At 39.7% G+C, this 60,948-nt stretch overlaps 1 protein-coding gene across 1 annotated transcript; it reads left to right on the top strand.

The window, feature by feature from the left end:
• The first annotated feature begins 39,566 nt into the window (after positions 1-39,566).
• Positions 39,567-55,250, top strand: TMED7 (transmembrane p24 trafficking protein 7). The gene is made up of 3 exons (XM_049873630.1): positions 39,567-40,116; positions 46,097-46,342; positions 52,360-55,250. Exons 1-3 carry the CDS (start codon positions 39,925-39,927, stop codon positions 52,594-52,596), a joined length of 675 nt encoding a protein of 224 aa, XP_049729587.1. The 5' UTR covers positions 39,567-39,924; the 3' UTR covers positions 52,597-55,250.
• Positions 55,251-60,948: the final 5,698 nt, after the last annotated feature.

Consider the following 60,948-nt stretch of genomic DNA (forward strand, 5'->3'; position numbering starts at 1 on the left):
CCAGTAATTGTAAATCTCATTTTAGCACTCTGTGCCCACAGGCTCTACAGAAGAGAGTAGAAAGAGTCTTCAGGGAAGCTATATTTGTATTACATGTACCAAATATACTTGGGCTGTGCCACATTATTTTATTCATTTACCAAATTTAAACCACTGACTGGATCTCTTAAAAATTCCAATAAAATATGTGTAATCAGCAAAAAAAATTGTACATGTTGATGTATAATACAGAAACCATATTACAAGCACTGATTTGAAAGAAAAAATAAATAAATGTAGTGTTAGGGAAAAACCTGTATGAAGATCCTGTGGGCTGCTGAAGGAGTAGTGAGATTAGAAAAAAAGAAAAAGAAAGCAGGCAAAGACAAGGAGGCAAGGGGGCAGGGAAGCTAGATTAATGGAAACAAAACAACCAGAACAAAAATAATGAGCAAGCTGATACACTGTGAAAAACATAACCAATGTCACTTAACAAATTGTGTAGAAATTGTTAAATGGGAACCTAATTTGCTGCATAAACTGTCACGGAAAACACCATACAGTCATGTGCTGCATAAAGCAACCCTCATATGCATCCGTGGTCCTACAAGGTTATACTCTTTACTTTATTCCCTACAGATAAATGAATAATAAGAGGTCTGGGATTCTAATCTATGTTCTGTCATGAGTGTGTTGAGTGACAAAGTACTTCCCTCTGTCTCTTTTGTCTGCACAAAGAAGGTGTTGGCTTCAATGATCACGGACATCCTTTAAATCTCCAAAGTCAGAACCGAAGCTTATGCATGACTGAAGGCGGCTGGCTCCAGGCTGGCAGGCTCCCTTGTGTGGGCACAAGGACTGGTGGGCAGTGGGGTCACAGGTGGACTAGCCCCAAGTTCGTGCCGGCAGGGATTATCCCCTCCCAAGCCCACATAAACCCTTCCCACCCATCCTAAAGCGTATGGGGGGTGGGGGGTGGGGAGTGGGAATGGGAGGCAGCATTATCCACAGGCATGGCTGGGGACAAAGGAATCCGGGGCTTCAGCACAAAACTGAGAAGCCCAGGCCCACAAGCACCATTGCACTACGTGCAAATCAAATAACATCCTATTTCACAGAAGGTATGGTGGTGCAGTGGTTAAGAGCTCCATTGCTAACCAAAGGTCAGCAGTTCAAATTCACCAGCCACTCCTTGGAAATCCCATGAGGCAGTTCCCATCTGTCCTATATGAGTCGGAATTGACCTGACAGCACCAGGTTTGGTTTTTTGGTATGGTGGCTATTAAGTGATGAATGACTATAAAATATTTTAATAAAAAAATGTAGTTGAGATAGTTTTTTCTGCATTGGTCAACTGCTGCTATTAGGACAATGGGGGTTGCAAGTGCAGAAATCTAGAACAAATTGTTATTAGGTGCTGTGGAGTCAGCTCTGACTCATAAGTACCCTATGTATAACAGAATAAAATGTTGCCTAGTCCTTCTCCATCCTCACAACAGTAGGTATGTTTCAGCCCATTGCTGCAGCCACTGAGTCAATTCATCTCATTGAGGGTCTTCCTCTTTTTCACTGACCCTCTACTTTACCAAGCATGATGTCCTTCTCCAGGGACTGGTCCTTTCTGATAATATGTCCAAAGTACATGGGACAAAGTCTCACTATCATAGCTTCTAAGGAGCATTCTGGCTGTACTTCTCCCAAGACAGATTTGTGACCCTTCACATTTGTACATTCTTCTGGCAGTCCGTGGTATATTCAATATTCTTCACCAACACCATAATTCCAAATGCATCAATTCTTCTTCAGTCTTCCTTATTCATTGTCCAGCTTTCACATGCATATAAGCAGATTGAAAATGCTATGGGTTGGGTCATTGTGATTTTTAAGATTTTTGATTTTTAAGATTTTAAAAAGGTCTTTTGCAGCAGAAGTGCCCAATGCAATATATCGTTTGATTTCTTGACTGCTGCTTCCATGGATATTGATTGTTGATCCAAGTAAAATGAAATCCTTGACAACTTCACTATTGTCTCCATTTATCATGACGTTGCTTATTGGTCCAGTTGAGAGGACTTTAGTTTTCTTTAACAAATTAGCTTAAGCAAAAAAGCAATTGATTATGGGTCCATCACTGCTGGATCCAGAGCCTCCAACAATATTGTTAGCAATCTCTCTTACACCTTCCCTCAGTCCCAGTCTCCGCGCAGTCTTCCTCTACGTCGGCTTCCTTCTAAAGCAAGGTATTATTTCCCTTGTATTGGACGATGGTCATCAATAACTCCAGGCTTAATTTTACAGGGTTGCTATAAGTCGGAATCGACTCGACGGCAGTGGGTTTGGTTTTTTTAATAACCTCAAGGAAAGTGATTGCCTTCTTCCCAATGTTGTTGTTAGGTGCCATTGAGTTGGTTCCAACTTATAGCCACCCCATGGACAACAAAATGAAACACTACCTGGTCCTGCACCATCCTCACAATTGTTGTTATGCTTGAGCCCATTGTTGCAGCCACTGTGTCAATCCATCTGAGGGTCTTCCTCTTTTTTGCTGACCCTCTACTTTACAAAGCATAATGTCCTCCTGACAACATGTCCAAAGTATGTAAGATGCAGTCTCGCCATCCTTGCTTCTAAGGAGCATTCTGGTTGTACTTCTTCTAAGACAGATTTGTTCATTCTTTTGGCAGTCCATGGTATATTCAATATTCTTCACCAACACCACAATTCAAAGGCATCAATTCTTCTTTGGTCTTCCTTATTCATTGTCCAGCTTTTGCATACATTATGAAGCAATTGAAAACACCATGACTCCATGACATTTGTTACAATTTTCACAATGTGTCAGCATTCTCATTATTTCCATTCTGTTTTTTCTGTTTCCATTCATCTAGCTTCCCTGCCCCTCCTTACCTTTTCATCTTTGCTTTTGGGTAAATATTGGCCGTTTGGTCTCATATAGTTGATTGTTTAAGGCAGCACATTACTCACGGGTGATGTGGTTTCTTTCATAAGTCAATCTATCATTTGACTGAAAGGTGACCTCAGGGAGTGGCTTCAGTTGAAGTTTGAAGGGTATCTTAGGGCCATAGTCTTGGGGGTTCCTCTAGTCTCTATTGGTCCAGTAAGTCTGGCCTTTTTTAGGAATTTGAATTTTGTTCTACATTTTTCTCCCATTCTATCGGGATCTTCTATTGCGCCCTGGTCAGAAGAGTTGGTAGAGGTAGCCAGGCACCATCTAGTTCTTCTGGTCTCAGGCTAGAAGAGGCCATGGTTCGTGTGGGCTATTAGTCCTGTGACTAGTTTCTTCTTTGAGTCTTTGGTTTCCTTTATTTCTTTTGCTCCAGACAAGCAGAGACCAATAGTTGTATCTTGGATAGCCACTTGTAAGCTTTTAAGAACCCAGGTGCTATTACCAAGCTATCACCAAAACATTATCTTTATGAACTGTTATGCCAACTGACTGATTTGTCCCATGAGACTATGATTCTAAGTCTTTTAACCCAGTAAACCAATCTCTCAAGGTGTTTGGTTACGTCTAGGAAGTCTCTGTAACTGTGCCCTCTACATGCTTTATTATATATATGAAGATACATGCAACACATACAAACACGTATATACATATGCCTACAGATGAACCTATACCTGCATGCGCATGTACTCACATATGCCTTCCTGTACACATACATGCATACATATCTACCTACTCATATTTTTTGGTTGTTATTACGGTTGCTGCAAAATTGTATATGTTATATAGCACTTACCAGAATTGTCCCTTATTCTTGTATTTTCTTAGTGTCTTCATTTACCTTTGTCAAGTTGTGCAGACTTCATCCATATTGGGTATTGCCTTTTCCATCACCAAAAATAACAAGTATCTACTATCTAGAAAATGATTCCCATTCCATCCTCCTCCCATCCCTGGTAACCATGCAAGAACGTTGCTGAGTGTATACCTAATCTTGACTTTTTATAGAAGTGAGACCATACAATATTTGTTCTTTTGTGATTGACTTATTTTACTCAGCATAAGGTCCTCCGGATTCATCCATGTTATGTTTTGTGGACTCCTCATTATTCTTTATAGTCGCATAGTATTCCATGGTATATATGTATACCACGATCTGTTTATTCATTCATCCATCGATGGGTACTTACGTTGTTTTCATCTTTTTGCTATACTGAATGATGCTGCAATGAACATAGGTGTACATATGTCTATTCATGTCACTGTTATTAGATCTCTAGGGTATATACCTAGGAATGGGATTGCTAGATCATAGGTATTTCTACTTTTAGCTTTTTGAGGAAGTGCTATACCATTTCCCATAGTGTTTGCACTATTTTACAATCCTATCAGTGGTGGAAAAGAGTTCCAATCTTACTGAGTAATTCCTCAGAATAATTACTTTCAATAGAACACAGATTATGTTAAAATCTTGATTCAAAGTAGAATTAAATTATTTTGCTGAAATGACAGTAAGAAAAAACAAATTTATGAAATAAATACACGTTTTATGAATTACATATCTTTATATTGCTTATCAACAGAATACATGCACAATAGTCATTAAATTTTGTTGTCTTTAATATTTTGCCATTACTTTCACGTAAAACCACAATCGTATAAAACCATACTTTACGCAAATTTTTCATTTTGTCCTTATAAATTTATTTGTCAAGGTAATAGGATGGAAATATTTTCTCCACAGTTGCTAGTTTGATTTATTATTGAGTTGTAAGAGTTCTTTATGTGTTCTAGATACAAGTTCACTATAAACATCTGATTTGCAAATATTTTCTCTCATTTGTGGTTTTATGTGGTTGTCCTTTCACTTTCTTAAGGCGCCTGTTGACACACAAAATTTTTAGTTTTGATGAAGTCCAATTTATCTATTTTTTTCTTTGGTTGCTTATGCTTTTGATAACATATCTTAGAAAACATTGCCTAATCAAAGGTCTGTGTTTTCTTCTGAGAGAGTTTTATAGTTTTAGCTCTTACATTTACATTTGTGATCCACTTTGAGTTACTTTTTGTTTATGGTATGGGGAAGGGTCCAACTTCGTTCTTTTGCATATGGATATCCACTTTTCCCAGTACAATTTGTTGAAAAGACTACACCTCCCCCATTGAATGGTCTTGGCACCCTTGTCAAAAATCAATTGGCCATAAACGTGAGAGTTTATTTCTGGACTCTCAATTCTATTTCAGTGATTTGTATGTCTATCTTTATGGCAGAATCAGATGCTGTCTTGATTTCTGTAGTTTTTTAGTAAACTTTGATATTGGGAAGTGTAAGTCTTCCAACTTTGTTCTTTTTCAAGATTGTTTTGGCTATTTGGGGTCTGTGATGGTTAAGGTCATGTGTTAGTTTGGCTGGGCCATTAGTCTCAGTGTTTTGGCAGTCATGTAATGTGATCACTTCCCTGTTGAGATTCAATACGTGATCATCCCCATGACGGGGTCTACTGTGAGTAGCCAGTTAAAAGGGCGTTTCCTTGGGCATGTGGCCTGCATCGAATATAAGCAGACATTCTGACAAGGCTTGGAGGCTTTTTGTTCATGCTGAATCCTCCATTTGGCTCATGTTCATCTGACCTCCAGTTCTTAAGACTTGAGCTAGCAGCTTACCTGCAGTCTTACCTGCCGATCTTGGGGTTCATTGATCTTCTCTGCCTGTGAGCAAGAGCCCTGCTCTCTGACCTGCTGACCTTGGGTTCACCAGCCCTTGCAGCTATATGAATCAGGAAAAACCTCTATCCTGATCCGTGGACTTGGAACATTTCGGTTTCTACAACCGCATGAACAATTTCCTTGATATAAGTCTCTCTCTATGTACATATTTATGTGCTTTACTGGTTTTGCTTCTCTAGAGAACCCAGCCCAAGACAGGGCCTCTTGCATTTTCATATGAATTTTAAGATAAGCTTGTCAATTTCTACAAAGAAGGCAGCTGGGATTTTGATAGGAATTGCACTGAATCTGTAGCTAACTTGTTACACAACTTTAAAATATTTGGACATATGATATGTAGGCCTTCGGGCTCCAAAAATCTAAGGATGGACATGACTTTATCTACATTGTTTTGGAGGCTCACAATGACCCTATGAGGAAGGTATTACCAAGGAAATTTCTCAAAATCACACAGCTAGAAAGTGGCAGAAATGATATTCAAACCCTGGTGTATTCGATTCCCATAATTACAGTCTTCTCATAGTATCATGATATATCTAATAATAAAACCTTAGAATTTTCAGAGCTGTACATTTGTATCTTATTTTCTTACATTGTCTCATTACTCATAAAGCCGACACAGAGGTGGGGCCAAGATGGTGGAGTAGTCAGGTGCTTCCAGTGGTCCCTCTTACAACAAAGACCCAAAAAAACAAGTGAATTGATTATATATATGACAAGCCAGGAGCCCTGAACATCAAAGGCAAAGTTAAGAAATCAGACTGAGTGGCAGGGGGAGGGAGAGACAGTTTAGAAGCAGTGAGGAGTTGTCGGACCTGACCTAGCGGGAACCGGTGCCCCTCAGCCCCGATCCCTCAGCCAGACTTCAGTGGGCCCAGCAGTAGCGTTCAGGATGCAGTTTCCTCAGCCACAGAGAGTGAGCAGCACAGAGGCTACACATGCCTCCGGAATCAGCAAAGAACAGTTCTCTTGGCAAAAGATAAGTGCTTGTGTCTAATTTACTGTGTGGACCAAAAAGCACCCCTTTTGAAAGAGCTCTCTCACATTTATCTGACTTTTTCCCAGGCCCTGGGCCAGCTTCGGTGGCAGTCGATTTCCCTGGGCCTGCACCCTGAGCCATTCTCTCGGCCTTGGAAAAGGAACAAATTAACAAATGGGGAAAAATGATTGGCTAGCTCCCCTAAGCTGGGAACTCAGGGCAGAAGTGGCTCCTGTCCAGGCACAAGTGGTCCATGGACTTTGAATGCCTTTCACCCCTGCATGGACTTGTGTGCGCCCATTTCAGCAGCTAGGCCCTTGTTGGCACAGTGCAAGGGTGTATGAGCCTGAGGCCTGACTTTTAACTGTTTCAGCTGTGCAGTGGAGAGGCAGGTTTTTGATGTTTGACACCACTCAGCCTATTAAGCAGCGTCATCACCTACCCACATCAGGAGCCTAAAGACTGATGGCTTCACCCATGCCACCTAGCCACTCATGACAGGAGTCCAAGGATAAGTGGTTCCTTCCAGTCCTTACAGCTAAAAGCAATGGGTGCCCATGGAACGGATGCAGAGCCCACCTGTGCACTCTAGGGAACAGGGATGCACATTCTTTACAGACACTCAGGGGGTGGTTGTCAGCCCCCTGCCTTGCTCAGAGTATGATACCCTGCTGCAACCGGATACCTGTGCATACACCAATCACCACTACTCCTCTAAGATCATAGGTAAGAGCCTGCACTACACACTTAGTGAACGGCTACCTGGACACCTGAGCTGAATCCACACAAGAAAAGTGAATGGACTCTTAGGCTCACATACCTGGTATCAGCTCTGGCCATCTGGTGACAGAACATTAATACTTCAAAGGAGCCAATAATCAAGCTAGCTCACTCGAGCAGCCTATTTTGGCATATCAAAACAAAATAAAGCAAGAAACTAGGACACAGTAAGCAAACATAAAATAAATTAATACAATAAATTATAGATAGCTCGGAGACAACAGTCAATATCAAATCACATAAAGAAGCAGACCATGATTGCTTCAACAAGCTCTCAAAAAAGAATCAAGGAATCTTCTGGGCAAAGAAGCCTTCCTGGAATTACCAGAGGCAGAATACAAAAGATTAATTTACAGAACTCTTCAAGAGATCAGAAAGGAGATCAGGCAAAACACAGAACAAGCCAAAGAACAAACAGAGCAGTGGAGGAAATTAAGGAGATTATTCAAGAGCATAATGAGAATCCATACAGGGACAGCAATCAGAAATTCAGAAGATTAACAATAAAATTTCAGAATCAGACAACTCAATAGAAAGTTAGAGGAGCAGAATTGAGAAAATGGACGACAGAATTAGTGAGGTAGAAGATAAAACACTTGGCACCAATATATTTGAAGAAAAATCAGATAAAAGAATTAAAAAAAAAATGAAGAAGCCCGAAGAATCATGTCAGGCTCTATCAAGACAAATAACCTACCAGTGATGGCAGTAACAGAACAGGAAGGGAGAACAGAAAATACAGAGAGAATTGATGGCAGAAAACTTCCCTGATATTGTGAAAGATGAGAAAATATCAATCCAGGATGCTCATCCAACTCCACATGAGGTAGATTTTAAAAGAAGGTCACCAAGATATATTATAATCAAACTTGCCAAAACCAAAGATAAAGAGAGAATTTTAAGAGCAGCTAGGGATAAATGAAAAGTCACCTACAAAGGAGAGTCAATAAGAATAAGCTTGGACTAATCAGCAGAAACCATGCAGGCAAGAAGGCAATCAGATGATTATATAAAGCACTGAAGGAAAAAAATTGCCAACCAAGAATCATATATCCAGCAAAACTGTCTCTCAAATATGAAGGCAAAATTAGGACATTTCCAGATAAACAGAAGTTTAAGGAATTTGTAAAAACAAACCAAAACTGCAAGAAATACTAAAGGGAGTCCTCTGGTTAGAAAACCTATAACATCAGGTATCAACCCAAGACTAGAACACAGGACACAGCAACCAGATATCAACATAGATGGGGAAATCACAAAAATAAATCAAGATAAAAAGACACTCAAAACAGGAAACAGTGATGTCTTAATGTAAAAGATGACAACATGAAATCAATAAAGAGGGACTAAAAAATGTAGTCATAGATCTTTCATATGGAGAGGAAGTCAAGGTGAACATAAAGAAATAGAAGCTCGGTTTAAACTTGGAAAAATGGTGTGAATATTAAGGTAACCCCAAGGAGACTAACAATCCTACACATCAAAACAAAATACAAGAAAAACATAAAGACTCTGCAAAAACAAAATCAACAACAATGAAAAAGACAATATATAAAGAAAAACCACTCAGCACAAAAAATTAAATGGAAAAAAGAAACTGTCAACAACACACAAAAGAAGACATCAAAAGGACAGCACTAAACTCATGCCTTTCTGTAATTATGCTGAATGTAAATGGACTAAATAAACCAATAAAGAGACAGAGAGCAGCAGAAGAGGTCAAAAAACACGATCTGTCTATATGCTGCCTACAAGAGACATACCTTAGACTTAAAGACACAACCAAACTAAAACTCAAAGGGTAGAAGAAAATATATCAAGCAAACAACAATAAAAAAAGAACAGGAGTGGCAATATTAATTTCTGACATAATAGACTTTAAAGTAAAATCCACCACAAAAGATAAGGAAGTACACTATGCAATGATTAAAGGGACAATACAGCAGGAGGATATAAACATATTAAATATTTATGCACCCAACAACAGGGCTTCAAGATACATAAACCCTAACATCATTGAAAAGTGACAAAGACAGATCCACAATAATAGTAGGAGACTTCAACACACCACTTTCAGTGAAGGATAAAACATCCAGAAAGAAGCTCAATAAAGACACAGAAGATCTCGATGCCACAATCAACCAACTTGACCCACAGACATATATAGAACACTCCACCCAACAGCAGCCAAGTATACTTTCTTTAGCAATGCACATTGAACATTCTCTAGAATAGACCACATATTAGGCCACAAAACAAGCCTTAACAGGATCCAAAACACTGAAATACTACAAAGCATCTTCTCTGACCATAAAGCCATAAAAGTAGAAATTAATAACAGAAAAAAACAAGGAAAAGAAATCAAACTCTTGGAAACTGAAAAACACCTTGCTCAAAAACAACTGGGTTATAGAAGAAATTAAGGATGGAATAAAGAAATTCATGGAATCCAATGAGAATGAAAACACTTCCTATCAGGACTTTTGGGACACAGCTAAAGCAGTGCTCAGAGGTCAATTTATATCAATAAATGCACACACCCAAAAAGAAGAAAGGGCCCAAATCAAGGGATTATCCCTAAACTTGAACAAATAGAAAAGTTAGCAACAAAAGAAGCCCCCAGGCACCAGAAGAAAACAAATAACAAAAATTAGAGCAGAGTTAAATGAAATAGGGAACAGAAAAACAATTGAAAGAGTTAACACCAAAAGCTGGTTCTTTGAAAAATTTAATAAAAATGATAAACCACTGGCCAAACTGACAAAAATAAATAAATTAAAAAAATAATAAAATAGGAGAGGAAGCAAATAACCCAAATAAGAAATGAGACAGGCGATATCACAACAGACCCAACTGAAATTAAGACTCAGATTACTGTGAAAAATAATACTCTAACAAATTTGAAAATCTAGAAGAAATGGACAAATTTCTAGAAACAGACTACCTACCTAAACTAACAAAAACAGAGGTAGAACAACTAAACAAACCCATAACTAAAGAAGAGATTGAAAAGGTAATTTAAAAACTCCCAACAAGAACAAAAAAAAGCCTGGGCCCTGATGCCTTCACTGGAGAATTCTACCAAATTTTCAGAGAAGAGTTAACACCACTACTACTAAAGGTATTTCAGAGCATAGAACAGGATGGAATACTCCCAAACTCATTCTATGAAGCCAGCATATCCCTAACACCAAAACCAGGTAAAAAAGATACCACAAAAAAAGAAAATTACAGACCTATATCCCATCAAGAACTTAGATGCAAAAACCCTCAACAAAATCCTAGCCAACAAAATTCAACAATGTATCATAAAAATAATTCACCATGACCAAGTGAGATTCGTACCAGGTATGCAGGGATGGTTCAACATTTAGAAAAACAATCAATGTAATCCATCATGCAAATAAAACAAAAGACAAGAACCACATGATCTTATCAATTGATGCAGAAAAGGAATTTGACAAACTCCAACACCCACTCATGATAAAAAGTCTCAGCAAAATTGGAATAGAAGGGAAATTTCTCAGCATTACAAAAGGGCACTTATACAAAGCCAACAGCCAACATCATCCTAAATGGAGAGAGTCTGAAAGGATTCCCCTTGAGATCAGGAACCAGACAAGGATCTCCTTTATCATCACTCTTATTCAATATTGTGCTGAGGTCCTAGCCAGAGCAATTAGGCTAGAGAAAGAAATAAAGTACATCCAAATTGGTAAGGAAGAAGTAAAAGTATCTCTATTTGCAGATGACATGATCTTATACACAGAAAACCCTAAAGAATCCTCAAGAAAACTACTGAAACTAATAGAAGATTTCAGCAGAGTATCAGGATATGAGATAAACATACAAAAATCAGTTGGATTCCTCTACACCAAGAAAGAAAACTTTGAAGAGGAAATCACCAGATCAATACCATTTACAGTAGCTCCCAAGAAGATAAAATACTTAGGAATAAATCTAACCAGAGACATAAAAGACCTATACAAAGAAAATTACAAGACACTACTGCAAGAAACCAAAAGATACCTACATAAGTGGAAGAACATACCTTGTTTACGGATAGGAAGAATCAACATTGTAAAAATGTCTATTCTACCCAAAGCGATCCATAGATACAATGCAATGCAAATCCAAATTCCAATGACATTTTTTAATGAGATGGAGAAACAAATCACCAACTTCATATGGAAGGGAAAGAGGCCCTGGATAAGTAAAGCATTACTGAAAAAGAAGAACAAAGTGGGAGGCCTCACACTACCTGATTTTAGAAGCTATTATACAGTCACAGTAGTCAAAACAGCCTGGTAATGGTACAACAACAGATACACACACCAATGGAACAGAATTGAGAATCCAGACATAAATTCTTCCATATGTGAGCAACTTATATTTGACAAAGGCCCAAAGTCTGTTAAGCAGGCAAAAGACAGTCTCTTTAACAAATGGTGCTGGCATAACTGTATATCCATCTGCAAAAAAGTGAAACAAGACCCATACCTCACACCACGCACAAAATCTAACTCAAAACGGATCAAAGACCTAAATATAAATCCTAAAACAATAAAGATCATGGAAGAAAAAATAAGGACAATGCTAGGAGCCCTCATACATGGCATAAACAGTATACAAAACATTGCTAACAATGTACAAACATCAGAAGAGAAACTAGATAATGGGAGCTCCTAAAATCATATACTTATGCTCACCCAAAGACTTCACCAAAAGAGTACAAAGATTACCTACAGACTGGGAAAAAAAATTTAGCTACAATAATTCTGATCAGTGTCTGATCCCTAAAATCTACATGATACTGCAAAAACTCAACAACAAAAAGACAACCCAGTTGAAAAATGGGCAAAGGATATGAACAGGCGCTTCACCAGAGAAGACATTCAGGCAGCTAACAGATACATGAGGAAATGCTCTCCATCATGAGCTATCAGAGAAATGCAAATCAAAACTACACTCAGATACCATCTCACTCCAACAAGGCTAGCATTAATGCAAAAAACACAAAATAATAAGTGTTGGAGAGGTTGTGGAGAGACTGGGACACTTATACACTACTGGTGGGAATGTAAAATGGTACAACCACTTTGGAAATTGATTTGGCACCTCCTTAAAAAGCTAGAAATAGAACTACCATAAGATCCAGGAATCCCACTTCTTGGAATATATCCTAGAGAAATAAAAGCCTTCACATGAACAGATACATGCACACCCATGTTCATTGCAGCACTGTTTACAATAGCAAAAAATGGAAGCAACCAAGATGCCCATCAATGGATGAATGGATAAATACATTACGGCATTTTCACCTGATGGACTACTATGCAACAATAAAGAACGTTGATGAATCCTCGAAACATGTCATTACATGGAGGATCTGAAAGGCATTTTGCTGAGTGAAATTAGCCAGTTGCAAAAGGACAAATATTGTATGAGACCACTATTATAAGAACTCAAGAAACAGTTTAAACACGGAAGAAAATATTCTTTGATGGTTACAGGGTGAGGAGGGAGGGAAAGGGTATTCACTAATTTGATAGTAGACAAGAAGTATCTTAGGTGAAGAGAAAGACAAAACACAATACAGGAGAGGTCAGTACAACTGGACTAAACCAAAAGCAAAGCAGTTTTCTGAATACAACCGAACACTTCGAAGGCCAGAGGAGCAGAGGCAGGGGTCTGGTGACCATGGTTTCAGGGGACATCTAGATCAACTGGCATAACAAAATGTATTAAGAACACACTCGCATCCCACTTTGGAGAGTGGTGTCTGGGGTCTTAAACGCTAGCAACAGGCCATCTAAGATGTATCAATTGGCCTCAACCCACCTGGAGCAAAGGAGAATGAAGAACACCAAAGGCACAAGGTAATTATGGGCCCAACAGACAGAAAGGGCCACATAAACCACAGACTACATCAGCCTGAGACCAAAAGAACTAGATGGTGCCCAGCTACAACCGATGACTGCCCTGACAGGGAACACAACAGAGAATCCCTGAGGGAACAGGAGAACACTGGGATGCAGAGCTCAAATTCTCATATAAAGACCAGACTTAATGGTCTGAGACTAGAAGGACCCCAGAGGTCATGGTCCCCAGACCTTCTGTAAGCCCAAGACTGGAGCCATTCACGAAGCCAACTCTTCAGACAGGGATTGGACTGGACTATAGGACAGAAAATGATACCAGTGAGGAGTGATTTTCTTGGCTTAAGTAGACACATGTGACTAGGTGGGCAGCTCCTGTCTGGAGGTGAGATGAGAAGGCAGAGGGGGACAGGAGCTGGCTGGATGGACACGGGGACTATCGGGTAGAGAGGAGGAGTGTGCTGTCCCATTAGTGAGAAAGCAGCTAGGAGTACATAAAAAAAATTACATAGCAAGGTATATATAAGTTTTTGTATGAAAGACTGGCTTGATTTGTAAAATTTCACTTAAAGCACAGTAAAAAAAAAAAAAAGAAAGAAAGAAATATTCATTGAATGTCTTCTGTGTGCCAGGCTCTGTGCATGTGTGCTAGGGATACGCGGTGAGTAAAAGTAGAAAAGTCCCTGTTCTCATGGGTTTACAGTCTAGAAGACGTTAGACTAACATCAGACCAATAAGCCAAGAAATAATTAATTAACTGCGAGTGTGCTCAAGGCCATAGGAAAGTATCAGGATTAGCACAGATTGAACAGGGGGACTCCTTTCACTCTACTCAGAAACCTTCTTACCTAATACCTGCTGGTTTTAACAGAATTAGATCCCAATCCTAGCATTACTTGCTCCCACCCATCCAGACCACGCAGATTCACTTTTCCTCTCTAAAGGTTTGCCAAAACCAGAAATGACCATTTCAATCCCCTGTTGTTAAACCAGAGCCCTGGTGGTGCAGAGGTTAAGGGCTTAGCTGCTAACCAAAAGGTCGGCAGTTCAAATCCACCAGCTGCTCCTTGGAAACCCTGTGGGACAGTTCTATAGGGCTGCTGATTTGAAATCAACTCAACAGGAAAGGGCTTTGGTTTGATTGTTAAACCAGTACAGATTTATTGCTCCTCAGAAGCCTTTGTGACCACAGGAGTGCCATCTGCACAATTAGAGGCACGTCCCTGGTTGAGTGGACTTTATAGACTGTTGGAGTAGAGAGCCTATCTCAGGGGCTAGATGGGTAAATGGCGGAATCAACAGCCCCTTCTTTTTTTCTGAAACTGAACAATCATTGCAGGTCTAGCCTGCAGACCCAGAAAGCTGAGCCAAGCAAGGGAACTCAGGCATCAGGATCTAGACCACGCCTACAATGGACTCACAATCCTTGAGCCAGGCTTCTCCTGTCTGTCCCATTGTTTGAATCAGTGTTCACTTTTAGCACAACCGGAAGGCTGCTGTTTAACATGCCACAAGGACAAGTTCATTGGTTAGTCCCAGGATGTAATGCCCAGCAGGCAAAGAGGGTGAGGTGAAGCAGCTATTGACTAAATTTTTAGCAGCTGAGAAAGTTAGAAATTGACTGTTCTCATTGCACCATTACACATGGGGATGTGGGAGGTAACAGAAAATTACTTTACAAAAGAACTGAGGTTTAGGGCAGCAAAACATCCCTATTCTTTATCTTTGTAAGGGATTTTCCCAAAATTACTTTAGATGGACTAAGAGAAAGAGTATGATGGATGTTCTACCCTCGCCATGTAAAATGGGGAAAAAAAAAAATTATTGTGTTCGCATGCATGCAGATGTGTGTATGCATATGTATGGGGCACCCTGTAAACCACCACAGATACCTAACTCAGAGAGCATCTTTGGCCTGTGATTCTGTAGTGCCATAAATCAAAAAGCACATGCCCCAAGCTAGACCTATCATATGCTCTTGAGAATTTGAATTGTGAATGGAAACATTAAGGATTAAAGACTGTTGGACTTGAGCCATTCTAGGAGCACTCAGAGAGAGAGATCTACAGAGATTCTTTGAACTTCTTTGATTCTGGTCCTTCCTGAAGTCCAGTTGACCCCAGTATCCTCCCAACAAATATGCTGTTTAGCGTAAGTGAGCAGGGCTGGTTTCTGTTGCTTGCAGCCAAAGAACCCTGGCTGATTCCAATACTGCTACCAAGGAGTGTCTAGGAGGTAACAGTGCCTCCAGAAATTTTTGGGTATTTTAAAAGACCGACTGTGATAAGTAATAACAAAAGCCCATATATCCATTTGCATGAGGTTGACAAGAAAATTCAAGGACTTCAGGGGACGGTTGTGTTTGATGTGATCAATTGAAAAGCATCTCTCTCACCCTTCCTCTCACTAGTATTGCAACAGATCCCAGAAGATTCTTCCTTCGCTCTTGCCATGATAATTGAGAAGAACATTGGAAACATTAAAATGTGTTTTACTGGCTCTCCTCAGTAAGTTGGGAGGGCTGGTGAGAACAGCTGCAAAGGGGCAAAAGGCAGTAAACTTCCTTTCAGATGCCAGCATGTGAGGCCAGCAGCCCACGGTATGCAGTGGTGAAACAGTTAATCTCCAGTCTGCATTCATCTGGAGCAAATTTCTGGGGTAGTGGGGCAGGAAAATTGTTCCTGAAGGCACTAGATGATAAAGTAAGAGAAAGGCAGGTTCAAATCTTAAAATTCTTTCCACAAAGCATAGAACAAAACATTAATCTTCCCAGTGACTCTGCTGGAGTCTGAGGTCACTAAAACCGAACCTAGAAATTGATCCTTAGGCTGCCTCATTATAAAGTCAGTTGAGTTCATAACCTCATTATGCCTCTTAAGTAAATCAGGACAATGATCAGGAAAATCTAGGATCCCAACAATTGGGAGAACAATATCTGGGCACATTCAAGATTTGGGGATCTCAGAGTCCCTAAAATCTTCTGAAATACTTGCCCCTACTTGACTTTGTCAGAGGAAGCTTACCTCCCTTGCAGAAGAAAGCTAATAATCAGCTCCAAAGGAACTGGCTCGATGGCAACCGGCTTGGTTTGGATTCTTTTAAGCCTGGTTAGCAGCCCTGGTGGTGCAGTGGTTAAGAGGTTGGCTGCTAACCAAAAGGTCAGCAGCTTGAGTCCACCAGCTACTCTTTGGAAACCCTGTAGGGCAGTTCTACTCTGTCCTTCAGGGTCGCTATGAGTCAGAATTGATTCAGTGGCAATGGGTTTAGCTTTTTGGTTTAAGCCTGTAAAGGAGCCCTGGTGGCAAGTAGTGAAGCAGTTTGCTGCTAACTAAAAAGTTGGTGGTTCAGACCCATAGGAGAAAGATGTGGTGATCTGCTTCCATAAAGATTAAGCCTCAGCTCTGGGGTCTTAAAAGCTTGTGTGTAGCCATCTAAGATACTCCATTGGTCTCACCCCACCTGGAGCAAGGGCAAATGAAGAGAACCAACGATACAAGGGAAAGATTAGTCCAAAGGACTAATGAACTGTAACTACCACTGCCTCTACCAGACTAAGTCCAGCACAACTAGATGGTGCCCGGCAACCATCACCGACTACTCTGAAAGGGATCACAATAGAGGGTCCCAGGCAGAGCTGGAGAACAATGTTGAACAAAATAAAAATTATAACTCACCAAAAAAAAAAAAAGAACAGACTTACTGGCCTAACAGAGACTGGAGAAATCTGGAGAGTATGGCCCCCGGACATCCTTATAGCTCAGTAATGATGTCACTCCTGAGGTTCACACTTCAGCCCATAAAACAAAACTAGACTGAATGGGCACACCAGCCCAGGGACAAGGATGAGAAGGCAGGAGGGGACAGGAAAGCTGGTAATGGGGAATCCGAGGTTGAGAAGGGCAGAGTGTTGATATGTCATGGGGTTGGCAACCAATGTCACAAAACAGTATGTGTATTAACTATTTAATGAGAAACTAGTTTGCTCTGTAAACCTTCATCTAAAGTACAATAAAAAATAATAATAAAGATTAAGCCTTGGCAACCCTATAGGGCAGTTCTACTGGGCCCTATAGGGTCACCACGAGTCAGAATCAAATTGACAGCAATGGGTTTTTTGTTGGTAAGCCTGGTTAGTGGCTTGGCTAGTGGCCAGAATTCAAACTCAAATAGAGTACAGTACAGAATCAGAGTAGGGAAAATTAAAGTTATATTCACAAAGAATTGTAAGAATTTACTAATTCTTGTTACAAAAATCTGGAGAATACTAACGATAATGAAAATTTTGAAGGTGCTTATATTTTGATATAGGTGGTGCTGGCTCTGGCAACCTACTGTGATTCCGAAAGTGTGCTGGCTGGGCTGGGCAGTACAAGCCAGTGACAAATGACTGACCACGCTAAATGACATCAAAAGGTCACGGATTCCTTTGCATGAGGTTGAGGAAGGAATTCAAAGACTTCAGAGGAAAGCCTTACTGGATGTCATAAGCATCCCTTCCACCTACCCTGTTACTACCGCTGCAGCTCAGAAGACTCTCGCTCTTGATGGTGATGATAAATAGGTTGGTAAGGAGAACACTGGAACAATTAAAATGTGCTTTTCTGGCTGTCCTTAGTAAGCTGGAAAGGCTGATGGGAAAAGCTGAATAAAAATGGACTCCCTGATTTTAGTGGGTTGGGAGGACCCCCAACAATAATGCCCTAAAAAATGTGATTCTGCTATTTATAATGGGTAGTGGAGTGAGTTTGTTAATTGGACCTAGGGAAGGGTCTGTATCAGTCAGGGTTTTCCAGAGAAACAGAACCAATTAAGTAAACGGACGGACGGACGGTCGGACGGGCGGAAAGATGAATATACAGATAGAGCCTATGTTAATTGAGCTTAAAGACATTGTTTAATTGTTAGTTCTTGCCACACTGATTATATAATACGGTAGGACAGTGTGTCTTGTAAGCCCTTCCAGTTAAGCTCAGTGCAAATAAACTAAGATCTTCTCCAACTGCTTCCTGTCCTAAGCACCTATCTGCAACTGTTCCTTTACAGTTGTCAACACAGTTTTGTTTCCAACTGAGATGTTCCTATAAATGAAAAAGATAGTCATATCTGATAAAGCGTAGCCTAGTAAATGTAGGTGTTTGAAAGCAGCACACTATATAATGCTAATATTCCCAAATGGTTAAAGTAAGACTGCCATTATGTAACAATATAAAAAGGAAAGTGTTGAGTTCTGAATGGTGCTCTACATCCAAACAATAATCATTCTTACCATTCACCCACCCATTCCTTCAACCAAGATTTACTGACCACTGGAGCAAGGAGAGAACAGTTCTCTGTCTAGTAAGGTGATAAAACAGGAGGAAATTACAATAAAAATAAAGATGCTTGACTTCTTGGTATTTCAAACACCCAGCATAGTGCCTATAAAACAGAGGTGCTCAAAGCACATCTATAGACCAGCACCTTAAGTTTTCCCAGAAATGACCGCTTTTTGATCTCCACTTCCAAGATGGCCCAGTTTATTCTGCATCACCAGGATGTCTCTGAATTCCTGAGAAACGTGGTTTCAGTTAGGGAAACCTTTCCTCTATTTCAAGGAATCTCAATGTCTTTCTCCCTTTCTTCATTTTTCTCCCACAGCATTTTCTACACTCACCTCAAGCACTCCTGGGCAGTGGCTTTCACCTCCTTCTATACAGACTCATGTCCTCTCCATCCTACTCCCATGCCAAAAGATGCCAGTCAGCCATCACCATATACACTATTTCTGGTCACCGTCATCTTTTATCTGGGTCTCCTTGCTTCCATATTTGCACCTCTCCAATATGGTTTCCACATAGCAGACAGAATGCCCTTTTTCAAATGCAGCTCTAATCAGGTTGTCTCATGCTTAAAACTTCATTAGTTCCACACTGCCCTAGGAAAATGTCCAAATCCCTTAGCATGGCTTTCCAGAAACTTTGTGATTCGTTCACTAATCACTTCTTCACCTTCATCTCCCTTTTGTTATCCTGCTGCCTTTAGCAAAGTTCTCCTTAAATATTTCAGCTGTGCTACTGTAAATCCCAGACGAAAAAGAAATAGTGTGCCTGGACAGATAAAAAGAGAGCAGCACCCCCTAGTGGCTAACCTGGTGTTGGCGATAACGATGGGTGAGAGTTGAAGGGGAGAAAAGGTGAATCTGAAACCTACGGTGTCGTTTCGGGTCCACCCACCCATTTGCAAGTGACACTTCTCCCTCCATTGCTAACCTTTGGAGAAGACGAAATTGATCTTCGGAAGAAAATTATTGTTAATGTCGTCTTCAGTTCTGCAAAACACAAAAATATTTTTCAAACGTGTATTTAAAATATTGCCCCATAATATTATTCTTATAATCTGAAACTTTAACTACACAATATTGAGGAATTTCTGTGGGGAGGTGAGAAAACATGATCTGACTACAGCACTGTTGGATGAACTGACAGTCCAGTAGAGTGAATCCCTGACTTCCATAGATTCTGTCTTTTCTGTTTCAGTCACTGATAAGTGACTTCTGAATACTCATGACTTCTGATAATCTGTTTTCTTGAGATACAAATGTGATTTGCATGACTGGCCAACATCAAGATCTTCTTGTGGTTTTGTTCTCTACTCACGATCAAGCAGGCAGTCACTGTCAGGTTCTGAAGAGGTCACATCAATTTTTAGATGTCAAATTTATTGCCTATGTAGAAAAATTAAATGCTATAGAAGTATACACAGATTTGGGAATTTACCTAAGTCTTACTGTGTGTCTTTTGTGAATATCTTTGTGTTGACCCCTTCAAATAGATTAAGGAACTATGAAGAATAATGGATTAATGTGTTCGTTTGACTTTGTCTTAAATATCAGAGATATAGTCTAGTCTTTTCCAGGTACTGGATTATGAGCAAACTGTGAGGGCCAGATAAAAAATGCAAGCATCCTTCACTTTCTGAATTCTCACTACCTGAAGATTGCAAACAATTTTACTCCAAATTCACTCTCTGAATCAAAACCTGCTATCATGAATCCATGAGCACCTGCCAGCTAAAATATGTAACCCAGAAACCCAGTACCATCGAGTCGATTCTGACTAAGATAATGTATGTAAGCTTATATATCTGGAGAAGAGAAAGCAGAGTATGCTGCAGTCCTAGCTCAGACCTTTTCTAGATAGGACAGGTCTTACTCTCATTGTCTATGAATTATAGATACTATCTTCTCCACGTTATTAACTACAAATGTCTTCTAGGAAATTGATCCTGCAATTAGTTACTGAATTCCAAGGCTTTGGGGAAGTGATCATCTCAAAGGAAAAAAAAAAAAATTATAGATGTTGCTAAGGAGTCTGGCTGTCATTAACCAGGGAAATTGTTGAAGAACTTAGAGAAACTGGTTCAACTTAATGGTCACAGTTGGTCAGAGAAAGAGGATGAAGAGAAGCTATGAACACTCAATGCTCAATCTTTAAAAGGTGTTTTAGATCATGCACAGGAAATGACTGGTGTTGTAAACAACTGTGATTATTACATGAGCAGAAGTATCACATTAAAAATGCATTCACCAGCACAGTCTTACTATTAAGAACTGTATAACTGCAAGCAAAGGAAATGCAGACAGATGCCCATTTGAGGGTTTGTCTTATTTGCTGTTATGGCTTTTGTCCTATTGATTGCTTCAGGTGATGCTTCTCTCAGTCATCGACTCAGTATTGAGTGCTAAGGTGAGAAGACTATCTACCTATTCCTTGAATTTAGACCAGGACAAACCTCTGGTGAATACTGTGTCATTTTCTCCTTCGCCAGCTCAGTCTCCCTCCAATGTCACCTACTGCCAAACTGCTATAGAGAACACAGCTCTCCTTTCCTCCTCCCACCACCAAATCCCACTTGGACAACTGGAAAGTAACTATTCTTTAATTGTCTTGTTTTATAAAATTTTATTTTTCTAAGTGATATTATGCATCTTCAATTATGTCCTTATTTATTTACATTATAAAGCATGTTCACTGTAGTGTAAAAGAAAAACATAATTCATATATGATACTGTCTTAGTCATCTAGTGCTGCTATAACAGAAATACCACAAGTGCATGGCTTTAACAAAGAGAAATTTACTTTCTCACAGTGTAGTAGTCTAGAAGTCCAAATTCAGGACCTTAGCTCCAGGGGAAAGCTTTCTCTGCCAGGTCTGGAGGAAGGTTCTTGTCATCAGTCTTCCCCTGGACTAGAAGCTTCTCCACGTAGGAACCCTGGGTCCAAAGGATGTGCTCTGCTCCCAGCACTGCTTTCTTGGTGGAATGAGGTCCCCCTGTCTCTCTGCTTGCTTCTCTCTTTTATATCTCAAAAGAGACTGGCTTAAGACACTATCTAATCTTATAGCTCTCATCAATATAACTGCCACTAATCCATGTCATTACATCATAGTGATAGGATTTACAAGACATAGGGAAATCTCATCAAATGACACAATGGTGGACAATCACACAATACTGGAAATCATGGCCTAACCAAGCTGACATGTATTTTTGGGGGACGCAGTTCAATCCAGGACAGATACTATGTAGTATCCTCGAGTGTCATATATAAACATACCACTGGTGAGCTCATTAAGTGTTAAATAATTGAATAATTAGTGTTTTACATGCTTATATCATACAGATATCCTTGACGGATTGTTATAAATGTGGAAGAGTGTTTTTGTGATGTTTGGGAAAACTGGTTGGATTTTCTTTATGGATACGCAATACATGATTATTTTTCCTATTTAAAATACTGGAATATAGATTACCTACCTCCAAAACTATCTCCAACATGTTTTCAGGAATATCTAGATTCAGATAATGAGGTACACAGGCTATAGGTAAAACAGTGAAGATGCTGACATTTCTGGTCCACACCCCTTACGTCAGGTGCTGCCTAAACTGGGGCTCTCCATCTCTGAATGAGTAAATGCTTAATCCCACAGCCTCCCTTATCTCTATCTGCCTGATGCTGACACCAAGGAGGTCACTGCTATAATCCCTCCTGTTACTAAACTTTGTCCTTTGAAACATCTCTGACTTTATATTAGCTCAAATCTGATTACTTATAATGATCTCTCTGATATTCTAATATAAGAAGATACCCTATATCCACAGATGTAACACAAAAGATGAAGTTTTTCTTTTTTTAATAGTGGACTTTTGAAGAACTATGTTTAGTGTACCTACTGTGTTTCAAGTACAGTGCTGTATGCTGTATTATACTATCTCATTCAATCTTCTCGGCCACTCACAAAGTAGGTATTATAATTCCCATATTATGGATGAAGAAAATCGATAAACCACTGGCCAAACTGACAAAAGAAAAACAAGAGAGGAAGAAAATAACCAAAGTAAGAAATGAGATGGGCAATATCACAACAGGCCCAATTGAAATTAAAAGAATCATAACAGAATCTATGAAAAACTGCACTCTAACATATTTTTTTATTAACTTTTATTGAGCTTCAAGTGATCGTTTACAAATCAAGTCAGACTATCACATATAAATTTATATACACCTTACTCCATACTCCCACTTCCTCTCCGCCTAATGAGCCAGCCCTTCCAGTCTCTCCTTTCGTGACAATTTTGCCAGCTTCCAACTCTCTCTATCCTCCCATCCCCCCTCCAGACAGGAGATGCCAACACAGTCTCAAGTGTCCACCTGATATAATTAGCTCTCTCTTCATCAGCATCTCTCTCCTACCCACTGTCCAGTCCCTTTCATGTCTGATGAGTTGTCCTCAGGAATGGTTCCTGTCCTGGGCCAACAGAAGGTTTGGGGACCATGACCGCCGGGATTCCTCTAGTCTCAGTCAGACCATTAAGTCTGGTCTCTTTGTGAGAATTTGGGGTCTGCATCCCACTGATCTCCTGCTCCCTCAGGGGTTCTCTGTTGTGATCCCTGTCAGGGCAGTCAATTGTGGCCGGGCACCAACTAGTTCTTCTGGTCTCAGGATGACGTAGGTCTCTGGTTCATGTGGCCCTTTCTGTCTCTTGGGCTCGTAGTTATCGTGTGACCTTGGTGTTCTTCATTCTCCTTTGATCCAGATGGGTTGAGACCAATTGATGCATCTTAGATGGCCGTTTGTTAGCATTTTAAGATCCCAGACGCCACATTTCAAAGTGGGATGCGGAATGTTTTCATAATAGAATTATTATGCCAATTGACTTAGAAGTCCCCTTAAACCATGGTCCCCAACCCCCCACCCTTGCTCCGCTGACCTTTGAAGCATTCAGTTTATCCCGGAAACTTCTTTGCTTTTGGTCCAGTCCAGTTGAGCTGACCTTCCATGTATTGAGTATTGTCCTTCCCTTCACCTAAAGCAGTTCTTATCTACTAACTAATCAGTAAAAAACCTTCTCCCACCCTCCCTCCCTCCCCACCTCCTAACCACAAAAGTATGTGTTCTTCTCAGTTTATACTATTTCTCAAGATCTTATAATAGTGGTCTTATACAATATTTGTCCTTTTGCCTCTGACTAATTTCACTCAGCATAATGCCTTCCAGGTTCCTCCATGTTATGAAATGTTTCACAAATTCGTCACTGTTCTTTATCGATGCCTAGTATTCCATTGTGTGAATATACCACAATTTATTTATCCATTCATCTGTTGATGGACACCTTGGTTGCTTCCAGCTTTTTGCTATTGTAAACAGAGCTGCAATAAACATGGGTGTGCATATATCTGTTTGTGTGAAGGCTCTTATTTCTCTAGGGTATATTCCGAGGAGTGGGATTTCTGGGTTGTATGGTAGTTCTATTTCTAGCTGTTTAAGATAACGCCAGATAGATTTCCAAAGTGGTTGTACCATTTTACATTTCCACCAGCAGTGTATAAGAGTTCCAATCTCTCCGCAGCCTCTCCAACATTTATTATTTTGTGTTTTTTGGATTAATGCCAGCCTTGTTGGAGTGAGATGGAATCTCATCGTAGTTTTAATTTGCATTTCTCTAATGGCTAATGATCGAGAGCATTTTCTCATGTATCTGTTAGCTGCCTGAATATCTTCTTTAGTGAAGTGTGTGTTCATATCCTTTGCCCACTTCTTGATTGGGTTGTTTGTCTTTTTGTGGTTGAGTTTTGACAGAATCATATAGATTTTAGAGATCAGGGGCTGGTCGGAGATGTCATAGCTGAAAATTCTTTCCCAGTCTGTAGGTGGTCTTTTTACTCTTTTGGTGAAGTCTTTAGATGAGCATAGGTGTTTGATTTTTAGGAGCTCCCAGTTATCTGGTTTCCCTTCATCATTTTTGGTAATGTTTTGTATTCTGTTTATGCCTTGTATTAGGGCTTCTGAGGTTGTCCCTATTTTTTCTTCCATGATCTTTATCGTTTTAGTCTTTATGTTTAGGTCTTTGATCCACTTGGAATTAGTTTTTGTGCATGGTATGAGGTATGGGTCCTGTTTCATTTTTTTGCAAATGGATATCCAGTTATGCCAGCACCATTTGTTAAAAAGACTATCTTTTCCCCAATTAACTGACACTGGGCCTTTGTCAAATATCAGCTGCTCATATGTGGATGGATTTATATCTGGGTTCTCAATTCTGTTCCACTGGTCTATGTGTTTGTTGTTTTACCAGTACCAGGCTGTTTTGACTACTGTGGCTGCATAATAGCTTCTGAAATCAGGTAGAGTGAGGCCTCCGACTTTCTTCTTCTTTTTCAGTAATGCTTTGCTTATCCGAGGCTTCCTTCCCTTCCATATGAAGTTGGTGATTTGTTTCTCTATCACATTAGAAAATGACATTGGAATTTGGATCGGAAGTGCATTGTATGTATAGATGGCTTTTGGTAGAATAGACATTTTTACTATGTTAAGTCTTCCTATCCATGAGCAAGGTATGTTTTTCCACTTAAGTAGGTCCTTTTTAATTTCTTATAGTAGTGCTTTGTAGTTTTCTTTGTATAGGTCTTTTACATCCTTGGTAAGATTTATTCCTAAGTATTTTATCTTCTTGGGGGCTACTGTGAATGGTATTGATTTGGTTATTTCCTCTTCGATGTTCTTTTTGTTGATGTAGAGGAATCCAAGTGATTTTTGTATGTTTATCTTATAACCTGAGACTCTGCCAAACTCTTCTATTAGTTTCAGTAGTTTTCTGGAGGATTCCTTAGGGTTTTCTGTGTATAAGATCATGTCATCTGCAAATAGAGATAATTTTACTTCCTCCTTGCGAATCCGGATGCCCTTTATTTCTTTGTCTAGCCTAATTGCTCTGGCTAGGACTTCTAGCACAATGTTGAGTAAGAGCGGTGATAAAGGGCATCCTTGTCTGGTTCCCGTTCTCAAGGGAAATGCTTTCAGGCTCTCTCCATTTAGAGTGATGTTGGCTGTTGGCTTTGTATAAAAAAAAAAAAATTTTTTTTTTTTTTGATGCCCTTTATTATGTTGAGGAATCTTCCTTCAATTCCTATTTTGGTGAGAGTTTTTATCATAAATGGGTGTTGGACTTTGTCGAATGCCTTTTCTGCATCAATTGACAAGATCATGTGGTTTTTGTCTTTTGCTTTATTTATATGGTGGATTACATTAATGGTTTTTCTAATATTAAACCAGCCTTGCATACCTGGTATAAATCCCACTTGGTCGTGGTGAATTATTTTTTTGATATGTTGTTGAATTTTATTGGCTAGAATTTGGTGAGGATTTTTGCATCTATGTTCATGAGGGATATAGGTCTGTAATTTTCTTTTTTTGTGATGTCTTTACCTGGTTTTGGTATCAGGGAGATGTTGGCTTCATAGAATGCGTTAGGTAGTAGTCCATCATTTTCTATGCTTTGAAATAACTTTAGTAGTAGTGGTGTTAACTCTTCTCTGAAAGTTTGGTAGAACTCTGCAGTGTAGCCATCCGGGCCAGGGTTTTTTTTTGTTGGGAGTTTTTTGATTACCGTTTCAATCTCTTTTTTTGTTATGGGTCTATTTAGTTGTTCTACTTCTGATTGTGTTAGTTTAGGTAGGTAGTGTTTTTCCAGGAATTCATCCATTTCTTCTAGGTTTGCAAATTTGTTAGAGTACAATTTTTCGTAATAATCTGATATAATTCTTTTAATTTCAGTTGGGTCTGTTGTGATGCGGTCCTTCTCGTTTCTTATTCGGGTTATTTGTTTCCTTTCCTGTATTTCTTCAGTCAGTCTAGCCAATGGTTTATCAATTTTGTTAATTTTTTCGAAGAACCAGCTTTTGGCTTTGTTAATTCTTTCAATTGTTTTTCTGTTCTCTAATTCATTTAGTTCAGCTCTAATTTTTATTATTTGTTTTCTTCTGGTGCCTGATGGATTCTTTTGTGGCTCACTTTCTATTTGTTCAAGTTGTAGGGACAGTTCTCTGATTTTGGCTCTTTCTTCTTTTTGTATGTGTGCATTTATCGATATAAATTGGCCTCTGAGTACTGCTTTTGCTGTGTCCCAGAGGTTTTGATAGGAAGTATTTCTATTCTTGTTGCATTCTATGAATTTCCTTATTCCCTCCTTAATGTCTTGTATAACCCACTCTTTTTTCAGGAGGGTATTGTTCAGTTTCCAAGTATTTGATTTCTCTTCCCTAATTTTTCTGTTATTGATTTCCACTTTTATGGCCTTGTGGTCTGAGAAGATGCTTTGTAACATTTTGATGTTTTGGATTCTGCAAAGGTTTGTTTTATGACCTAATATGTGGTCTATTCTAGAGAATGTTCCATGTGCGCTAGAAAAAAAAGTATACTTTGCAGCAGTTGGGTGGAGAGTTCTGTATAAGTCAATGAGGTCAAGTTGGTTGATTGTTATAATTAGGTTTCCGTGTCTCTATTGAGCTTCTTACTGGATGTCCTGTCCTTCTCCGAAAGTGGTGTGTTGAAGTCTCCTACTATAATTGTGGAGGTGTCTATCTCACTTTTCAGTTTTGTTAAAATTTGATTTATGTATCTTGCAGCCCTGTCATTGGGTGCATAAATATTTAATATGGTTATATCTTTCTGGCCAATTGTCCCTTTTATCATTATGTAGTGTCCTTCTTTATCCTTTGTGGTGGATTTAAGTCTAAAGTCTATTTTGTCAGAAATTAATATTGCTACTCCTCTTCTTTTTTGCTTATCGTTTGCTTGACATATTTTTTTCCATCCTCTGAGTTTTAGTTTGTGTGTCTCTAAGTCTAAGGTGTGTCTCTTGTAGGCAGCATATAGACGGATCGTGTTTCTTTATCCAGTCTGAGACTCTCTGTCTCTTTATTGGTGCATTTAGTCCATTTACATTCAGCGTAATTATAGATAAGTCAGTGTTTAGTGTTGTCATTTTGATGCCTTTTTATGTGTGTTGATGACAATTTCATTTTTCCACTTACTTTTTTGTGCTGAGACGTTTTTCTTTGTAAATTGTGAGATCCTCATTTTCATCGTATTTAACTTTATGTTTGCTGAGTCGTTACGTTTTTCTTGGTTTTTATTTTGAGTTATGGAGTTGTTATACCTCTTTGTGGTTACCTTAATATTTACCCCTATTTTTCTAAGTAAAAACCTAACTTGTATTGTCCTATATCGCCTTGTATCCCTCTCCATATGGCAGTTCTATGCCACCTGTATTTAGTCCCTCTTTTTGATTATTGTGATCTTTTACATATTGACTTCAATGATTCCCTGTTTTGAGCATTTTTTTTTAATTAATCTTAACTTGTTTTTGTGATTTCCCTATTTGAGTTGATATCAGGATGTTCCGTTCTGTGACCTTGTGTTGTGCTGATATCTGATATTATTGGTTTTCTGACCAAACAATTTTCTTTAGTATTTCTTGTAGCTTTGGTTTGGTTTTTGCAAATTCTCTAAACTTGTGTTTATCTGAAAATATCTTAATTTTGCCTTCATATTTCAGAGAGAGTTTTGCTGGATATATGATCCTTGGCTGGCAGTTTTTCTCCTTCAGTGCTCTGTATATGTCATCCCATTGCCTTCTTGCCTGCATGGTTTCTGCTGAGTAGTCTGAACTTATTCTTATTGATTCTCCCTTGAAGGAGACCTTTCTTTTCTCCCTGGCTGCTTTTAAAATTTTCTCTTTATCTTTGGTTTTGGCAAGTTTGATTATAATATGTCTTGGTGTTTTTCTTTTTGGATCAATCTTAAATGGGGTTCGATGAGCATCTTGGACAGATATCCTTTCGTCTTCCATGATGTCAGGGAAGTTTTCTGTCAGCAGATCTTCAACTATTCTGTGTTTTCTGTCCTCCCTCCCTGTTCTGGGACTCCAATCACACGCATGTTATCCTTTTTCATAGAGTCCCACATGATTCTTAGGGTTTCTTCATTTTTTTTAATTCTTTTATCTGATTTTTTTTCAGCTATATTGGTGTTAATTCCCTGGTCCTCCAGATTTCCCACTCTGCATTCTAATTGCTCCAGTCTACTCCTCTGACTTCCTATTGCGTTGTCTAATTCTGTAATTTTGTTGTTAATCTTTTGGATTTCTGCATGCTGTCTGTCTATGGATTCTTGCAACTTATTAATTTTTCCACTATGTTCTTGAAGAATCTTTTTGAGTTCAACTGTTTTATCAGTGTGTTCCTTGGCTTTTTCTGCAGCTTGCCTTATTTCATTTCTGAGGTCATCCCTGATGTCTTGAAGCATTCTGTAAATTAGTTTTTTATATTCTATATCTGATAATTCCAGGATTGTATCTTCATTTGGGAAAAGATTTTGATTCTTTTGTTTGGGGGGTTGTAGAAGCTGTCATTGTCTGCTTCTTTATGTGGTTTGATATCGACTGCTGTCTCCGAGCCATCACTAAGATATTGTAGTGATTTACTCTATATTTGCTCACTGAGTCTTATCTTGTTTTGTATTCTTTCAATATACATGGACGGGCTACCAGATTGTGCTGTCTTGATTGTTGTAGCCCTTGACTTACTTATGACCTATTACCAGCTGGTTTGGGCTGTTGCCAGATATATATGCCTGAGTCTATTCACTTTTCTTGACTGGAATCTGATTTTGGGTCATCAAGTGTGTGATGCACCCTAACACCTATCCACCTTGAGAAGTAGTGGTGATAGTTGTGTGCACCAGATTCTATTAGCAGCTGGGGTTCACACTCCAGGGGGGGCAGGATGCTGACAGGCTTCCCCCAAGTGTCAGTGAGGTAGGTGTGTCTCTATTCCTAAAGCACCTTGGTGGGAGGGCTCTGCAGCTGTACCTTAGGCCCCCAATGCAAGTACCTCTACAGATTGGTAGGTGTCACCCTCCTTAGACCCCTAAGGCAAGAGCCTAAGTGGTCTGGGGGGAGCTTCAGCCCTCAGTTCCCTGTTGTGGGTCAGTTAGGGCTCTGTTGAATAAGCAGAGATATCAGACCTGGGAATGCAGTCAGATCCCTATCAGAAATGCCTTTGCATTATAATAGCCACCTTGTTCCCTGTAGGGATGAAAGCCCAAGATATGGATCATATATGCTTGGCTGGAGCTGTTTCTGTGTTTTTAGTCCAATTAGGGAAGGATTTTTGGTCCCTGGGTGTTTTGTGGTTGCTTCTCTCAGGCTGGAAGAATGGGTTAGGAAAAGACCGAAAAAAAAAAAGGGGGGGGGAAGAAAAGCCGCGGAGCCGGAGCCGTTCTCCCTCTGGCTCAGGAAATTCCAATGTTAATGAAGCCGCCTGGGAAGGGGAGGGGAGGGTTCAGAAAAAAAGGAGAGAGTAGCACCCCGGAATATAGACAAAGTTACTTATCTTGCTTGGGATGACTATTTTATCTGAGATTCCCGAGGGGTGTCTTGCCTATGTGTGCTGGCTGTGTAGAGATTGCCCCCAAGGGTCTGGCCCGCAGAAGCCCCAGTCAGTTCCTCCGCTGCCAGTCCAAAGCCCAGCGTCAAGGTTCCCCGGCTGGGACGCTGCACTCCCGGCTTCAAAGTCAGTCGCTGCCTCCCGGGGACTTCTCCTCCCACCAGCTGTGTCGCCGCGCCGCCCGTGCGGACTGGCTGGGCCCCCTCCCGGGGTCAGTTCAGGGGGGTAGGACTGTGCCCCGTGTATGCGCCGTGACAGGATGCCGTGCTCAGCTCCCCTGTGCCCAGTCCAGAGCCCGGCGCCAAGGTTCCCTGGCTGGGATGCTGCACTCCCAGCTCCAAAACCAGTCACTGCCTCCCGGGGACTTCTCCTCCTTCCAGCTGCATCACCACGCCGCCCGCGCGGACCCGCTGGGCCCCCTCCTGGGGTCAGTTCAGGGGGCTAGGGCTGCGCCGTGTGTTTGCGCCATCACAGGATGTTGTGTTCAGCTCCTCTGCGCCCAATCCTAAGTCCGGCGTCAAGGCTACCTGACTGGGACGCTGGCTCCAGGCTCCGAAAACAGTCGCTGCTTTCCCGTAGTTGTTCGTTCCCCGTCTCTGTCACTCAGGTCAACTCTTTAAATCTGTGTTTGTTGTTCAGGGTTTGTAGATTGTCATGTATGTGATTGATTCACTTGTTTTTCCGAGTCTTTGTTGCAAGAGGGATCCAAGGTAGCGTCTACCTAGTCAGCCATCTTGGCCCCCTCCCTCCCAACATATTTAAAAACCTAGAGGAAATGGACAAATTTCTAGAAACACACTACCTACCTAAACTAACACAAACCAAGGTAGAAAAATGAAACAAACCTATAACAAAAGAAGAGACTGAAGAGCTAATACAAAAAAAAGTCTCAACAAAAAAAAAAAGCCCTGGCCCTGACTGGCTTTACTGGAGAATTCTACCAAACTTTCAGAGAAGAGTTAACATCAGTACTACTAACGGTATTTCAAAGCATAGAAAAGGATGGCATACTCCCGAATTTATTCTATGAAGCCAGCATAACCCTGATACCAAAACCAGGTAAAGAAACCACAAAAAAAAAAAGAACATAGAAAATTACAGACCAATACCCCTCATGAACATAGACACGAAAATCCTCAACAAAATTCTAGCCAATAGAATTCAACAATATATCAAAAAAAAAAAAAAAAAATTCATCATTACCAAATGGGATTCATACCAGGTAGGCAGGGATCCTTCAACATTAGAAAAACAATCAATGTAATCCATCATATAAATAAAAGACAAGAACCACATGATCTTACCAATTGATGCAGAAAAGGCATTTGACAAAGTTCAACACCAATTCATGATAATAAAAAGTCTCAGCAAAATAGGAGTAGAAGAGAAATTCCTCAACAAATAAAGCGCATTTATACAAAGCCAACAGCCAACATCATCCTAAATGGAGAGAGTCTGAAAGGATTCCCCTTGAGATTGGGAACCAGACAAGGATGCCCTTTATCACCACTCAGCATTATTCAACATTGTGCTGGAGGTCCTAGCCAGAGCAATCACACTAGAAAAAGAAATAAAAGCGCATCCAAATTGGTAAGGAAGAAGTACAAGTATCCCTATTTGCAGATGATATGATCTTATACACAGAAAACCCCAAAGAATCCTCAAGAAAACTACTGGAACTAATAGAAGATTTTAGCAGAGGATCAGGATACAAGATAAACATACAAAAATCAGTTGGATTCTTCTACACCAACAAAGAGAACTTCGAAGAGGAAATCATTAAATCAATACCATTTATAATAGCCCCCAAGAAGATAAAATACTTAGGAATAAACCTAACCAGAGATGTGAAAGACCTATACAAAGAAAACTACAAGATGCTACTACAAGAAACCAAAAGAGACCTAAAGCCAAACCAAACCCGTTGCCGTCGAGTCGATTCTGACTCATAGCAACCCTATAGGACACAGTAGAACTGTCCCATATAGTTTCCAAGGAGTGCTTGGTGGATTCAAAATGCCGACCTTTTGGTTAGCAGCCGTAACTCTTAATCACTATGCCACCAGGCTTTCCTACATAAGTGGAAAAACATACCATGTTCATGGATAGGAAGACTCAACATTGTGAAAAAGTCAATTCTACCCAAAGTGATCTACAGATACAACACAATCCCGATCCAAATTCCAATGACATTTTTTAATGAGATGGAGAAACAAATCACCAACTTCATATGGAAAGGGAAGAGGCCTCAGATAAGGAAAGCATTACTGAAGAAGCACAAAGTGGGAAGCCTCACACTGCCTGATTTTATAAACTATTATACCACCATGGTAGTCAAAATAGCCTGGTACTGGTACAATAATGGATACACAGACCAATGGAACAGAATTCAGAAGCCAGATGTAAATTCATCTACCTATGAGCAGTTGATATTTGACAAAGGCCCTAAGTTCATTAAATGGGGAAAAGACAGTCTCTTTAACAAATGGTGCTGGTATAACTACATATCCATCTGCAAAAGAATGAAACGAGCTGTACCTCACACCATGTACAAAAACTAACTCGAAATGGATCTAAGACCTAAATATAAAATCCAAAATGATAAAGATCATTGAAGAAAAAATAGGGACAATGCTAGAAGCCCTAATACATGGGATAAATAGAATACAAACCATAACTAACAATGCACAAACACCAGAAGAAAAACTAGATAACTGGGAGCTCCTAAAAATCAAACGCTTAAGTTCATCAAAAAAAAAAAAAACCAAAATAGTAAAAAGATAACGTACAGACTGGGAAAAAATTTTTGGCTACGACATATCCAATAAGGGTCTAATCTCTAAAATCTACAAGATACTGCAACACCTCAACAGCAAGACAAATAACTCCATTAAAAAATGGGCAAAGGATATGAACAGACACTTTACCAAAGATGACATTCAAGTGGCTAACAGATACGTGAGGAAATGCTGAAGATCATTAGCCATTCCAAAAACCCACTGCCATCGATTTGATTTCAACTTACAGACACCCCATAAGACAGAGCAGAACTACCCCATACAATTTGCAAGGAGTGCCTGGTGATTTGAACTGCTGACCTTTTGGCTAGCATCCACAGTACTTAACTACTACACCAAATTAGCCATTAGAAAAATGCAAATCAAAACTACGAATCACCCCAACAAGGCTGACACTAATCCAAAAAACACAAAATAATAAATGTTGGAGAGGTTGTGGAGAGACTGGAATACTTATGCACTGCTGGTGGGAATGTAAAATGGTAAAGTCCCTTTGGAAATCAGTTTGGCTCTTCCTTTAAAAGCTAGAAATAGAAGTTCCATACAATCCAGCAATTCTACTCCTTGGAATATATCCTAGAGAAAGAAGAGCCAACACACGAATAGACATACGCATATCCACTTTCATTGCAGCACTGCTCACAATAGCAAAAAGATGGAAACAACCTAGGTGCCCATCAACAAATTATGGTACATACACATAATGGAATACTACACAACGATAAAGATCAATGATGAATCTGTGATACATCTCACAACATGGATGAATCTGGAGGGCACTATGCTGAGAGAAATTAGTCTCAAAAGGACAGATATTGTATGAGACCACTATTACAAGAACTCAGGAAAAGGTTTAAAAGCAGAAGGAAACATTCTTTGATGGTTAACAGGGTGGGGAGGGAGGGAGAGGGGAATTCATTAGATAGTAGACAAGAATCATCTTAGGTGAAGGGAAGGACAACACACAATACAGGGGAAGTCAGCACAACTGGACTAAAGTAAAAACTAAGAAGTTTCCCGAACACAACCAAACATTCTGAGGGTCAGAGTAGTTGGGGCTGGGGTCTGGGGACCACGGTTTTGGGGGATATCTAGCTCAATTGGTGAACAAAGTTTATTAAGAAAATGTTCTGCATCCCACTTTGGTGAGTAGCATCTGGAGCCACCTAAGATGCATCAATTTGTCTCAAACCACTTGGCGCAAAGGATAATTAAGACCACCAAAGACACAAGGAAAATATTAGCCCAAGAGACAAAAGGGCCACATAAACCAGAGACTCCATTAGCCTGAGACCAGGAGAACTAGATGGTGTCTGGTTACCACCAAGGACTACTCTGACAGGGAACACAAAAGAGAGTTCACGACAGAGCAGGAGAAAAGTGTGGAGCAGAACGCAAATTCGCGTAAAAAGACCAGACTTTGTGGTCTGACTGAGACTGGAGGAACCTCTGAAGCCATGGCCCCTGGACACTCTGTTAACCCAGAACTAAAACCGTTCCCAAAGCCCACTCTTCAGACAAAGACTAGACTGGGTTATAAAACATAAAACAATACTCATGAACAGTGTGCTTCTCAGTTCAATCAGATCCACGAGACCAAATGGGCAGCTCCCCTCCGTAGGCAGGATAAGAAGGCAGGAAGGGACAGGAACTGATTGCATGGACACGAAAAGCCCAGAAAAGGGGCAGTGTGCTGTCACACTGTAGGGATTGCAACTAATGTCACATAACAATATGTGTATAAATTTTTGTGTGAGAAATTAACTTGAGCTGTAAACTTTAACCTAAAGCACAATTAAAAAAAAAAAGTGTCTGTGGTGGATTTGTATTGTGATAATTCAGCTAAGATGGAACTTCTGTTTCCTAGAATTCTGTCCCTTACATAGTCGGGGATTAGTAAACCACAAGAGTTTTTGAAAGGCAGAAGTGATATAGTAGCAGTGATGTTCCTTTTTATGCTTGATGCTTTTCTGACACCAGACCAGGTACATGAAGACAGCCAGCTTTTCCTGCAGATCACCCTTCACTGAAGTTGGAGGCTTGGAGGCAGTGAGAAATGAATGTGGGCTACAGCCCATCCTCGCAGGTTTCAGTTCTCTTTCTTCTCCTACTTCATGTCCATCTTTCCTTCTTGACCGCCTTATGTGCAGACTTCAGGGTCTAGCACCAGACACAGAAGCAAGAGCCTCCCATAGACTATTTAACCAGCTACTACAATTAGTAAAGTCAAACTGCTATAGCCAACTCCTTATTTATATATATACAAACAAAAACTATATATACACATGCACAGACACACATATGTATTTATAAATGTGTGTGTGTATATATATATACATATATATCTTTTCCTCCCAGTGGTTCTGCTTCTCTGATGGAATCCTGACTGATAAAATGTCTTTGCAGCACCTCACATCAAGAAGGGAAATCTATTTCCCCACTCCTTGAATCTGGGCTGGCCTTGTGACTTCCTTTGCCTTAGAGAATGAAGCACAAATGATAGGGTCTAGTTCTGAGCCTAGACCTCAAGAGAGCTTGCATGGGAACAAGCCAAAACAGCCTGTTGGAGGATGAGAAACTACTACATGGAAGAGATTCCAGTTGTCCCAACCAAGGCTACCCTAGACCAACTTATTGCTAGCACTCCCACCAAAATATGAGAAAGCCAAGATCAGCAAAGTTGCCTGCTCAACACACAGCTGACCACAGCTGAGGCCAGAACCACCCAGCTGACCTATAAATGCACATTGTTTTCAGCTACACATTTTAATTAATTTTTTCCCACAATAGTGGCTAACTGACACACCCAGCATACTAATATTTTTCTTTTGTGAAATATAACATACCTACAGAAAAATACATAAAACATATATACAGTTGGACAAGTAATTATGAAGTGCTGAACACCCATGTAACTACCACCTAGGTCATTAGCAGCACCTCAAAAGCTCCTACTTTCTCTACCCTATGTGGCTTCTCATTTATTACCCCATCTTTCCCCATGATCCTGACTTTTGAGACAACCATCCCCTTGCTTTTTTGTATAGCTTCACTACATACTACGCAAAACAGCATTGCTTAGTTTTGCCTATTGCCAGCCTTTTTATTCTGTATGACTTTTTTGTCTAGGTTCTTTTGCTCAGCATTATGTTTGAGAGGTTCCCTCATGTTGCAACTATACTCTGTTCATTTTCATTGCTATGTTAGGCCTTGTTTTATAAATATACCCAAATTTGTGGGTATTTGGGGAATTTCCAGTTTGGGACGATTACTAAACTTTAAGTATTCTTGTATATTGGTGCATGAATTTCCCTGAAGCAGTAGCTCTCAATTTTTTCTGGTCTCAGAATCACAAAAATTAAATTAAAAAAAAAAAAAAAGTAAAAGAAAATTTATTGAATCCTGAGACTTTTAAAAATGTTTATAAAGTAATTCATTTAAAATAATAAATCCATTACCTGTTGTATTAGTTTCCTGAGACAGCCATAACCAATTACCACAAACTGGGTGGCTTAAAACCACTGAAATTTATTTTCTAACAATTCTGGAGGCCAGAAGTCCAAAATCAAGGTGTTGGCTGGGTTGGCTCCTTCTGGAGGCTTCGGGGCAGAATCTGTTCCGTGCCTCTCTCCAAGCTTCTGGTGGCTGCAGGCAATCCTTGACTTGCAGATGCAGCACTCCAATCTCTGCCTCTGTCTTCACAGGGCCTTCCCCTCTTTGTGTTCTGTCCGTGTGTCCCACTCATCTCTCTTGTTTCTCTTATAAGGACATCAGTCATTGGCTTTATGGCTCGCCCTCAGTCCAGGATAATCTCATCCTGAGATTCTTAACTTAGTTACATCTACAAACTCTATCTCCAAATAGGGTCACATTCATAGGCATCAGCACTTAGGAGTTGGACATATCTTTTTGGAAGACCCAAGTCAACTCGATACACATGTTAATATAAATTAACCCATTTTTGTGAAAAATAACTATATTTTCCAAATAAAAATTCGGTGAGAAGAGTGGCATTGTTTCACACTTTTATAAATCCCTTTAACGTATGTTTTCTTAGAAAAGCTGATTCTCATCTACTTTTACACCCAACCCCTTATGTTATTTTGGTTGAAATATATGATGGAAATCCAGCCTCAGACAGATACATCACAGATCTCTGAAAAGTTTTTAAACCCCTAGCAGTCTTTGGGCAACAATTTGAAAACTACTGCTCCAAAGTATATATATAAAATTAGTCCCTGGGTGTCACAGTTCATGCTAGACTACTAACTCTAAGGTTAGTGGTTAGAAGACATCCCAAGGGGCCGGGAAGAAAGGCCTGGCAATCTGCTTTCAAAAGATCACAGACTTGTAAACTTTAGAGAGAACTTTGAAACACACCAGGTTGCCGGGAATCGACCAGATGGCAACGGGTTTTTGTTTTTTAATTCTAAAGCAGAATTTCCAGGAGCAACAATTGTAAGGATGATGCAGGACTGGGCAATGTTTCATTCTGCTGTGCATAGGGTCTCTATGAGTTGGAACTGACCACATGGCACCTAACAACAACAACACATCTAGCTCTCTACATAGATACGGAGCCCCTGGTGGTGCAGTGGTTAAGAGCTCAGCTACTAACCGAAGGGCTGGCAGTTCGAGTCCACCAGCTGCTCCCTGAAAACCCTATGGGGGCAGTTCTACCATGCTATAGGGTCGCTATGAATCAGAATTGACTCAGTGGTAACAGGTTTTTATTTTTGGTTTATACATAAATACAGATTTATGTCTTTAACTTTAGTAGATAATGCCACATTGTTTTCCAAAGCAGTTATACCGATTTACACTGCCACCAACAATGTCTGTGGGATTTTGCTGCTCTATATGCTGGCGAATATTTGCTATTGCTACACTTTAAAAATTTTGCCTATCTGGTGGTGTGTAATGAATTGCATTGTGGTTTTAATCTTTTTTTTTTTCATTGCCATTGTATGTATGAAGAAACTGAGGTTTAGAAAAGCAACGTTATTTGCCTAAAGTCACGGAACTACCAAGTTAGAAACAGAACTCAGGTTTTCTCTTTCAAATCTAGTTTGCTTTCCACTCACCCACACAAATAATGCTTCTGTTTCCGGCCCAGTTTTCAAGAAGGCTCAGTCTCCCATAATTCTCTTCTCTCCTCTGTGCTGATTAAGAGCTCAGGCTTGCTAATCAAAAGGTTGGCAGTTTGAATCCACCAGCCGCTCCTTGGAAACTCTACTGGGCAGTTAGTTCTACCCTGTCTTACAGAGTCGTTATGAGTCGGAATCGATCGCAGGCAATCGGTTGTTTCCTGTGTCACTGAGGACTCCGGCCTCAAGTCGTCTTCATTTCTTTCCCCAGCGCCGGAGGCTTTACGCGCCCCAGGCCGCTAGGGGTCCGCTGAACAGCCCGGCAACTCCTGCCGGCCCTGTCACGCAACACATCCGCACGCAGGCGCACGCATGCCCGCATTCGCGCCCAGGCAGCTCGGGGTCGGGACAGCCCCGCATGACCTCCCTGCCGCCCGCCTCAACACCGCAGGTTTCCCTGCTTCGTTCCTGCCCGTTTACCTCTACTTCCTTCTCATAAAACCTGTACTCACCTTCTGCTGCCCATCTTAAGGTGCAGAGCCACACTGTGGTCATTTATAAAGAAGAAATGATAGTGCCTAATTCATGCTTATATGCATGAGAAAATGTACCATGTACTGTAAAAAAAATCAACACCTGTTAGCTATAATTACACACCACTCTGGTGGCGCAGTGGTTAAGAGCTCTGTGGGTGGCAGTTCAGAATCCACTGGGCGCTTCTTGGAAACCTTATGAACCAGTTCTCTGTTCTATACTGCCACTATAAGTCGGAATCAACTGGATGCCCATCGAGTTTTTTTTTGGTTATTTATCAAGCACTCCAACACATACCAGCGGTGTGATCACTGGCTAATTCATTTCTAGGTTTCCCCTTCCATAAAATAGGCATAATACCTACCTTATTTTTTTTATAGAGTTGTTCGAGGGATCGAATGAAATAACATGTGAAGCGCTTAGCACAGTGCCTAGTGATAAGCAGTGCTCACTGGATGTTTATTTTTACTTAACAAAAGTTTATCTGGTGCGCATGATGTGCCAACTACTCTTTTAGGTGCTTTTTCCAAATACTGAAACCTCATAATCCTCCTCTGAGGTAGCTACTATTATCCTCACTTTACAGATGTAAAGAAAAAGAGGCAGAGAAATTAAGCAATTGACGCAAGGTCCCGCAGCTAGAAAGTGGCGAAGGAGGGATTAGAAATCCTGCAGTCCCAGAATTAGCGCTCCCTGATAAATTGTTTCTCCCGAATACTGAGTTCCAAATATTGAGAAAACTCCGCAAACTGCAAAGCGCTCTACCGCTAGTAATTAGTCCCTTAGGGCAAAATAAACTCTTCTTTGCTCTCTTGTAGCTTCCCCAGAGCTCAGCTCTTCAGAGACAAAAGCCGACTCTCCTTCTCTCGCTGACGATGCGGTTCCTACCGGCGCTGGCCCCAGGGCTACACTAGCAGGCCACGCCCCTTCCGTGGGCCCGCCTCCCCGCCCTGCTACTGCACGCTGTGCCACGCTAACCACGCTGGCCCCGCCCCTTGTCCGCGGCTGCAGAGGAGGCAGAGCCGACGCCTCGCGGACTTCCACGTACACACTCCAACGCCTCTCCACCCTTTGGAGAGCACATCCGGGTCGCTAAAGCAGGTGCCTCAGGCCCCGCCCCTTTTCCCGAAGCATTCATCTTGTCTTCCGGCCATCGCAGGCCTTTTCCGGTTGGTTTCTTCCGGCTTTATCTCCGCGCCTTTAAGTCGCTCCCGGGCTGCGACCCCAGGCCCTCAACGCCCTTCACCCGGTCCCAGCCGCTCGCTCCTCATCCTGAATCTCCCCGAGACTCGGAGCGGCTCTGCCGGTTCTGCTGTGCGTTTTCTCCGGGAGGCCCGGGCTGAGGCCTGCAGCGCGCAGTGACTGCCGCGCGTACCTGACCCCGCGTCTCCACGCAGCTTCGTTGAGTCCGCTGCCGCCGCCGCCTCGGGATGCCGCGGTCTGGGTCTGCGCAGCGCTGGGCAGCCTCCGCGGGCCTCTGGGGCTGCAGGCTGCTAGCTTTGCTGCTGCTGGTGCCGGGGCTCGGCAACGCCTCTGAGATCACCTTCGAGCTGCCGGATAATGCCAAGCAGTGCTTCTACGAGGACATCACACTGGGCACTAAGTGCACCCTCGAGTTCCAGGTACCACGGGCCTTGGAAGTCCCGGGGTCCCAGCTCGCGGCTTCAGGATCAGAGCTGCATCCTGCGGGGTGTCCCTCTTCTGTCGTGTTTTTCCGCTCTTTGGCAGGTTCAGGAAGCATCTCTAGGGAGCTAATAGGAACAGACATTCGGTTTTCTTGCTCCAAACACCTAAGACAGGATATTAGGATATATGAATTCCAGAAATGCTTCCCCTAGCTATGACATTTCTTTATATTCTCGAATGCCCTTCGTTTTAAAGCCCATTGAGTTTTCTTAAAAGATCCTCCTTAGTTATTCCTGCTCTGTAGTGCCCAGTGTCAGCCTCCCACACCGGATCCACTTCTCCACTTGAAACACCTTTGAAGTGATGCCGGTATCTAACTCCACTGCTTTTCAGTTTTTACATTGAGATTAGAATTGTTGGTTAAATGCGCTCTTCCTCATGGGAGCGCTCCATTAGAGGCGGAATGACCACCTGCCAAAGAGTTGCTGTAATAAGTGAGAGACCTTTGTGATCCTAGATACTGTGTAAAAGAGAAAGTTTATTTAACAGAGTGTGGTTTCTTAAATTAGCTAGAGCAATCTTTACTCCGTTTCCATTTTTCTTGGTAGGTTCATTTTACACATTTGATCAGCTTTTGAGTGTTAGGTGCTGGTGATAATAGAAGTGATGAAAGCAGATAGGGTTGCTGCCATCATTCTTGATTCACCTCTCTTCCTATCTTTCTTTTCTTAATTAGTACCTGCTCATTCATCGAAACTGTGCTTTGAGAGCAGAAAATAGGGGATATGTGACCTGTTTTTTGGAATCCATGGAGGCTTCTTTCAGAAAGTGATTTTAAGCTGAGCTTTTAAAGGATGAGTTATAAATACTTTGACAAGGGAGAAGAGAGAATAGCCTTTGCGAGGACCTTGTGGTAAGAGTGAGCACTGGGAATGTGAGAACCATAAAGAGGTTGTATAATATGGTTGGAGAATAAGAAGCCAGAAGAAGAGTGGGGGAAGATGAGAGCTAGGATGTCAGCAGGGCCTTTTTGGTCATATTAAGGCATTTTGCAGTGATATGATGAGAATATTTCTGGTAGCTGTATGGTAAGGTGTTGCAGAGTGGAGATGGGAGACTGGTTAGGAGGCTATTGTGGTGCAGGCAAGAGATGATAGTGGCTCAGGGTAAGGTGTTAGCAGTGGAAAGGGGAAAAGTGAAAGGATTGGAGAGAAGTTAGTAGGAAAAGTAAACAGGTCTTAGTGATGATTTGTCTACAGAACATGAAAAAGAGAAGGTTAAGAATGACCCTTAGGCTTGCTTAACTCCATGAAATAGGACTAGGGGACAGAAAAGGAGATAGCAGGGATTGTAATGTAAGGTGTCAATATAATGTTAAATGCAACAATGACGGTACACACTAAGTGTCATGCTGGCAGAGGAAGGAAGGATTGTCAGGGAAAATTTAACTGAGGCCGATGTTTGAGATGAATCTGGAAGGATAAATAGTAGTTGCTCTGTATCCCAGAGGGGCCCTGGTGGTCCAGTGGTTAAGTGCTTGGCTGCTAACCAGGTCAGTAGTTTGAACCCACCAGCTGCTCCACAGGAGAAAGGTGTGGCAGTCTGCTTCCGTAAAGATTTACAGCCTTGGAAACTCTGTGGGACAGTTCTACTCTGTCCTGTAGGGTCGCTATCAGTGGGAATCAACTCAGCAGCAACGGGTTTTGGTTTGGCTCTGTATTCCAGGCATATATGCTATGTTGTGAGAGTTAATTCCAGCAAATTTGGAATTAACCCTGAGCTCTTTTGCTGGAGTTTGTGCCTGGCACTGGCCCCTGATCCAAGGACGAAATACACCGAGTGTTAGCGTTGCTTTGTAACTGTGGGTGAGAGGACTTTAGGAACAGTTTGTATCAGTTCGTCAACATTGTTTATTGATAATAGTGGGATTGATGATTTGCACCTGGTCCAGGTGAGTCCCGCCCCTGCCCTCCGCAAGAGCTCTGCTCTTGAGACTGGTTACTTAGCAGAAATACGCCTGTGTGATCGGCAAAATATTAAAAAAAGCCTAGTCAAGACTTCATTTTGAGCTCTCTGTGTTCCTTGCACACTTGGGTGGTTCCTCATCTTGAGAGACTGTGTGTGTGTCCATCACAGCCCTCACAGAGGGAAGACAAAGGAGCCTGGACCTGACCTCTCCAGAACTCTTGCTGTGAGACAGTCTTTGAGGTGATGCATAGCCTTGCTTTAGTGTTGTTCATATATTTTCCTGTAATAAAGTGTAGATTTGTAAGCATTGTCATTTTGGATCGTGTGATTCTTCTTCAGCGAACAAAAACTGTTCAGCTGCCACTGTTAGTGCAGATATGAAGCATAGACATTCAGAGAACTTCTGATAGTCTGGTATTTTTGGAACATAGAGTAGCAAGGCTGTGAATAAAAGAGATCCTGTGGGTACCTAGAGGAGGAACAGGGGAATGTTATGCCATTGTTAACAGGTTTGCATTTTGCTGTAAGCCACAGGTAATTATCAAACAGTTTTAAGCAAACGCAGTGATTCTTCACTGTGGGTGGGGGTAGGTAGGGGAAAGAGGGGCACCTCCTCCTACTCACCCAGGAAACATCTGGTGATGCCTGGAGACATTTGAGGAAACCCTGGTCGTGTAGTGGTTAAATGCTACAGCGGCTAACCAAAAGGTCGGCAGTGCGAATCCCCCAGGCGCTCCTTGGAAACTGTATGGGGCAGTTATACTCTGTTTTGTAGGGTTGCTATGAGTTGGAATTGACTTGACAGCAACAGGTTTGGTTTGGTTCTTTTTTGGGAGACATTTGATGTCTGGAGACATTTTTGGTTGTCACAGTTGAATGGCATTGGGGGTAGGGGGCTCCTTGCTACTGGCATCTAGTAGTAGAGGCCAGGGATGCTGCTAAACATGCTGCAATGAACAGGACAGTACAGCCCCCTACAACAAAGAATTTTCTGGCCCAAAATGAAAGTAATGCTGAGGTTGAAAAACCCTGGTTAGAGGGAGAAGAGATTGGATTGTGGGACTACCTGTTAAGAAACTGTGGCAGTAGTCCTGCGTGGATTGTGGATTAGAAGTGGAAAGAATGGAATGAATTTAAGAGAAGCAGCAAGATCAGCTTGAGATTTCTATGATCATGTGGACAGGTAGAGATACTTAGTTTAGAATGATCCCGAGTTTCTATCTTGGGTGGCTAGACAGGTTGTAAAGGGGTATCATTAACACAAGTAAAGTTACCTGTTTTAAAGTTTAATGGGAGAGGAATGGGGCAGTGGTCATTTCTGGTCCTATTCAGTTTTATACATATTTGATTATTCAAAGTATGACAGTCAAGTATAAAAAGTTGGGTGTATCAAAATGAAGTGTTTTCACTTGAAGGAAAGATCAATTGACTTTTGGGGGAAAGGGTAGATGCATAATTGATAAGACACTGTGTGTTATGTAAAAACATTATATAACTATATATTAGTGTTTACATCTTTTATAGTTTCCAAAGTATATAATTATGTTTCATTTAATTGTCAAAATAATCTTGTAACAGTTGAGTTATTCATCATATATTTTAAGTTGCAAAAGGTCACATAAATAACCAATCATTCTTTGAAGTCTAAAGTTTGATCTTTTCTGTTCTACTGATAAGATAGAGAGCATTAATATGCCCAACCAAGAGGGTTCAAGCTTGAAAATACAGACTTGTGCCACCCAATCTCATGGTGGTTGGGAACCCTTAAACCCAGTGTCTCTTCCTTATCACTTCTTTCTCAAATCGATTTACATACCCTACTCTCCCTCTTTCTTTCTGTTCAATTCTTATCTAAGAATGACTTTCTCCTCTAATTCCTTTCCCCTTGTCTCTCTCATAATGCTTGTCCAGTTACCTCAGGAAAAATCTCTCCCTTCTCTTTATTTCTGCAACCTAAATGGCCAAATTGTAACTGATTACACATGAACCAAAACCAAACCCTTTGCTGATGGGTGGATTCTGATTCATAGTGACCCTATAGGACGGGGTAGAAGTGCGCCTATAGGGTTTCCAAGGCTGTAAATCTTTATGGAAGCAGACTGCCACGTCTTTCTCCCATGGAGTAGCTAGTGAGCTAGTGAGTCTGATCTACTGTCTTTTTGGTTGGCAGCTGAGTGCTTTAACCACTGTCCCACCAGTGCTCCTTTGATCACCTACTCCCTGCTTTCCCTTCACTATGCCTGCCCTTAAATGCAAGTTTTCCAGACAGGCAGAAGACTTGTTTGCTCTTGCTTTGTTCTGTTTTGGTTTTGCTTTAGTCACAGGTGTTGCGCAGTATTGTTTAATCAGTTATGTTTCATTTGTAAACAAGATTGTAAGTGATACAGTCTTAAAAAAGCCTGCAGTCTCCTCAACTCATAATGTAGTTCAAAACAAAATAGGTATAAAATTCCATAGAACTGATTTATAAAAGAATTTAAGATTGAATTGGCAGAAGTTATGTGATAGATATATTTGTAACAATGATCAAAAAAAAAAAAAAAGCTGCTGAGGCTGCTTATGTACAACCAAACACCTCATGAAATTTGGTTACTTGGTTTGAGGTTCAGGGTCATGGTTTCATGGGACATCCCAGTTAACTGACCTAATAACACGTTTAGTGCTTCTGTTCTACCGCCTAGTTCTGTGTGTAGTGCCTGGGGTCTTAAAAGCTTACAGGCGGCCATCCAAGGAACAACAACCGGTCTCTATTCGCCTAGAACAGCAGAGGAAGAGGGAGAGTCAGGAATAGGAGGAGGATATAGAATGTGTGACGAATTGCCTCCATGAACAATTGCTTCCTTTGCCATGAGACCAGAAGAACTGGATGGTGCCCGGCTACCATTATTGAACATTTTGAACAAAGATTCTGTAGCACAGTCCTGATCAAAAGGGAGAAAATGCAGAACAGGATTTCAAATTTTCATGGACTCCAGACTTCTGGAACCATGAAGTTTGGATGAACCCCTGGAACTATTGCCCTGAGATAATCTTTAAACCTTAAACCAAAAGTATCCCCTGAAGTCTTCCTAAAGCCAAACAGTAGTTTAGCTTAACTAGTAAAAAAAAGTCTGCCTTGAGCATTATGCTCTTTGAAGAACTATCTGTATGGGATCAGATTGACAACAGTAACTTGAAAGATTTGATAGGAACCATAGGCGGTAGTGAATTTATATTGATGAGGGGGGAACAACTCAGAAAAGGAGGGTGAAAATGGTTACACAACTCAGATGTAATCAGTGTCACTAAAATGGTACATGAAGAAACTGTTGAATTGGTGTATGTTTTGCTGTGTGTATTCTCAACAACAAAATAAAATCATATGTATATGTAAAAGAATTTAAGAAACACAACCTATTTGTAATTTGGCAGTAAAATGAGCTTACATTCTATGGTAGAAGTATGCATGGGGTGTTATGCCGAGGACTGACCAACTTTACGACCTAACTACACTACCTGATGAGTGTGTTTGGATGGTGCTAATAGGAAACTAGATGAGAAAATTTGGGGAAGGAAAATAGTACATAGTAATAATCTTAGTTGTTAAGAGTAAAACTTTGGAGTTCAAGTTCTACCTCTGTTATTTACTAGATGAGTAATCTCAGGAAGTTACTTAAATTTCTCAATCTGTCAAATAGGGAAGAAAAACCTTTCTTGTAGGGTCATTGGGAGAATTAGGAGATAAAATTAACTGTGTCACATTAACTAGTACAATTGTTTGGCTAGTTAACAGTAAATTAGAATTTCTTCTTTCCTGTAATGAGGAAACCTTTTCAGTTTCTATAAAGCTATGGAAGGGTTGAACTGAAACCTGCCTCCCAAGTCCTATCCAGTGGTGAAAATAAAAAAATGTAAAATTGCCTGTGAGAGTAAAAGTCCTTTGTCTGTATGCTTATTGCCCTTTTAAGAGGAAACCTGGCCAACTTGTTAGTTGCAGTGATCTCTTCATTTTTGTTTGTTTTTTTATAGGTGATTACTGGAGGTCACTACGATGTAGATTGTCGATTAGAAGATCCTGATGGCAATGTGTTATACAAGGAGACAAAGAAACAATATGATAGTTTTACCTTCACAGCCTCCAAAAATGGGACATACAAATTTTGCTTCAGCAATGAATTTTCAACTTTCACGCATAAAACTGTATATTTTGATTTTCAAGTTGGGGAAGATCCACCTTTGTTTCCTAGTGAGAACCGAGTCAGTGCTCTTACGCAGGTAAATATGAAGTCAGCAATATAATGTTGGAATGTTTAAAGGAAAAAAAGCATAATGTTATGCATTAACTCATTGATGAACATAGAAGTTTGATACTAACAGTCTTTAAAACCTATTTTAATTCTGACAATAGATTAAGCATTTCACAGAGAACTTGAGATTTTTATAGTGAAAACCAGTGCTAAAGGGTTTTACAAACTTCTAAGTGTATAGAAAGTCTTAAAAAGGAGAAAGATCGTTAAGGTAGAAAACATCAATAAGGGAAGAAAATTTACAAAGGTTCGGCAATCACAACTCCAGCATTGTGAAACTGTTTCTATAATTCACGAAGGAACATTGCTGCCCTACTGTAAAAATGGCGTTGTAGCATCAGACCTCATCTGACTTCAGGGGGAAGAAAGAAAATCTCCATCATCATCAGCCCAAGGCTGATTGCTATGAGGTGGAGGTCAGATATAACTCTACTTTCCAACTTTCTCACCAATTCTGACACCAGCCATCCCTCCAACTGCACTCTCTACTTCCCTGCTGGGTGAAATAATTTGTTACCGTGGCCACAGAGAACTCAAAGACCATACTTACAGCTAAGCGAGTTATTAAGGAAGCAACAGAGTACAACTCAAGATCATGATCAGGAAGCATGTAGGCAAAGTCTGGAAGTCTCCCCTGAGGTGGAAACTACATCCCCTCCCCTCTTCAGTGTAGGACAGCTCTTTTAGCTCCCCTTGGCTGTGCAAGCAAGCAGGTCTCTCTTTCTGCCATGTACTCCCCCTGAGGACAGACCTCCTCTTGGCTGGCCTCTGCCCTGGTTGGGCAAGTGTTACAAAACTCTTTAGCTGCCAGTAAGTGCCCAGAGGCTCCCCACTCAACCAGCAAGCCTTCTTCCCAAAGGTGATCATCTCTTCTGCTCTGTGGGTTGGCAAGCCAACTGTAGCTGCCTCCCTCCCTGGAATGGGAAGCCCCCAGCCATCTCACACCAGTGTTCTGATTCTGCTGCTGCCGTTTCTCTGTTGCTGCCGTTTCTCTGTTGCACTTGTTGCAGGTTCTCACCATCTGGCACCTTCTCCAGTGTTACACCTCTCTCTGTTTTTGGGTCTAGGAGGTTCTCAGCACAGGGACCCCGGATCCAAAAGATGTGCTCTGCCCTTAGCTGTGCTTCGTGATGGTAGCGAGGTTCCTTTCCCAGCCTCTGGGATTTGCTCATTTTAAGCCTAGGGGGTGGCAAAACCAAACAATTTCTTAGTTAGGGTTCTGTACACCTTATTTGCATGTATCCATCCCCCATAAGGGTTCTATGCACCGTATTTACATTACTAGCCACAAGCACCTTGTTTGCATTGTCCCACCCAGTCATTTTTTGGGAGTCACAAGACCATGGCCAGAAGGGCCATATAAAGTAATTCACTTAACAGGTTGGTATAACTGGAGGCAGAAATGATGCTTTTATATATGCATATGTATATATCACAGAGTAGTCTTTATATAAGTACTTAGTATTCAAGCTTCGGTTATAATTTTTGCTGTAACTTAAGGTAGAATATTGAAGATTAATGGTAAATTATCTAACAAATATTGTAAAGGAAGCTAAATTGGGTCTTATTTCAAAGGTCTTCGAGAAAGGTAGTAAAAGAAATTTAAAGTCAATGAACAGACACTGCTCAGATGATGATAAGGGTTATTTTATTTCTAGTTCAAATACAATATGAGCTTACATTGTATTTGAAAGGTTCAATAAGACATCAAAAATAGTTTTTTACCACCCACTTGTTAAAACCTTAAACTGGTATTTTATTATTTCCAGGTTTCCTTTAGTCTCTTTGCCAAAGTCATGTAAGTCGTGTAGTAATAGAGGTAGTTTTTAAGAGTGCTTAAGAGCCTAATTCATAACCCTTTTCTAAGTATTAGGTGTATTCAAATGCTCTTTTAGAAATGTTCTCTTTATTTTAGGATCCTGTGTGAAAGGCACTTTGCTTTGTAAAACAGTTTTTCTCTAAGGCCATTGTTTTAAACCTTAACCTCTATTCCTTCATGAATTTTTGCTTGCGTAAGAAGGTAAAAACCAAACCAAACAGTCAGTTCCATTGACAAAAATGACCCCATGTGTGTCAGAGTAGAACTGCTTGGTCTAAAAACTGAAGTAGGTAAATGTAGGAAATGAGTAGTAATAAAGCAGTTAGTATCACTTAGCCTCCATCATTTATATCGCATTTTATCCTCTTTTAGTCTTATTTTTTACTTCCAAAAAGCTAATAAGCGTCTTATATAGTAGGGATACATACTTTAAAATTAAAAAAAATTACCAACTAGTAAATGCAGAATAAATTATGGAATTTTACTATCACCAGTTTTTAAGCATCAATAAATTGATGGCTCTAGAGTAGGCAGTGATCACCAGTCACTGGTGAAATCATTAGGTGAAAGGCTGGTGGGAAACTTTGTAATAGGTGGATCAGACTGATATCATCTAAATCTATTGATAATTCACAAAAGGAAAGATAACCAGACACTGTGTCTCCTGATATTATATAATAAGAAGTACACAACACTGTCTATGAGATGTTCTCACCCAGAACATTAAACATGAATCCCATCAAGCCCTTACATCTACCAGTTTACAAGAAATACAGTGATAGAGGAACACCATGAGAATGGAGTGAGCAAAATCCAGACAGTAGGAAATGCTATAGGATAAACGACCCACTTTCTTCAACTAATGGATGATAAGGAAAAGACTAAAGAAATAGTAATTAATCAGCCAAATGATTGAGTTGGCTTTGTTTGGATTCTGATTTGAAAACAACTTTTGAGACATTTGGGGAAATTTGGACGCTATATTAATTGATTTTAAGGAACTAATATTTTAGGTGTGATAATGCTATTGGGGTTATATGTTTTTGAGTGTTATCTTTTAGAAATAAATACAAAATGTAAAAGTATTTGGAGCCCTCGTGGCATAGAGGTTAAGAGCTTAGCTGCCAGCCAAAAGGTCAGCAGTTCGAATCCACCAGCTGCTTCTTGGAAACCCTATGGGGCAGTTCTTCTCTGTCCTATAGGGTCGCTATGAGTCAGAATTGACACGACAGCAACAGGTTTGGTTTGGTTTGGTTTTTTATAAAAGGTATTTATAGCTGAAATAATACAATATCTGAGATTTGCTTTAAAGTGGTTACAATGAGACGGAAATGAGATGGGGAATATGGATAAAACAAGATTAAACCAAAAATCAAACCCATTGCCATCGAGTCAGTTCTGACTCATGGTGATGCCACGTGTTTACAGAGTAGAACTGCTCCATAGGGTTTTCTTGGCTGTAGTCTCTACAGAAACAGACCACCAGGCCTTTCTTCTGCAGGGTAGGTTCGAACCACTAACTTTGGCGGATGAGTTCAATGCAAACAGTACCACCCAGGGACCTGAAACAAGATTTAGCCATATGTTAATAGTTTTTTTGACATCAGGGTTCATTGTACTATCTCTGTACTTTTGAATATATATGAAAATTTTCTACTTTAAAAGCAAAAGAAAGGAAACACCATATCTCAAAATTTGTATGAATCAGTATAACGAGTCCCTTAATTTCTGTGATTTCCTCTAGTCCAGCAATTCTTAACCCATCCATGGACAGGCTTTAAGGAGCCTTAAACATTCTGAGTTTATGTCAAGCCCTTACTTTTATGAGTACTTTCCAGGAGGAGAATCCTTAGGCCATACCATTTTTATAATACATAGAAAGCAAAGAAATGCTAGCAGTTCCTTTCTCTCTAGCCCCTTATCACAAATTAGAAATCATTCATTTTAGCACAGCTTTGCTAATCTTTCATTCCTAGGGACCTAAGCAAAACAAGAACAACAAAAACATTTGACTATTCTGATACTATAGGTAAATTCAAAGTGTAGACCTCATAATTTCTCGCACTTTTTTTTAAGCATTCTTAATTGAATATTTTTATAGTTATTTTTTCATACTTACATTGCTAGGACTTTAATAAATGTGTAAATTATTTCCTAATATCTATATTGCTTAATTCTTTAAGACAAACTCAGGTTTGGCTTTTTAAAATTCTTAGTACGTGGTTTGTGATATAAAATGAGTGTAATACAATAATAAAGCTTACATTTCATCACCAGGATTAAACTTTCAGTCAAAGAAAAATAGTAAACTCTGGCGATTAAAAAAAAATAGATAACCCTTTTCAAAGCAGGTGATATAATGAATGTATAAAAAGTATGTTTTTATCAGATGAAGACTCACAAACTGATTACACAGTGAAACTGAAACTTACCTCCTATCGGGAATATGTATGTATATATAAAAAATACACATATATATTCCCGATACGATATGTTATGTATGTCGTAACATATATATATATATATATATAGGTTTAGCTGACTGACATGAGACAGGACACTTGTTTAGAAAATTGATAAATATATTTTTTTAAAAAAGACATTCCTACTCTGATCTATCCCTTTCAGATTCAAAAGTTAGCTAAGGATTTAAACAAACGATGTTACTCCTGTTTTTAAAATATTTAACTTTGACTAACTCAATCTATTTTTATGCCATATTTGTTGATTTTTGAGACCTTGAACTTTGATTTATACTCTTGTTAGTGGTATAACATACTGACCTGCCCATTCTCTTCCTCCTCGTTCTTCTTTGAAGAGCCCAGTCTCGAATTCTATAGCTATCAGCCTTGTTGTTGTTATCAGCTGCTGTCCAGTCCTCCAACTCATGGCGACCCTATGCACAGTGAAACAAAATGCTGCCCGGTCCTGCGCCATCCCCATGATGACTTGCGGATTGCTCTGTTGTAATCCATAGGGTTTTCACTGGCTGATATCTGAAGTAGATAGCCAGGCTTTTCTTCCTACTCTTAGTATGGAAGCTTTGCTGAAACCTGTTCAGTGTTATAGCAGCACGCCAGCCCCCACTGACAGATGAGTGGTGGCTGTGCACAAGGTACTATCTTAATTATCTAGTGCTATATAACAGAAATACCACAGGTGGATGGCTTTAACAAACAGAAATTTATTTTCTCACAGTTTAGGAGGCCAGAAGTCCAAATTCAGGGTACTGGCTCTAGGGGAAGGCTTTCTCTTCCTGTCACCTCTGGAGGGAGGTACTTGTCTCTTCTGAGGTTCTGCTCCTGGGCAGTCTTCATGTGACTTGCCATCTGTCTTCCCCCATCCCTACTCTGCTTACTTGTTTAATCTCTAGCCCTGGCGGTGCAGTGATTAAGAGTTATGGCTGCTGACCAAAAGGTCAGCAGTTCAAATCCACCACCCACCCGCTCCTCAGAAAACCCTACGGGGTGGTTCTGCTCTGTCCTGTAGGGTTGCTTTGAGTTGGAATCGACTTAATGGCAGTGGATTTTTTTGGTTTATATCTCAAAAGAGATTGACTCAAAATAATACACTACACTAATCCTGCCTCATTAACATAACAAACACATTAACATGACAGACAAGTCGCGTTCCCAAATGGGATTATAACCAGGCATAGAGGTTAGAATTTGCAACACATATTTCTTGGGGACGTAATTCAGTCCATAACAGGTACATTGGCCAGGAATGGCATTGGGTCTCTCAAATGGAAGGCAAGAATTTTACCACTGAACCACCAGTGTCCCCTTGTTTTTGTTAGTTGCCCTGGAGTTAGTTCCGATTCACAGTGACCATATGTGTGTGTCAGAGTAGAACTGTGCTCCATAGGGTTTTCAGTGGCTGATTTTTTGGACATAGATTGCCAGGCCTTTCTTCTGAGGTGCTTCCTGATGGACTCGAACTTTTTCAGCTTTTTGGTTAGCAAACAAGCACATTAACCATTTGTACCACCCAGGCCCCGTTCATAGGACAACTAGTGCATAAGTGAATGAATGAGTGTCAGTCTAGTAGAATGTTAATTAAATGAGGAATTGAGATCAAATTGAAAGAAAAGATCAAAAGATGAATCGGCTAGATGGATCACACAGAAAGCATTAAAGAAGCTAACTGAAAGTGTTTTTCTTTAGATGGAATCTGCCTGTGTTTCAATTCATGAAGCTCTGAAGTCTGTCATCGACTATCAGACTCATTTCCGATTGAGAGAAGCTCAAGGCCGAAGCCGAGCAGAGGATCTAAATACAAGAGTGGCCTATTGGTCAGTAGGAGAAGCCCTCATTCTTCTGGTGGTTAGCATAGGGCAGGTGTTTCTTCTGAAAAGCTTTTTCTCAGATAAAAGAACCACCACAACTCGTGTGGGATCATAACTACATTTTGAGAATTGATGCACCATTGCCACTGTAATATTGCTGTCCTCTAATTGATTTTAGGTACTGAAGAACTTAATATTGGCAACATTTTTAAAAATCTTACTCATATACTTGTTGGGGGGCACATACAATGTGTATCCCCAAACTGGAAAGGACACTTTTTTTTTTTTTTAATTTGTAAAAGTAGAAAAACTTTGGAACTTATTTTGGGCTATTCATGTTAAATATTCAACACCAGTGATCTACTCTTTTCTTGGTTGTTTGTATCTACCCTTTGCACACTAAACTTTGGTAATTTGATTCCTTTTAACCATTTAAAAGTACTTTTTCTTATAGATAGTTGATATTTTAAAAACCTTAGGTTTAAAGTCTGTATATGTTGTGGAGGAAGAAAATTGCCCTTTAATTGTTTATGGTGAATAAAGTTTTGTGTTTTAAGAAAACCAAATGTGACTAATATAGCTCAAACCTTATTCTGCACTGTTTAATTTTTTGGAAAAGAAGAGAAAAAAAAAAGTCTACCGTGGAAATGTTAGTTAATATTATAATTTTAAATTTGATACATCATGGTATAATTTATTTCTCACTAGTTTAGAAAGTGTCAGAATTTTGTTTTTGGGGTTTATTCTGTGATTTATAACCAGATGTTATTTTTTCAAAAAGGCATTCTTACCACACAGAATAACAGTATATTTCAATAACAATACAGTTTTTACAGGCCTTAAAAATCAGACTGTTAGAACAGGTAGAATATTACAGAATAATTTAAGACACTACAATAGGGGCAAATGAAATGGATAAATTTATAGTGAATTATCTGCACATAGTGTATTTCAGTACTTTTACAGGGGAATAAGGTGGTCTGTTTCATTTAACATTTTAATTGGATGATTCTTACCCGTATGTGGTTTTAATGTCTTTGAGTCATTCCCAGCTTAAATTGACAATTGTAATATTAGTATCACATAAGTGCCATACATTTTATCCTAATGGTAGGATGCACTGAGATGTTAGGTTTTTGTTTGTTTGTTGCCTTGCACATGAGACTTCTGTAATCTGGCTAGTAACCCTAAAATGATTTAAAAAGTTAGAATGCTTATATATATGTATTTCTTATTTGATAATCTTCATTGATTGTATTGCATTTGATGAGTATTAAATAATGCATATTCTGTACATTATAAGGTTTAGACTGTGTTTGTATCTTACTTGTATAGATTGAGCCAGTTGAAATAAGATTTTGTTCCAAGTATTCTGGAATAGAATACAAGATTATGCAGAATTGTATAGATTTTTAAAGCATTTTGTTGTTTAAAAAAAGTTGCAACTGCTTTTCTGCCATGCCCCCTCCCCCACCCTAAGGTGCTACGTGCTGAACAAGACTGTCATATTGTAGTGACTGATATGTGGTACCATAGAATGCTGGTTGGATAGCAGCTGTCATCACTTACCACCACTGACCAGAAGTTAACTCCAGATTCTAATTTGTCTTGAAATACATATATACATTTCTGCATGTAAGAGCAAAATTGAGTTGAGATTATCAGAGCAAAATTAAGCGAGGGTGTCATGCTTGCTAATTTCAAATGACACAGTGTAGCAAAGGATGAACATGTTTTCAATCCTTCAATTCTAAGAGTTTTGAAGACTAAATAGCTACTCCTTAAATAATATCTATCAGTGGATTAAGAACTAAAGTTTCAGATTTTGCAGATTTATCCAAGTTCTGGGAGTTGTCATGCAGCTTTATAAGTATCCCTCTGTATTTAGATTTGAAAGTTTTAAATATTAACGTTAATGTGATTGCTAAGTATGGGCATGTGTAAAATGCCCTTTTCTAGTTGCCTCTATCCAGATACTGATACTGCACCGTAATTAAGCAGCCAGGTGTCAGTGTGCCCAGTTTGGCATAGATAGTGCAGTCATTTAATTTGTGCCTCTCAAAACTTCATGATATTAGACTAGTACCATAAATAATTTTTGATGAAACTATTGAAATATATTAGAATTTTTGAAATCACCACTGTTACCTATTGTAGATAGTGTGGGCTTAGTCCAGTCTGTATGTAACTGGTTAAATTTTGATGGCTGTCTATACTCAGCCGGGTATGTGTATATATGTTAGGATATACATATGTATTTGGACATAAATGTTACGTAAGAACAGGTTTTTTTTCTTTTTTCCTTCCTCCTCCTATAATTTGTAGCTCATTTTATTTCTTTAATTCTGTCATCATTTGTTGCAGCAGTTTGAATTTTCCAAATATTTGTGTTTGGACATATGGCTCGGAATACGTATTTAAACATCATAGTTGTATATATTTTTTAATAGAATAAATAATGGAAAGGGACTTGATATACAAGTTTATACTAAAATTCAGCTGTGTGAAGATAAATTTTAAAATACTACTTTGCTAATCTAATCTTTTTTTTTCTATTTAAGAAACAAATGGTTTGTGGTTCACAACTTTGATTCAGGCTCGATGATAATCAACTTTGAAAATGCAGTGAACCAAAAAGCAGTTTTATTCGTGGAAAGATTTAACTGAAATCTCTGTACTATCCTTTTTTGTTTCAGTTTGTAAATGTGTAACAATTACAGTTAAATAGGACAAAGCAAACCCTATGACTATGTTTTGGAAAATTAAATTAATATATAAATAATTCAAAGGAGTTTTTCATTTACTTTTAAAAAAGAAAAGAAATTTCTCTAAATTAAACAGATGTTGGTTCTGCAGGATTGCACGAATTTCTTGTAGAATTAAAAAAAAAAACCTTTCAACAAACTGACTTCACTTATTGCTGTCAGGATTTAAATCTTTTCAGGCTCCTTGTAAACTTGCAGTTTGAAGTATAGTTTTGTAGCAAAAGAAAATGATTATCTACATGGCATTTTATTAATATATCTTAGGGACTGACCAGGGAAGAAAGTTACAGAAGGTAAATAACACCTCAGCACTGCCTCATTTTAACCTTCTCTTTGCATTTCTTATTGAAAGTTTGTGTGAGTGAAAGGCAAATTTATCATTATTATATTTTCCAGATTAATTGAAGGAGGCTTTATTACTTAAAAAAAAAAAAAAATTATCTTCTTTATCTCTACTAATAAGTTTTGCCTTGAAATCATTTTTTTCTAATATTAATGTAGCTACACTAGGTTGCTTTTGGTTAGCACTTATATATTATTTTCCATAATTTTATTTTCAACATTTTTGTATTCTTATTTTTAGATATCTCTTGTAAATATCATATTGTCATTATTACTACCCTTATTTGTCCTATCTGTTCTGTGTTCCTTTTTCTCTACTTGTTACTTTTTGGATAAGTTCTTTAAATTCTTTTTTGGTCTTTGTACTAGCATGGTGGTTTTATGTTTTCTTTATCTCTGACTTTTTGAAGTCTAAACTACCAGTTTCCTCATGGGCAATGCACTGCAACTCCACTTACCTCCCTCCCAGTTTATGTGCTATTGCTTTCATGTATTTTGTGTATCTTTAAATATTATGAGTCATTACTATTGTTTAAATAATCAGTATTCGTTTGGATTTATCCACATATTTACCACTTTATTTGCCTTCCATTCTTTGCCGCATCTTTGAGATTCCATCTAGAACAACTTTTCTTCCACCTGAAGAATTCCTTTTAGCGCAGGTCAGCTTTCTCGTTTTCTTTTTGGTTGCAACTGTTGTTATACTACATTTTGAGAAATAATAGCAAACACATTTTTAATATTGTGTGCCCACATTTACTCCTCTCAACCATGCTTTGAAGTAGATAGCTTTAATTTTCTCGTTTTACAGATAAACTGAAGCACAAAACAGTTAAGTGATTTCTTCAAGGTCACACACTGAACTGGTGTTCAAACAAAACACCTACAGGGGTAGGCAAGTGATATGAGTGAATGATGTAGGCCTGGGAGCTGTGGCAGCTAAGTTGCAGCCAATGGCTGCTGGTGAGGAATGTATACCCCATTTTGCCAAATCTGATTTTTGTCAAGAGATTTTTACGAGAAACCTGATTGTAAAAATGCATGCTCATTTTAGCCAATCTAATACGTGTGTGGTAGTATCTCATTGTGGTTTTAATTTGCATCTCTTCAGTGATTAAATGTCGTTAAGCATCTTTTCACGTGATTTGCCACTCATATCGTCTTCGTGAAGTGTCAGGATCTTTTGTCCATTTTTTATTGTTTTTGTTTGTTTACTTTATTGCGTTTTGAGACATAGATACATACACCTGTGTTGTTGTTTGCTGTTCCATAGGGTTTCTTAGGCTGTAATCTTTGTGGAAGCAGCCCTGGTGGTGCAATGGCTAAAATGCTCAGCAGCTAACCAAAAGGCCACTGACTTTTGTTAAGCAGTCCAGTGTTTTAACCGTTGTGCCACCAAGGCCCCTTAGACAATATAGGTGTGTCTTTATGGGTTTTTTGTGCATGTATGTAATCGACTAGGTGGCAGCAGGTACTGGGTATGTGGATACAAGTCCATTTTCAGATCTATGCTTTAATAAGATTTTCTCCCAGTCTGTGGTTTGTCTTTTCAGCCTCTTAATAGTGTCTTTGGAAGAGCAGATGTTTTTAATTTTGAGTAAGTCCATTTTAACCATTTGTTCTTTTATAGATTGTGATCTTGTTGTTGTATCTAAGCCATCTTTGTTTTAATCCGGGGTTGCATAGATTATCTTCTGTTTTCTTCAAGAAGATTTGTAGTTTTAGATTTTACATTTAGGGCTATGACCTATATTTAGTTAATTTTTATATATCGTGCAAGGTATGGATTCAATTTTGTTAGGTTTTTTGGGGGGGGCGTATATGAATATTCAGTTGTTCCATTACCCTTTGTTTAAAAAGCTCCTTGTTCATTACTACTGCCTTTGCCCCCTTGTCAAAAATCAGTTGTTAACATATGTGTTTATTTCCGGACTCCTGGTCATCTGTTTGTCTTTACATCAACACCATGCTGTTTTGTTTATGTAACTTTAATGTAATTCTTGAAATCAAATAGTGTTAGCTCTCCAGCTTTAGAGTTGTTTTGACTATTCTTGGTCCTTTTCATTTTCATATGATTTTAAAATCAGTTTGCCAATTTCTACCAAACAAAAAAGGCACCTGTTGGAATTTTGACTGGAATTGTGTTGAATCTATAGATCTACTTGGGGAAAATTGGCATCTTACCAATATTGAGTGTTCTGACCCCTGAGTAAGCTCTGATAGTTTGTATCTTCCAAAGAATTTTTCATTTCATCTAAGCTGTCGAATTTATTGGCAAAAAGTTGTTCATAATCTTTCTTTACTCCTTTTAATATCTGTAGAATATCACGTCGCTTCTCTCATTCGTGATTATTGATCATTTGTGTCTGCTGTCTTTTTTTTTTTCTTTTTTCCTTTCCCCCTGACCAGTCTGGCTAGAGGTTTATCAATTTTGTTGATCTCAAAGAACCATATTTTAGTTTTATTGACTGTTATTTTTCTGTTTTTTTATTTCATTAATTTCCACTTAATCTTTATTTCCTTTCTCTTGCTTGTTGTTGTTAGGCACCGTCAAGTTGGTTCCGATTCATAGCAACCCTGTGTACAACAGAACGAAACACTGCCCGTTCCTTTACCATCCTCATGATCCTTGTTATGCTTGAACCCATTGTTGCAGCCACTGTGTCAGTCCATCTCATTGAGGGTCTTCCTCTTTTTCGATGACCCTCTACTTTACCAAGTATGATGTCCTTCTCCAGGGACTGATCCCTCCTGATAACATGTCCAAAGTATGTGAGATGTAGTCTCACCAAGCTTGCTTCTAAGGAGCATTCTGGTCGTACTTCTTCCAAGACAGATTTATTTGTTCTTCCGGCAGCCCACAGTATATTCAGTATTCTTAACCAGCACCACAATTCAAAGGTGTCAGTTCTTCTTCAGTCTTTCTTATTCATTGTCCAGCTTTCACATGCATATGAGGCAATTGAAAACACCATGGTTTGGGTCAGGTGCACCTTAGTCTTCAAGATGACATCTTTGCTTTTCAACACTTTAAAGAGGTCTTTTGCAGCCTCTTTGCCCAATGCAATGTGTCTTTTGATTTCTTGACTGTTGCTTCCATGGATGTTGACTGTGGATCCAAATAAAATGAAAGCCTTGTCAGCCTCAATCTTTTCTCCGTTTATCATGATGTCGCTTATTGGTCTAGTTATGAGGATTTGTGTTGCCTTTATGTTGAGGTATAATCCATACTAAAGGGTATGGTCTTTAATCTTAATAAATGCTTCAAGTCCTTTTCACTTTCAGCAAGCGAGGTTGTGTCATCTGCATAACGCCGGTTATTAACGACTCTTCCTTCAATCCTGATGTCCTATTCTTCATATAGTCCAGCTTCTTGGATTGTTTGCACAGCATACAGATTGTCTTAGTCATCTAGTGCTGCCATAACAGAAATACCACAGGTGGATGGCTTTAACAAAGATAAATTTATTTTCTCATAGTTTAGTGGGTTACAAGTCCAAATTCAGGGCGTTGGCATCAGGGGAAGGCCTTCTCTCTCTGTCAGCTCTGGAGGAAGGTCTTTGTCCTCAATCTCCTGGTTGAGGAGCTTCTCAGGTGCAGGGACCCGGCGTCCAAAGGACGTGCTCTGCTCCTCGTGCTGCTTTTTTGGTGGTATGAGGTCCCCAACTCTCTGCTTGCTTCCCTTCCCTTTTTATCTTTTGAGAGAGAAAAGGTGGTGCAGGCCACACCCCAGGAAAACTCCCTTTACCTTGGATCAGGGAGGTGACCTGAGTAAGGGTGGTGTTATAATCCCACCCTCATCCTCTTAATGTAAAATTACAATCACAAAATGGAGGACAGTCACACAATATTGGGAATCATGGCCTAACCAAGTTGACACATATTTTGGGGGGGACACAATTCAATCCATGACACGGATTGAACAGACATGGTAAAAGGATACAATCCTGTTGCACACCTTTCATGACTTTAAACCACGCAGTATCCCCTTGTTCTGTTTGAACGACTGCCTCTTGGTCCATGTACAGGTTCCTCATGACCACAATTAAGTGTTCTGGAATTCCCATTCTTCACAGTGTTATCCATAATTTGTTATGATCCACACAGTCAAATGTCTTTGCATAGTCAATGAAATGGAGATAAACATCTTTCTGGTATTCTCTGCTTTCAGGCAGATCCATCTGACATCAGCAATGACACCCTGGTTCCACATCCTCTTCTGAATCCGGCTTGAATTTCTGGCAGTTTCCTGTCAATATACTGCTGCATCTGCTTTTGAATGATCTTCAGCAAAATTTACTTGCATGTGATATTAATGATATTGTTTGGTAATTTCTGCATTCGATTGGATCACCTGTCTTGGGACTAGGCATAAATACGGAACTCTTCCAGTTGGTTGGCCAGGTAGCTGTCTTCTAAATTTCTTGGCGTAGATGAGTGAGCATATCCAGTGTTGCATCCATTTTTTGAAACATCTCAATTGATATCCATCAATTCCTGGAGCCTTGTTTTTTGCCAGTGTCTTCAGTGCAGTTGGACTTCTTCCTTAAGTACCATCGGTTCCTGATCATATTTTACCTCCTGAAGTGGTTGAATGTCTACGAGTTCTTTTTGGTACAGTGAACTCTGTGTATTCCTTCCATCTTCCTTTGATGCCTCCTGCATCATTTAATATTTTCCCCGTAGAATCCTTCAGTATTGCAACTCGAGCCTTGAATTTTTTCTTCAGTTCTTTCAGCTTGAGAAATGCTGAGCATGTTCTTCCTTTTTTGGTTTTTTATCTCCAGGTCTTTGCACATGTCATTATATTATTATTTTACTTTGTTTTCTCCAGGTGGCCTTTGAAGTCTTCTGTTCAGCTCTTTTACTTCATCATTTCTTCCTTTTGTTTTAGCTACTTGACATTCAAGAGCAAGTTCTGTTGATTACTTTGGGTTTAATGTACTCTTATATTTTTAGTTTCTTCAGGTATGTTATGACCTTTTTTCTTTTCTAATATGGGCATTTAGTGCTATAACCAACCCCTAAGCTTTTTTTTTTAAGTACTACTTTAGCAGCATGCTACAAATTCTGATATTTTGTATTTTACTTCAGTTCAAAATACTTTTTTCATTTGAGTTTTGGTTTCTTCCTTGACCCATAGGCTATTTAGACTTGCGTTAATTTAGTTTTCAGATATTTCAGGTCTTTCCAAAGATTTTTCTATTGTTGATTTCTAATTTAATTCCACTGTCATAAGAGAGAACATACTTTATAGGACTTAGAATCTTTTTCAATTTGTTAAGACTTGTTTTTTGGCCCAGGATATGGTCTGTCTTGGTAAATTTTCCATGTGCATTTGAAAAGATTGTGTATTTTGC

Source organism: Elephas maximus, chromosome 2 (assembly GCF_024166365.1).
Source record: "Elephas maximus indicus isolate mEleMax1 chromosome 2, mEleMax1 primary haplotype, whole genome shotgun sequence".
Classification (NCBI taxonomy): Eukaryota; Metazoa; Chordata; class Mammalia; order Proboscidea; family Elephantidae; genus Elephas; species Elephas maximus.

Coding starts and splice junctions, on each gene's coding strand:
- TMED7 (XM_049873630.1), top strand. CDS start 39,925: ATGCCGCGGTCTGGGTCTGCGCAGCGCTGGGCAGCCTCCGCGGGCCTC. Junction 40,117..46,096: donor AGTGCACCCTCGAGTTCCAG/GTACCACGGGCC, acceptor GTTTTTTTATAG/GTGATTACTGGAGGTCACTA. Junction 46,343..52,359: donor GAGTCAGTGCTCTTACGCAG/GTAAATATGAAG, acceptor GTTTTTCTTTAG/ATGGAATCTGCCTGTGTTTC.